At 49.2% G+C, this 72,089-nt stretch overlaps 1 protein-coding gene across 1 annotated transcript; it reads right to left on the reverse strand.

Annotated features, from left to right (window-relative positions):
- Positions 1–9,847: 9,847 nt before the first annotated feature.
- On the reverse strand, positions 9,848–29,259 carry LOC142250990 (uncharacterized). Its single transcript, XM_075323457.1, has 5 exons — positions 29,149–29,259; positions 22,381–22,482; positions 17,152–17,325; positions 10,358–10,459; positions 9,848–10,185 (listed from the first exon to the last, which is right to left on the reverse strand). The coding sequence occupies exons 1-5, from the start codon at positions 29,204–29,206 to the stop codon at positions 9,983–9,985; spliced, it is 639 nt and encodes a 212-aa protein (XP_075179572.1). The 5' UTR covers positions 29,207–29,259; the 3' UTR covers positions 9,848–9,982.
- Between the last annotated feature and the right edge of the window lie 42,830 nt (positions 29,260–72,089).

Raw genomic sequence — 72,089 nt, forward strand, 5'->3', positions numbered from 1 at the left:
ACACACACACACATACACACACTATAATGCACCCCCATTACACACACACACACTATAATGCACCCCCATTACACACACACAAATACAATGCACGCTCGATTACAAACACACACACACACACAATACAATGCACGCTCCATTACACACACACACACACACACACACACAAATACCATGCAACCCCCATTACCATTTCCCCACGCACACAATGCAATGCACCCCCCATCAACCCCCAAACACACATGTGGCGCCCTGGACAAGCCAGGACGTCACAGGTACTACACCAACACACCCCACACCCCGGTCAGGCACACCTAAGTCAAACAAAAATCCTTGTTGCCTTCCTCCAGGGGCTGATGTTCACACCAGGGGGTGGGCCAGGCGGTTGGTCCCGCCCACCGAGGAGTTCACAGTCCTGGAGGCGGGAAAAGCAGAGCAGATTAGTTTGGAAGTGGAGAAGTGAGGTGGTAAAACAGCAGTCTGAAGTTGGTCCGGGTGTGTGGCCCGGACGGAACAGCAAGGTTGGCAGACGGTGGTGACCGTCTGCAGGAGAGGCCTATTGGAGTTAGGCGTAAGGACCGGTACGCAAAGAGAAGCCAGCACCAACCGGCAGGGCTTACGGACCCCGGCAAGGCTAGGAGTCGTCGCTGAAATTGTCAAATCCGTTAGCGAAGGGAACCGCCGGGGTTTCCCAGCAGCCAAGTCCCGATAGAAGGCAACAGTCCAACCGTTAGAGCGAAACACAGTCACCGCCAAGGCTACAGTTCCCAGGGCCAGAGCCTGCTGGCAAAAGGGGCTCCTTCAGCACATATCCAAGCTGGGGAGCGGGTTACCGGTGGGAACCCATTGGAACCGTCTACACTACACAGGTGCAGGGAAAGGCAGTCACCATCCACCTGCCGGGAGGAAAAACACCGCAGCCGTCTGTGGGACCCGTCTATCCAGCCGTTTGTTTTACCGGAGACTTTGTGTTCATGATTAGCTGAGTGAGTACCACCGTGCCGTGCGGCACAGCGCTGCCCCCGCGACCCTGCACCTCACCAGGCCCCGTAACCCGCCTGCCATCCATCCCTACCCCATCACCGGGCCCCGGGACAACCAACCCCCTACCCACGGAGGGGAGAACCAACATCCAAGCTGCTCCCTGTCATCGCTCCCGGGATCCCCGTCCAGAGCAGCGGTGGTGTCACCAATCTCACCACAACCGTGGGTGGCGTCACGGACAATAAATCCCCAAAACCAAACCCCCTTTTCACTCACGGGCGAGGAACGCCGCTCGAGTTCCCGGGATCCGGCCCACCGCTCGAGCCACCACCGAGCAGCAGCAGCCGGACCCGAGCAGTGGGTGAGCGCAGCGTCCCCTCCTCTGCCCGCGACAACTTGGCATCACAAACAGGATCTTACCGCTCTGCCGTCTGGTAGAGGTGCGCCTTGTGACCGCCGGAGGTGCCCGGCCGAAAAATTTGAAAAGCCGCCATCTTGGGCGTGAAAAGTCCCCGCTCGAGCGTCTCCTCGAGCAGTGGAGGCCCGAAAATCAAAACCCCGCCCCTGTAGAGGAGGAGGCGGGAAAAGACTAAGGGGGACTGATGGCGTCTGGCCGCATGTAGCTCGCGGCTATACGAGCAGGGACGCTGGGACCCCGCGATCCACTGAGCCCTGCAAAGGATGTCTGCCCCACCCAGCTATGCGGATGCTACCGAGCCGGTGCCCGGAACAGCGGCGTGGCTGAGGGCCCGAACGGCAGGGATCTGCCGACACTACCGAAGTCAGATATGCATACTGATGGAACAGTGGACCGCGGAGGTGGAGGAGGTAGCTGCAGTCGCCCGGGTGTATGGAATGGAAGAATGATGGAGGAGCTGGAGAGTGACCTACGCCCCTGTGTCCCCGAGGGACCGGCCGTTGCGGCTGAGGGACCCGGTCTACCCCTGACCCCCATTCAGCCTCCGTCTTCCCTGCCCGTGCACCGCACTACTGCTGGTCCGTGTGACGTGCGCCCCTTCGTCATGGCATCCGAAAGGGAAGGGAGCCCAGAGACTGCGGCAGCTGGCGGTAACCCGTCCGGCGTAGGTACAGATGATATTGACTCCGGGCCTGATACCGAGCCCGTTTCGGAGGAGGACGAGGGAGTCGTCGCCCTGCATGGCATGGAGGCCACTTACATCCCACGGAGCGGAAATAACGGGTATCCGGCGGCCCTTCCTCGTCGCGCCTGCTATGCGCTGTAGGGGCTGGTGCCCGTGTTCTTCCAACCAGAGCCGGGTGAGGAGGACGAAAGTGCACCGTGAGGTCAGCGGAGTCCCGTTGCAAGTTGTCCCTGTTGGGACCACCAAAGTACCGTTTTGAAAGTTTGTGAATGATAAGTGAAAATGATTAACCGAAGATGTTACCTGATTGACCAACCCTGATTTGAACCGCTCGTTGCTGGCAACTGTTGTCCCCGTGGGGACTGTTTACAACCCAATGCGTAGAAACTGCTACGGACAAGCCCTAGAACTGGCAGGGCAACCACGAACTTGTGGTGTGTAAATAGATATATTTTTATGGCTTTACCGTTACCGCCTCCGGAGAGGCTGATTTGGAGGATGGGCCTGGAGGAAAGTGATGGCCCAGGCCCGCCACTGCCGCAACCGGTGGCGATCCTCTGGGGGTTTCAGGGGTTCCCCATGGACGTGGGTCCCCTGAAAAGGACAGAACCCGCTCGGGTAACTTGTGCTAGACTGGGGTCAAGGGGTGCTGCCCATTTGCTTAGGGGCAGCATCAGGGCCAGATTGCTTGGGTGGGAGAGAGCGGAAGCTGTTACCGTTAGCAACGTTTAAGAAATGTGCCTCCCGATGTGGGAAGAGTTAATATACTTGTATTATATGTTACAGTTTTATCTCTTTTCAGTTGTGAAAATAAAACCGGTGATGGACGGGCAGCCCGCGGACAGTCTGCATTTTACTAAGGGGGAATGTGGCGCCCTGGACAAGCCAGGACGTCACAGGTACTACACCAACACACCCCACACCCCGGTCAGGCACACCTAAGTCAAACAAAAATCCTTGTTGCCTTCCTCCAGGGGCTGATGTTCACACCAGGGGGTGGGCCAGGCGGTTGGTCCCGCCCACAGAGGAGTTCACAGTCCTGGAGGCGGGAAAAGCAGAGCAGATTAGTTTGGAAGTGTAGAAGTGAGGTGGTAAAAGAGCAATCTGAAGTTGGTCCGGGTGTGTGGCCCGGACGGAACAGCAAGGTTGGCAGACGGTGGTGACCGTCTGCAGGAGAGGCCTATTGGAGCTAGCCGTAAGGACCATGGACGGGCGGTGGCCCGGCGGTACCGGACCGGTACGCAAAGAGAAGCCAGCACCAACCGGCAGGGCTTACGGACCCCGACAAGGCTAGGAGTCGCCGCTGAAATTGTCAAATCCGTTAGCGAAGGGAACCTCCGTGGTTTCCCAGCAGCCAAGTCCCGATAGAAGGCAACAGTCCAACCGTTAGAGCGAAACACAGTCACCGCCAAGGCTACAGTTCCCAGGGCCAGAGCCTGCGGGCAAAAGGGGCTCCTTCAGCACATATCCAAGCTGGGGAGCGGGTTACCGGTGGGAACCCATTGGAACCGTCTACACTACACAGGTGCAGGGAAAGGCAGTCACCATCCACCTGCCGGGAGGAAAAACACCGCAGCCATCTGTGGGACCCGTCCATCCAGCCGTTTGTTTTACCGGAGACTTTGTGTTCATGATTGGCTGAGTGAGTACCACCGTGCTGTGCGGCACAGCGCTGCCCCCGCGACCCTGCACCTCACCAGGCCCCGTAACCCGCCTGCCATCCATCCCTACCCCATCACCGGGCCCCGGGACAACCAACCCCCTACCCACGGAGGGGAGAACCAACATCCAAGCTGCTCCCTGTCATCGCTCCCGGGATCCCCATCCAGAGCAGCGGTGGTGTCACCAATCTCACCACAACCGTGGGTGGCGTCACGGACAATAAATCCCCACAACCAAACACCTTTTCACTCACGGGCGAGGAGCGCCGCTCGAGTCCCCGGGATCCGGCCCACCGCTCGAGCCACCACCGAGCAGCAGCCGGACCCGAGCAGTGGGTGAGCGCAGCGTCCCCTCCTCCGCCCGCGACACACACACACACACACACAATACAATGCACCCCCCATCACCCCACCACACACACAATGCACCCCCTCATCACCCCCTACACACACACAATACAATGCACCCATCATCACCCCCCCACACACACAATGCACCCCCTCATCACCCCCTACACACACACACACACACACAAACACAATGCACCCCCCATCACCCCCTACACACACAATGCACCCCCAATCACCCCCCCCCCACACACACACACACACACACACACTATAATGTACCCCCCATTACCCCTCTCCACACACAATACAGTGCACCCTCCATTACCCCTCCCCCACACACAATACAATGCACCCTCCATTTCCCCTCCCCCACACACAATACAATGCACCCTCCATTACCCCTCCCCCACACACACAAATACAGTGCACCCTCCATTACCCCTCCCCCCCACACAATACAATGCACCCTCCATTACCCCTCCACATATATACATACACACACAAACACAATACAATGCACCCTCCATTCCCCCCCCCCACCCCCCCATCACCCCCTACTCACAAATTACACTGCCCCATCACTACACACTCCTGCCTCTCCTCCCTCGGAATACAGTGCTCCTCCTCTGCCTGTCACAGAGCTGTGTCTCCTTCACAAATGTTCCCCGTTATGTGTCCTCAGACCCTCCCCACTCATCCCCATTAATTTAACCTTCCATCTTCGGTTCCTCCATGGAGCGCTTACCGCTGCCTGATGAATCCAGTGTGGCGCCCGCAGCACTGTGATGACGTCAGCAATGTGTTGATCTCATCACGTTGCTACACGTCAGGGGCGAGGCCCCGTCCCGGCGCGCTGTTCAAATGTATTTACGTCTGAAAGACGCAAATACAGAATAGGAAGAAGGAAGAAGCTGCAGTCACCGGCACCGCCACCGGCGCGCTCCTCAGCAGTGTGTGCATGCCGGGCCGGCACAGCAGCACACAGCAGGGCCGGCACAGCACAGCGCGCTGCCTCCTGCTGCAGCTAGTGTGCCCGGCATGCACACACTGCTGAGGAGCGCGCCGGTGGCTGCAGATACAGTGGCCCACTACACCGTGCCCCTGCATCTAGGGGGGGCAGCTGCCCATAACACAGCTCTGACTGCAGGAAAGATTACACAAGAATATCACTATCAGGGGATAGAAACTGCTCCCTGTACAATCACAAGGCACCTTCTCCTTTTGGAGGGGACTCTGGTATCTTAAGTCACTTGGCAAGATTCGATAAAGAGGCAGAAAATGATTTAATGGAGGTTAATGGAGCAATTTGGTAATTTGTTTTATAAAATGTAGTATTAGTGACACCCAATGGACAATGCAACAGACCTTGCTGTGATTACTGTAAAGCTCGCGAGCGATTTGTGATCTGCAGACAAAAATCCATGAGATTTAGATTTTTTTCACCCATTTATACTGTGCGGCTTGTAGACAACATAACGTCTCGGGCAGAGTTTCCGAAATATCGAGCTTTATCATGGAAGTTTAAGATTTGCAGAACCAGTAATCTACCACAAGGTGGCAGTATAACAGCACGATCCAGAAAACGTACAGCTAATGAAAGGGGTTGTGCAGCATCGGTCATGGGACGTGGGAAGACCCTCACTGACTCCGATACCGAGCAGGTGTCCTGTCCCTTATAATTAGGATACTTAAGGGTGTAAGTTTAATAGGTGCAGGGGGTGCAATCACACCAAGGCCCTGGAGCTCACATTGGCTCACATAAAAAGACTTAAGCGGGCTTTACACTGTAGCGATATCGGTACCGAGATCGCAAGCGATCGTACCCGCCCCCGTCAGTTGTGCAACACGGGCAAATCGCTGCCCGGGCCGCACAACCTCACTTACCCCCATCACACGGACTTACCTGCCCTGCGATGTCGCTCTGGCCGGCGATCCGCCTCTTTTTTAAGGGGGCGGGCCTTTTGGCGTCACAGCGACGTCACACGGCAGGCGTCCAATAGAAGCGGAGGGGCGGAGATGAGCGGGACGTAACATCCTGCCCACCTCCTTCCTTCCGCATTGCTAGTGGAGGCAGGTAGGAGATGTTCCTCGCTCCTGCGGTCTCACACAGCGATGTGCCCTGCCGCAGGAACGAGGAACAACATCGCTAATTAAAAAAAAAACGATTTTTTGTTTCAGGATGACCTCTCCGTGGCTAACGATTTTTGCCGCTTTTGCGATCGTTTTAGGTTGCACAGAAGTGTCACACGCTACGATATCGTTAATGACTCCAGATGTGCGTCACAAACACCGTGACCCCGACGATAATTCATTAACGATATCGTAGCGTGTAAAGCCCCCTTTAAAGAATTTTACTATTAAAGACCCAAGATAATTGGGAGCCCTATTGCAGATTTTGCATTGGGGCCTAGAAGCTTCACGTTTTGGCACTCCTTAGTTAGCTTCTGACTAGTGATGAGCGGGCACTACCATGCTCAGGTGCTCTGTACTCGTAACTAGTGATGAGCGGGCACTACCATGCTCAGGTGCTCTGTACTCGTAACTAGTGATGAGGAGCACTACCATGCTCAGGTGCTCAGTACTCGTAACTAGTGATGAGGAGCACTACCATGCTCGGGTGCTCTGTACTCGTAACTAGTGATGAGTACATCACCAAGCACAATGCTGAGCCATACATCACCAAGCACAATGCCAAGCCATACATCACCAAGTACAATGCCAAGCCGTACATCACCAAGCACAATGCCGAGCCGTACATCACCAAGCACAATGCTGAGCCATACATCACCAAGCACAATGCCAAGCCATACATCACCAAGTACAATGCCAAGCCGTACATCACCAAGCACAATGCCGAGCCGTACATCACCAAGCACAATGCCGAGCCATACATCACCAAGCACAATGCTGAGCCATACATCACCAAGCACAATGCCGAGCCGTACATCACCAAGCACAATGCTGAGCCGTACACCACCAAGTACAATGCCGAGCCGTACATCACCAAGCACAATGCCAAGCCGTACATCACCAAGCACAATGCCGAGCCATACATCACCAAGCACAATGCCAAGCCGTACATCACCAAGTACAATGCCGAGCCATACATCACCAAGCACAATGCCGATCCATACATCACCATGCACAATGCCGAGCCGTACATCACCAAGCACAATGCTGAGCCGTACATCACCAAGCACAATGCCGAACCGTACATCACCAAGCACAATGCCGAACCGTACATCACCAAGCACAATGCCGAGCCGTACATCACCAAGCACAATGCCGAGCCGTACATCATCAAGCACAATGCTGAGCCGTACATCACCAAGCACAATGCCGAGCCGTACATCACTAAGCACAATGCCGAGCCGTACATCACCAAGCACAATGCCGAACCATACATCACCAAGCACAATGCCGAGCCGTACATCACCAAGCACAATGCCGAACCGTACATCACCAAGCACAATGCCGAGCCGTACATCACCAAGCACAATGCCGAGCCGTACATCACCAAGCACAATGCTGAGCCATACACCACCAAGCACAGTGCTGAGCCATACATCACCAAGCACAATACTGAGCCGTACATCACCAAGCACAATGCCGAGCCGTACATCACCAAGCACAATGCCAAGCCATACATCACCAAGCACAATGCCAAGCCGTACATCACCAAGCACAATGCTGAGCCGTACACCACCAAGTACAATGCTGAGCCATACACCACCAAGCACAGTGCTGAGCCATACATCACCAAGCACAATACTGAGCCGTACATCACCAAGCACAATGCCGAGCCGTACATCACCAAGCACAATGCCGAGCCATACATCACCAAGCACAATGCCAAGCCGTACATCACCAAGCACAATGCTGAGCCGTTCACCACCAAGCACAATGCCGAGACGTACATCACCAAGCACAATGCTGAGCCATACATCACCAAGCACAATGCTGAGCCATACATCACCAAGCACAATGCCGAGCCATACATCACCAAGCACAATGCTGAGCCGTACACCACCAAGTACAATGCCGAGCCGTACATCACCAAGCACAATGCCGAGCCATACATCACCAAGCATAATGCTGAGCCGTACATCACCAAGCACAATGCCGAGCCGTACATCACCAAGCACAACGCCGAGCCGTACATCACCAAGCACAATGCTGAGCCATACATCACCAAGCACAATACTGAGCCGAACATCACCAAGCACAATGCCAAGCCGTACATCACCAAGCACAATGCCGAGCCATACACCACCAAGCACAGTGCTGAGCCATACATCACCAAGCACAATACTGAGCCGAACATCACCAAGCACAATGCCAAGCCGTACATCACCAAGCACAATGCTGAGCCATACATCACCAAGCACAATACTGAGCCGAACATCACCAAGCACAATGCCAAGCCGTACATCACCAAGCACAATGCCGAGCCATACACCACCAAGCACAGTGCTGAGCCATACATCACCAAGCACAATACTGAGCCGAACATCACCAAGCACAATGCCAAGCCGTTCACCACCAAGCACAATGCCGAGACGTACATCACCAAGCACAATGCCGAGCCGTACATCACCAAGTACAATGCCGAGCCGTACATCACCAAGCACAATGCCGAGCCGTACATCACCAAGCACAATGCCGAGCCGTACATCACCAAGCACAATGCTGAGCCGTACATCACCGAGCACAATGCCGAGCCATACATCACCAAGCACAATGCTGAGCCGTACATCACCAAGCACAATGCTGAGCCGTACATCACCAAGCACAATGCCGAGCCGTACATCACCAAGCACAATGCTGAGCCGTACATCACCAAGCACAATGCTGAGCTGTACATCACCAAGCACAATGCCGAGCCGTACATCACCAAGCACAATGCCGAGCCGTACATCACCAAGCACAATGCTGAGCCGTACATCACCAAGCACAATGCCGAGCCGTACATCACCAAGCACAATGCCGAGCCGTACATCACCAAGCACAATGCCGAGCCGTACATCACCAAGCACAATGAGGAGCCCTACATCACCAAGCACAACGCTAAGCCGTACATCCCCAAGCACAATGCCGAGCCGTACATCACCAAGCACAATGCCGAGCCATACATCACCAAGCACAATGCCGAGCCGTACATCACCAAGCACAATGCCGAGCCATACATCACCAAGCACAATGCTGAGCCGTACATCACCAAGCACAATGCCGAGCCATACATCACCAAGCACAATGCTGAGCCGTACATCACCAAGCACAATGCCAAGCCGTACATCACCAAGCACAATGCCGAGCCGTACATCACCAAGCACAATGCCGAGCCGTACATCACCAAGCACAATGCTGAGCCGTACATCACCAAGCACAATGCCGAGCCGTACATCACCAAGCACAATGCTGAGCCGTACATCACCAAGCACAATGCTGAGCCGTACATCACCAAGCACAATGCCGAGCCGTACATCACCAAGCACAATGCCGAGCGATACATCACCAAGCACAATGCTGAGCCATACATAAAGTAAAGCCGTCAGCAATGAATTTCTATTCTACAGGAGGTGCAGTAATTGCACAATTTAGGTCCCAGTTAATCATATGACTGATTTTTCCATAGAGCCTGAGCCTCCTTCTGTACTATTGTTAGATTCCTGTACAACACTACAGCTTATGTCACCACTATATAGATAACACTGAAAATCTGAAAAGAAATAATCCCGACAACTGACATAAGATAAAAATATTATTTTATTGAGGGTCTTGAATGATCCCTGCAGGGAACATCATTTCCATGAACGCTATTTAAAGAGACAGAGACAAAAATGACATGCAGCAGGGCAGGCGCGGTGTCAGCCAATCATGGCTTCACCACAGTTTGGAGATCCACACCGCCACTATGGCTGCCAGGATGCCGACAGCAGGGACCTCCAGGTGCGCCACGGAGTTGCACAGATCGGTGTTGCAGCATTTATTTGTGACGGAGAAGGCGGTGCCCATCACGGTCTCTGTGGTCACAGAGCCGCACACAGTGGTGTTGGCACATCCCCGCTTACGGGTGGTGATGCCGGCTGTGAGGGAAGAGAAACAGAACATGTCAGGAGGGTTCAGCACAAGTCACAAGGAAGAAGGAGGGCAATGAGGATCCTCCTCTGCGGGAGGAGAAGCGGCTTCTACTGGCAGCCCCTTGTCTCCTCACCGCTCCTGTTTTTGTGATAGCAGTGTCGGTGCGCAGCTACTCACCAAACGTCCTCGTCTTTGTCAAACAGAGGTCCTTCACTGCACAGGTAAGTAGTGTCCTGTCCATACACGGATAATCACAGGAATAGCACAGCAGGGGCGCTTCTGCAAAATACAGACATGTCACTGGTCAGAGAGAAGCAGAAAACATGGACACGTCCTTCACAGCAGAGCTCCGACAGCAGATCGGGAAGAACGGGACGAGTCCCAGAAGGAGGAGAGGAAATAACATTTAGGAATGTGGATGCTTAATCTACATAAAAAATAAGTCACTTTCTAAATTCAGAACATTACTTGTATTGTGTCCTGAGATACAGCTGAATTCACAATTCAGAGCTGAAATCTTCCAGCATGCCTTTATTCTTTTGTGTCTGATTAGCATTCAGTGAAGGGTCCTTATGTCAGGGGTCATACAGCAACGTGATGTTTGGAAAACTAAAAGTCCTCTGCATCATAGGAGAACAACAAGAATAGAAGGTGGTGGTGGGTTTAATCAGCAGAATAGTGAGTGCAGCTCTGGAGTATAATACAGGAGCCAACTCAAGATCAGTATAGGATCACTAATGCAATGTATGTACACAGTGACTGCACCAGCAGAATCGTGAGTGCAGCTCTGGAGTATAATACAGGATGTAACTCAGGATCAGTACAGGACAAGTAATGTAATGTATGTATTGTGAGGTATCAACCGGCTGTATTACAAAGGGCCGGTATGTTTTGCAGAAGCGTGGGTGCTCTGCAATGTGAAGCTGGCTGGGACCTGTGGTTCCACAGGATTGCATTACATGCAGAGCCATGGAAGGGTGTGTGATGCTGATTACACACTCCTTACCACCTGTGGGTGTGGCTCCAGGGGTTAAAGCAATCCTGTCTCTGAACCCAGGAGGAGTGTGTCTAGGGCAGTCTAGTTAGAGACTAGCTCTAGACTTCCAGCGTGTATGCTGGGAGAGAGTGAGAGCAGAGCCGAGAGTTCTGCATGAAGTGTGTCTAGGGCAGTCTAGAGAGAGACTGGCTCTAGATGTCCAGTGTGTGGACTGGAAACAAGTGAGAGCAGAGCCGGGAGCTCTGGGTGTTTCAGCCTGCATGGAGGCTGATCACAAGGCTCTGATATTGAGTCTGAGGTGAGTGCAGCCAGGCCAGGGCTGTAGGGCCGAATCTCTCCTGGAGGAGAGACAGACAGGGGTCTGCAGAGGGCCCTGGGTGCTGGAAGGAACCTTGGCTAGAGCTGTACGCTGGCAGGTGCCAGAGAGTGGGGAAGTTGCTAAACTTCCATTATGGACTTATTGTTTATGTTTGAGGGCAGTTTATGCTGAGTGTTTTTAATAAACTGCCAGAATTTTTATGAAGAGACTGTGTACGTGTGTTGCTGAAGCTACCTCACACCGCTGCAAGCGAGTGAAACCCCCCACGTTGCAGGGCGCAACGTTACATATGGTGTCTCGAATGCGGGCATGCGGTCTGGTTGCTAGGGGCAACGCAGCCTGATTGCTAGGGGCAACGCAGCCTGGTTGCTAGGGGCAACGGCCTAGGACATATTCCTGTGGATACGGACTGCTTGCGGTGGATCGGCGGGTCCACGAAAATTTTTTGAAGCGGTTTGCGGTGGATCGGCGGGTCCACGAAAATTGTCTGCGCACTCAAGCAGCTGGCGGTGGATCGGCGGGTCCACGAACAGGGACAGCGCTCTCAAGCACCTGGCGGTGAATCAGCAGGTCGTTGGGGACCCGTGCTGCAGTGGCGAGAGTCCAGCGACTGGAGGTTCCAGGCCAGCCGGAATTGCGAGGCCCTGCTTGGTGAGCAGTGATACACCACAGGCTGGAGACCCTGGTTGTACGGGCGGTACAACCCGGAAAGGTTAGTGGTTCTCTAACCCCCCCCCCTGTCTTTGACCACCGGGTATTACCCATTGGAGCGCCCCTCCTGTTCCTCTTTTCGTTGCAGCATGGAGGAGCTCCTGAACCAGCTGCTGCAGAGCCAGCAGCACCAACAGCATGTGCCTGGAGGTCCAGTGACAGCAGTGGGGGCTAAAAGCCAAAAAGAGGGAATGGTCCCTGCAGACGTTGTGGAGGAGCTGTACCAGTTCCTGGTGCAGGGACAGCAGGAGCTGTCAGTGTGCAGCGATGTGGCAGCCATGGACCAGTTTGAGCGTTCCCTTCGGGGGCCGGTATGGACACTGGGTGCCCAGGGAGATAAGGGCGAACGGTGTGAACTGGGGGCTAAGGACGTTGCATGGAAACCCCAAAAGGGGGCGGAGTCCCATAAAGGGGTGGTTGCCTATAAGGGGATGGAGTCCCAGAAAGCGGTGGTCCCCCAAAAGGGTGCGGAGCATCCCAAATCCAAGGGTGAAGTGGCGCAGATGGACTGTTGCCAGGGACAACAGTGTTCATGCCACAAGTGTCCTGTTTGCAATATAGACCACCCATCCGACGAGAAGCCACGTCTGTGTTCCGTGGAAGTGGATGGGGAATCTGTAACAGGAGTCGTAGACTCAAGGAGCTTGGTGACCCTGGTGAGGGCCACCTCTGATGTCCACTTGATTCCTGGAAGGAAGATCCACGTCGGCTGCACCCACAGTATTGAGACAGAATACCCGGTCTCCAGCGTGGTCATTAAGACAGCCTGGGACAGTGGTTCTCATGATGTTGGAGTAGTCTCAGATTTACTGCACCCAATTATTATAGGTTGGGACTCTAAATTATTTGTGCACTTGTGGAAGCAGGGGGACGTATACGGTTGCTTGTGTAAGAGCCGGAACAGCCGAAAGGAAACCCCACCACGTTGGGAGGTGAAAAGGGGTCCTTGTTGTGCAGTTATGTGTGGTAAGGAGGAGATAGCACCTCCTAAAATTGACTGTCCTAAGTTAGGGGTGACCAAAGAAAATGATAGACGGACCCAACTTAGTGACATAAGGACTAAGGGAATAACCGATAGTGTGACCGTTAAAAACGGGGTAGCTCCAGAAAGGGAGGCAGACATCTGGTTAAGTGGGGACATGATAGTCCAGGATACCAGGGTGAGTGATGATGATTCCAGTAAAGACACTGACTCTAGAAAAGTGACACACGAGTACAGTGTGGTACAGATGGGCGAGAAGGGGAAAACTTCCTCCCGGCGCCGAAGACGTAATAAGCGCCGAGAGGGGGCACAGTGTAGGCCGTCTGAGGGTGCAGAGAAAGTGACATGCCTGGTTAATGAAGACATGATGCTAATAACACCTGCTACGGTGGAGTCAGACGGTGATATCCTACAAAAGACTGAGGAATCAGAGATTGAACTGACACATTGTGACGACAGAAATCAGCGCGCTGCAAGTGCGGAGAAGGAGCCAACCAAGGACGTAATGGTGGTGGTCCCTATGATTTCAAAGTGTGAAGTTGATAGTCTGTCAGACGAGAGTGGTATAGGAAAGGGAATCCTAGAGAGTGTGGGGGAAGGAATAATCCCCAACAGTCGTGGTGAGCAGACTGGTGAACTACCAAGTGCTGCGGTGGATGACAGCGAATTTAGCCCCAAAACTCTAAAAGGAACAGAGTGCCATGTTGAAGGGTGTGACACCCAGGCTGAGGGTGGCACTGCAGAGACCCCAGAGGAAGGTGAAGATAATGCAGTGAAGACCCAAGAAACAGCTGGCGCTGAAGTGAAGAGAGCCTCTGAGGAGGTGAAGTCTGGACCAGAGGTCTCATCCAGGACTGGGAGCCTGCCTGACCTGCTTGGTAAAACTACGATGGAGGATATAGAGACGGTCATGGGTAAGAAGAGTAAGAAACCCAAATGTTCTGAAGCGGAGTTGGAAGAAGCCTCAGAAATAGTGTGTCGTAGACCAGAGAGGTCCGCAAATGAAGACTCATTCAAGAGGATGAGCAAAGACCATCTGCAACAAGAGATACTTCTTAGGCAGGCTACTGAGAGTCGAGTAAGGGAGCTGGAGAAAGAAGTGGCTGAGCTCCGAAGTCGCTTGGCAGAGTACCAGTCCAAGTCCCAGGGAGCCTTGGAGCAGATGGAGCAGCGAGTGTCAATCCTGACCAAACATGTTGAAGCAGGGGAGGCCCAAAGAGAGCTGACTTTGGAAGCTAAACTTGACAAGCATGTGGCAGGGATGAATGAGACTTCTGTAGTCAAGTGCATGGTGGATATACCTGAGGACTTAAGAGAAGCGTGTGCCACCGAGTGCATGCATGACGAATTTAAGAGAGCTGTGAAAGCGTGTGAGGTCTACTGTACCCCAGGGGCTGAACAGTTAGTGATATTGTCCACCAGTGAAATTACTGGGCAGCGGGTGGCTATTCTAAAGGACATGCACTTCAGATGTGTTCGTATGAAGTGGCAGGTCCAACTGCAAAAGGAAGAAGCCACTAGACAGCTAGAGTATAAAAGGAAAGCGCAGAGTCTGGCGGAAGATATTGTCCAAGTACCCCGGGCTCTGGTGGGGAGAGTCATTGGAAAAACCGGACGAGTCATGCAAGACATGGTGAATAAATCAGGATTGGTGAGATTAAGAATCCCTGCTGCTAATGAGAGCAAGATACCCAGGGAAGCTGGTATGGTTCCGTTTGTCTGTGTCGGGACTGTAGAGAGTCTTGGAAACATTCGAAGCCTTATTGAATATCGGGTACACCATGTACGTGACATGGAGCGGTTGTGGCAAGAAAACCTGAAAATTAAGGAGCAGCTTCGCCAACTGTGTGGGGGACAGCAGCCGTCTTCCACCCGTTGTTCAGGGGAAAGAAGTGGAAGATGGCGTGTCAGTCCAGTAGTTCAGACGTGCGATAAAAGGAATCGCCGACAGAGTGGTAACCTACGATGTACTGTAGATAGTGGCCGCTATGAGCTTGGAGTTCCCGACAGTAGCCTTGGGGGTACTCGAGAAGGCCTAGGTTCGGACAAGACTGTAGGTTTGACTGGGGACATGTCTCTCTACTACGGTGACCCTGGGAGGGGGTCAGGGAGAGAACGGTCTGGAAATGGGACGTCCTTTAACCCTAGGTTGACAAGACAGAGTTTGGTGACAGTGTCGGGCGATGTCTCAGGGACTACTGCTCTTGGACGGCCCTCTCGACTGGTGGGGCATGGCAGCGGGAATGCCCTGTCTCGCAGCCCCAGGTCATTGGCAAGTGTTCTCCCCTACGGGTTTGAACAGAGGGGGAGGGTATGTGAGGTATCAACCGGCTGTATTACAAAGGGCCGGTATGTTTTGCAGAAGCGTGGGTGCTCTGCAATGTGAAGCTGGCTGGGACCTGTGGTTCCACAGGATTGCATTACATGCAGAGCCATGGAAGGGTGTGTGATGCTGATTACACACTCCTTACCACCTGTGGGTGTGGCTCCAGGGGTTAAAGCAATCCTGTCTCTGAACCCAGGAGGAGTGTGTCTAGGGCAGTCTAGTTAGAGACTAGCTCTAGACTTCCAGCGTGTATGCTGGGAGAGAGTGAGAGCAGAGCCGAGAGTTCTGCATGAAGTGTGTCTAGGGCAGTCTAGAGAGAGACTGGCTCTAGATGTCCAGTGTGTGGACTGGAAACAAGTGAGAGCAGAGCCAGGAGCTTTGGGTGTATCAGCCTGCATGGAGGCTGATCACAAGGCTCTGATATTGAGTCTGAGGTGAGTGCAGCCAGGCCAGGGCTGTAGGGCCGAATCTCTCCTGGAGGAGAGACAGACAGGGGTCTGCAGAGGGCCCTGGGTGCTGGAAGGAACCTTGGCTAGAGCTGTACGCTGGCAGGTGCCAGAGAGTGGGGAAGTTGCTAAACTTCCATTATGGACTTATTGTTTATGTTTGAGGGCAGTTTATGCTGAGTGTTTTTAATAAACTGCCAGAATTTTTATGAAGAGACTGTGTACGTGTGTTGCTGAAGCTACCTCACACCGCTGCAAGCGAGTGAAACCCCCCACGTTGCAGGGCGCAACGTTACAGTATATAGTGACTGCACCAGCGGAATAGTGAGTGCCGCTCTGGAGTATAATACAAGAGATAACTTAGGATCAGTACAGGATAAGTAATGTAATGTATGAACACAGTGACTGCACCAGCAGAATAGTGAGTGCAGCTCTGGAGTATAATACAGGACGTAACTCAGGATCAGTACAGAGTCAGTAATGTAATGTATGTAGACACTGACTGCACCAGCAGAATAGTGAGTGCAGCTCTGGGGTATAATACAGGATGTAACTCAGGATCAGTACAGGATAAGTAATGTAATGTATGTACACACTGATTGCACCAGCACAATAGGGAGTGCAGCTCTGGAGTATAATACAAGAGATTACATTACTTATCCTGTACTGATCCTAAGTTATGTATGTACACAGTGACTGCACCTGCAGAATAGTGAGTGCAGCTCTGGAGTATAATTCAGGATGTAACTCAGGATCAGTACAAGATAAGTAATGTCATGTATGTACACAGTGACTGCACCAGCAGAATAGTGAGTGCAGCTCTGGAGTATAATTCAGGATCTAACTCAGGATCCATACAAAATAAGTAGTAGAACTTGAACTTAATTATGTTTAATGTGTAATGTGATTTTCCTCATATCTGGACAAACCCTTTAAGTATCATCTGATGTGTGACAGAGACGTGTCAGAATATATCATCAGTTCCGCGGCCCCTGCTCCAGTTTCTGGTGATGGCCCCATCAATTTTAATCAGACGACTGTGAATGTAATTTATTAAACGTTTAGAAAGTTGTGAGTTAAACTAAGTGGGCAACAGGGGGCAGAATCATGAATGTTACAGCCGTATCGCTGCACATTACATCATTGGCTTTCTCATGGAGGTCACATCGGAAGTAAAAGGCACCGCATACCTCTGCTGCCATCATTGGACGCTGGAGCATCAGGACTTGGGGCGGCCGCGATGGTAATCCGGGGGTCATTACACCGGTCTTGGTCACAACACTTCCGGACTATAGAGCCATCGCCCGGATTGTTACAGAACTGCGGGGACTGACAGCCCATCTGCCGGTCTTGGCGAGTTCCATCTGTTAATAAAATACAATAAGTCATCAAAGAGGATTGATATGTCACATTGGCGCCATGTAAAATACTATATTTCCAGTGGCGTAACTAGAGTTTGATGGGCCCCGGTGCAAAGTTTGGACCAGGGCTCCCCCCAACTGTATACTGACACTCGAGGTACGGGATAATAAAGCCAACACTTGGGGTACGGGATAATTACGCTGACAGGGTACAGGATAATTACACTGACACTCAGGGTACAGGATAGTGTCGCTGAAACTTGGCTCTTTCCCTCAGCACTCCGGTTTCCCATGATCTGAAATCCCTCTATCAACACTCAGCTTTCCTATGTTCTGATATCCATCTTTTCCTTTGAACCCACCTTTCCCATGAAATCAGAGCAAGGGAAAGCTGGGTGCTGAGGGAAAGAGCCTCCCTACCTCTGCACAAAACGTTCCCATCCCATGCTTTTATCTTCGTCCCTTCTTGTATATACATAGCTCTCCAAATACTATAATGGCCCCCACATGACCTTCCATATAGTATAAAGGGTCCCACATAACCCTCCATATATTATAATTCACCCCCATAGTCCTCTATATTTTATATTGCAGCCCCCATAGCCCTGCAGTTATAATGCACCCTTATAGTCCTCCATGTATTATAATGCACCCCATAGTCCTCCATGTATTATAATGCACCCCATAGTTCTGAATATATTATAATTCACCCCCATAGAGTCCTCTATATTTTATATTGCAGCCCCCATAGCCCTGCAGTTATAATGCACCCTTATAGTCCTCCATGTATTATAATGCACCCCATAGTCCTCCATATATTATAAAGCACCCTATAGTCCTCTATATATTATAATGCAGCCCCCATAGTCCTCCATATATTGTAATGCAGTCCCATAGTCCTCCCTATATTATAAAACACCCCATAGTCCTCCATGTATTATAATGCACCCCATAGTTCTGAATATATTATAATTCACCCCCATAGAGTCCTCTATATTTTATATTGCAGCCCCCATAGCCCTGCAGTTATAATGCACCCTTATAGTCCTCCATGTATTATAATGCACCCCATAGTTCTGAATATATTATAATTCACCCCCATAGAGTCCTCTATATTTTATATTGCAGCCCCCATAGCCCTGCAGTTATAATGCACCCTTATAGTCCTCCATATATTGTAATGCAGTCCCATAGTCCTCCCTATATTATAAAACACCCCATAGTCCTCCATATATTATAATGCACCCCATAGTCCTCCATATATTATAATGCACTCCCATAGTTCTCCATATATTATAAAACACCCTATAGTCCTCCATATATTATAATGCAGCCCCATAGTCCTCCATATTTTAAAATGCTTCCCACAGTCCTTCATATTGTGTCCCGCGCTCTGCAGTTTCAGCTCAGCAGTGCACAGTAATGACGTCACCATGCTCTGCTGCACTGAGGTGTCGAGCCCAGGCACGGGGGGAATGATGAAGGATGGACCGGAGTGCTCTGCTCCATCCTTCATCATTACTTTGTGCGATGATGGGTAAGGCCCCATAGCGGCCATGGGGTCTGCCACTAAACAGCGCAGCTCCTCCGAGCTGGCTGCTTCTCTGCAGAGCGGGCGCCGGGCCCCTAACCCTGCTGGGCCCGGTCACAGTCACGATCTCTGCGACCGCAATCGTTACGCCCCTGTATATTTCCCTCTCTATCACTGAGATTTCCAACTGTTGACCCGTCTAATGAACACAATGGGAAATATAGGTAATGAGCATGAAGTTTTATCTTGAACGGGAGCTGCCTGTACAATACCCGAAGGGGGTTCCACCCTGTAATAGTATATAGTGCCGTGATCACAGCTGGATATGGATGATTTCCATCAGTCAATTGAGTTTATGTATTTCTAAATACAACAAACAAACACAGACATCTCAGGCAAAAATATAAAAAAACAACTCAGGAAAACCTCCATATTGGCATGTTGAGTGCTAGGAAGGAATTAGGAATTTAAAGAGGACCTGTCGGCAGGATACTCGACCCCTAACTAAACGTTTGAGTGTAAAGACGCCTTAATGCTTATTACATTTATACCCTGATAAAAGAATTTTGTTGGGGCATTTTTTGAGAAATCTATTCTTGAAATTTTATCCTCAAGTGAAACGGTGTCACAAGTGTGTCACGGCCTGATGTGATCTCGTAGCGATCTGGGATCAGTAGGTCACAGAAGGTGGATCTCATTTACCCAAGGTTGCTGCAAATTTAATTCCATTCAGTACCTTGTGTTATCTTATTATGGTTATTATTATAGTGCCATTTATTCCATGGCACTTTACAAGTGAAAAGGGTATACGTACAACAATCATTAACAGTACAAAACAGACTGGTACAGGAGGAGAGAGGACCCTGCCCGCAAGGGCTCACAGTCTACAGGAGGAGAGAGGACCCTGCCCACGAGGGCTCACAGTCCACAGGAGGAGAGAGGAACCTGCCCGCGAGGGCTCACAGTCCACAGGAGGAGAGAGGACCCTGCCCGCGAGGGCTCACAGTCCACAGGAGGAGAGAGGAACCTGCCCGCGAGGGCTCACAGTCCACAGGAGGAGAGAGGAACCTGCCCGCGAGGGCTCACAGTCCACAGGAGGAGAGAGGACCCTGCCCACAAGGGCTCACAGTCCACAGGAGGAGAGAGGACCCTGCCCACGAGGGTCACAGTCCACAGGAGGAGAGAGGAACCTGCCTGCGAGGGCTCACAGTCCACAGGAGGAGAGAGGACCCTGCCCACGAGGGTCACAGTCCACAGGAGGAGAGAGGACCTTGCCCGCGAGGGCTCACAGTCCACAGGAGGAGAGAGGAACCTGCCCGCGAGGGCTCACAGTCCACAGGAGGAGAGAGGACCCTGCCCACAAGCGCTCACAGTCCACAGGAGGAGAGAGGACCCTGCCCACGAGGGCTCACAGTCCACAGGAGGAGAGAGGACCCTGCCCACGAGGGCTCACAGTCTACAGGAGGAGAGAGGACCCTGCCCACGATGGCTCTCAGTCCACAGGAGGAGAGGAACCTGCCCACGAGGGCTCACAGTCCCCAGGAGAGAGGAACCTGCCCGCGAGGGCTCACAGTCCCCAGGAGGAGAGAGGAACCTGCCCGCGAGGGCTCACAGTCCACAGGAGGAGAGAGGACCCTGCCCACGAGGGCTCACAGTCCACAGGAGGAGAGAGGACCCTGCCCACGAGGGCTCACAGTCTACAGGAGGAGAGAGGACCCTGCCCATGATGGCTCTCAGTCCACAGGAGGATAGAGGACCCTGCCCATGAGGGCTCACAGTCCACAAAAGGAGAGAGGACCCTGCCCACGAGGGCTCACAGTCCACAGAAGGAGAGAGGACCCTGCCCACGAGGACTCTCAGTCTACAGGGGATGGGTGAGGATACAATAGGTGAGGACAGAGCTGGTTGAGCAGTGGTGTACTGGACTGAGGGTTATTGTAGGTTTTAGGCTTGTTGGAAGAGGTGAGTCTTCGGGTTCCTTTTGAAGCTTTCCATGGTAGGAGAGAGTCTGATGTTTTGGGGTAGAGCGTTCCAGATTGCGGGGAAGCCATGACAGAAATCTTTTATGCGATTGTGGGAAGAGGAGATAAGAGAGAAGCAGAGAAGGAGATCTTGTGAGGATCTGAGGTTGCGTGCAGGTAGGTACTGGGAGACTAGGCCACAGATGAAAGGAGGAGACAGGTTGTGGATGGCTTTGTAGGTCATGGTTAATGTTTTGAACTGGATTCTGTGGGCAATGGGAAGCCAGTGAAGGGATTGGCAGAGTGGCGAGGCTGGGGAATAGCGAGGGGAGAGGTGGATTAAGCGGGCTGCAGAGTTTAGGATAGATTGGAAGGGTGCAAGAGTGTTGGAAGGGAGGCCGTAGAGCAGGAGGTTGCAGTAGTCGAGGCGGGAAATGATCAAGGCATGCACTAGTGTTTATTCTGATTCTTGGTTATGGTGAGAGATAAGGTCTCGCTGGCTCTCACTACCCTGGGTGAGTTTAGGGTCAGCAAGGGCCTAGGCATGTGATCGATGATGGGGGGCGGAAAGGCTGTGTATAGGGATGTTAGGGAGTGTAGGGATCAGCCTAAGGTGAGTGTTAGGAGGACATGACCCTGCTCCCCTCTCTCTAGTGCCAGGGCCCACTGTTGTGTTGTGTTCCCGGTGTACCTTGTGTATTGCGGCGCTCACCAGAAGACAAGTCACCGAGGGAAGACAAGTCACCGAGGGAAGACAAGTCACCGAGGGAAGACAAGTCACCGAGGGAAGACAAGTCACCGAGGGAAGAGTAACCTGTCAATCAACGACCAGAGGCCGGCAGTGGGCAGCGAAGAGCAGCAGTGCTGAGGAGTGCAGTGCTTAACACGCTCCCCTTGAGGATAAAATTTCAAAAACATACTTCTAGAAAATTCCCCAGAGAAACTCCATTTGCAAGGTATAAATGTAATAAGCATTTAAGGGACTTAACGCTCATATCTTTAGTTAGAACTTGAATATCCTGCTGATAGGATCCCATCTCTGCACCCGGACACCTCTATGAACAGGCAGCTGATGGCTGCTTCCTCTGTGCTGGGATTTCCTGCTGTGAACGGGGCAGGAGGAGCTGCTTATTTCTGTTTCTGTATCTGAGTACAGAATAAGTTAGTGATTTTACTATGAGCATCTACGGTACATTACATGTACAGAAGATATATTTTTTTTAGATTTTTGGTAGGAGTCTATCTGTCTATATGGGGAATGGGTCTATAAGGCATAATCCAGGGGTAGGCGGCACTGCCATAATACTGGTAGGAGAAATTAAGATCACTTCTAAGTAATTAGATGCGCTGTATTAGTGCCACTTTACGGCTTGTAATTGGTAATTATGTATTACTCTGTCTGGGCTTGTACTAATTAAGAAAAGTTGGTACACAGCAGAGGGAAGGGCACTTAATAGATACTTTGCTGCGTGTGAAATAAATTCTAGCGCCGTCCTTGTGTAAGCACCCTGCGCAATATGAAAATGACTCATATTACAGACATAAGAAAATTAAACAAAAACTTACTGGAATATGTTTCGACCGTCATACATTGCTGCCCCTGTTCACACTGCGCGGTTTCACCATTTTCACAATTTCCACTGCATGAATAGCAAGTAAGAGCCGAACCTGGGAAATAAGACGGTGGTACACGTGAATGAGTAATGAACAAAGGATCCCTGTGATACCCCAACCCCACTGTGACACTGATCCCAAAAATATAAAGAAACCTTGTTTGACCCCTTCCTCTCTTCCAGACCACACATGAGACCTTATCCTGTCCTACTACCTCTGTTTTAAAAACATTTAGAAAAAAAACACTGCTTTTTCCTTGGCCTTTGCCAACAAAATGTTTATACATGCCCTCATCATCTCCCTCCTAGACTACTGCAACATTCTTCTGTGTTTCCATCCTGTTACCACCCCTCCAATGCATTCTCAGTTCTTCTGTCACTTCTGCCCTTGCTCCTCTGCGATCGAGTCTCGCCAGTCCCCTCACTGGCTGCCCATCCCAACAAATACTGCTCAAAATACCGACTATGATAAAGGAAAGTCCACACATTGGCCTTTGTCCGCTAGAACACTGCCATAATCTCCTCCTGATAAACCATCACATGACTTTGCTGTCTTCTGGTTTGTTCCTCTGTTTATCATATTCCAAACTTCTCTTGTGCTTCCCCTACACTGTGGAACTGACAGCCCCAACACACCATCCTCTATCCAACTATCCATTTTTCTGTAGCTCCTCTGCATCCACAGAAGTGCTGGGTCCTCCTGAGTCAGAATAGCTCTTTGTAGCCCCTGATCTTCTCAGTGGGGGTCATGTAGATGCCAGTTGTTGCACCCAGTGATATGGGGTACTCGGTTCCGGGTTATGTACGACCTAGGGATGTCACGATGGTGGCTGTTACCCGATTCCGTGCCTTGGGCCCTTTTTATAATAGGGATATTTACAGGGGATATACGTGACATCACCTGTGGTGTTGCGGCTTAGTGTAGGGAGCCGCCACTGCAGAATGTTTCTACTGGGGCTGATGGTATGAGCAGCTAGTATGGTAGTCCCTCCGCAAGTAGGGCCCTGCCCCTGCGGGTGTATGGTGCTGTGGGCGTCAGAAGAAGGAGTCCAGACAGGTATTCAGTGCAACTGGATTACTCACTTTTAGAGTGTTAACTGGTTGTCCGAGGCCGGCTGGTTTTGCCTGCAGGTCCCTTCCTCCCAGTGCCAGTCTGGTTTCTCTGGTACCTTCTTCCCCTGCACCTGTCTCTGGTAACTGGGTAACTGGGTCCCTGTGGTATAGAACACTGGGGGTCCCCAGTCTGTGGTTTGTTCACTTCTGCCCGCCTGACGGTAGCGTGAACCCTGTGGGGTAGGAGTCTCTGGTCCTGTCCCCGGTTCTAACTTTGCTACTGAGTCTTTGGATTCTTTAGGGTCAGCAAGGTCTTTGATGGTCCCCTTTGCTGTGCAGGTGTTAACAGGTCGACTTGAAGCTCTTTCCTGTCCTAGGGTCCTCTACCCCGTCGGTGTGTAGTTCCGGGAATACTCCACCATACTCCACCGGCAACCACCTCTCCTGGGTACCAGGTCACCGTCAACCCGAGTCAGGGTATCACTTCACTTCCACTCTCTAACACTTTCTACAGTCCCTGCAGTTCTGACTACTCTCCACAGTCTGCCCCTCCCACCTGGTCAACTAGTGGACTGGAGTGGCTCCACCTCTAGGCGGCCATCCATAGTTCCATAGTCCCACGTTAGCCAAGTACCATTATATAGGGGAATGTTGGGAGAACTGGGATTACCTGGGTTTTTGTAGGTACCGGCACCGGGGTTCTGGGTCCATAAGGGGGTAGGCCCTGCATTCTGGTGGGGATGCAGAACCTTGTAGCACCCTGAGGTTTTTAGGGGCACTACACCAGGTGCTTCTATAACTCAACCGTTGCCGTCTTCATTGGTACCAGGGGTCATTGGCACTTATGGAGTTGACCCCACAATGTCCCCAGCTACGCGATCAGAAACTCAGCACTAACAATAAAGGATATAGAGAGTGGTAAAGGGATTTCTTGCTATTATACTTTTTTACCACTGATATCGCTCCTCTGTGCTGCTTAACTTAAATGACAGTACAAACTCCTAGGTCCTGTTACTGGTACCTCAGACACTATGGTACCCAGCAACATCCCACAGACATTTTTTACACTTGGGGTGTATCTCTCATATATCACTAACAACACCATCATAACTCACTCACACACTACTACACCATGACCTGTATACACAGCACAGTGCACACAGCAGTGTCATCTCCTCACACTACTACACCATGACCTGTATACACAGCACAGTGCACACAGCAGTGTCACCTCCTCCTCACACTACTACACCATGACCTGTATACACAGCACAGTGCACACAGCAGTGTCATCTCCTCCTCATACTACTACACCATGACCTGTATACACAGCACAGTGCACACAGCAGTGTCATCTCCTCACACTACTACACCATGACCTGTATACACAGCACAGTGCACACAGCAGTGTCATCTCCTCCTCACACTACTACACCATGACATGTATACGTAACACAGTGCACACAGCAGTGTCACCTCCTCCTCACACTACTACTCCATGACCTGTATACACAGCACAGTGCACACAGCAGTGTCACCTCCTCCTCACACTATTACACCATGACATGTATACGTAACACAGTGCACACAGCAGTGTCATCTCCTCCTCACACTACTACACCATGACCTGTATACACAGCACAGTGCACACAGCAGTGTCATCTCCTCCTCACACTATTACACCATGACCTGTATACACAGCACAGTGCACACAGCAGTGTCACCTCCTCCTCACACTACTACACCATGACCTGTATACACAGCACAGTGCACACAGCAGTGTCATCTCCTCCTCACACTACTACACCATGACCTGTATACACAGCACAGTGCACACAGCAGTGTCATCTCCTCCTCACACTACTACACCATGACCTGTATACACAGCACAGTGCACACAGCAGTGTCATCTCCTCCTCACACTACTACACCATGACCTGTATACGCAGCACAGTGCACACAGCAGTGTCACCTCCTCCTCACACTACTACACCATGACCTGTATACACAGCACAGTGCACACAGCAGTGTCACCTCCTCCTCACACTACTACACCATGACCTGTATACGCAGCACAGTGCACACAGCAGTGTCACCTCCTCCTCACTCTACTACACCATGACCTGTATACACAGCACAGTGCACACAGCAGTGTCATCTCCTCCTCACACTACTACACCATGACCTGTATACACAGCACAGTGCACACAGCAGTGTCATCTCCTCCTCACACTACTACACCATGACCTGTATACACAGCACAGTGCACACAGCAGTGTCACCTCCTCCTCACACTACTACACCATGACTTGTATACACAGCACAGTGCACACAGCAGTGTCACCTCCTCCTCACACTACTACACCATGACCTGTATACACAGCACAGTGCACACAACAGTGTCATCTCCTCCTCACACTACTACACCATGACCTGTATACACAGCACAGTGCACACAGCAGTGTCATCTCCTCACACTACTACACCATGACCTGTATACACAGCACAGTGCACACAGCAGTGTCATCTCCTCCTCACACTACTACACCATGACATGTATACGTAACACAGTGCACACAGCAGTGTCACCTCCTCCTCACACTACTACACCATGACCTGTATACACAGCACAGTGCACACAGCAGTGTCACCTCCTCCTCACACTATTACACCATGACATGTATACGTAACACAGTGCACACAGCAGTGTCATCTCCTCCTCACACTACTACACCATGACCTGTATACACAGCACAGTGCACACAGCAGTGTCATCTCCTCCTCACACTATTACACCATGACCTGTATACACAGCACAGTGCACACAGCAGTGTCACCTCCTCCTCACACTACTACACCATGACCTGTATACACAGCACAGTGCACACAGCAGTGTCATCTCCTCCTCACACTACTACACCATGACCTGTATACACAGCACAGTGCACACAGCAGTGTCATCTCCTCCTCACACTACTACACCATGACCTGTATACACAGCACAGTGCACACAGCAGTGTCATCTCCTCCTCACACTACTACACCATGACCTGTATACGCAGCACAGTGCACACAGCAGTGTCACCTCCTCCTCACACTACTACACCATGACCTGTATACACAGCACAGTGCACACAGCAGTGTCACCTCCTCCTCACACTACTACACCATGACCTGTATACGCAGCACAGTGCACACAGCAGTGTCACCTCCTCCTCACTCTACTACACCATGACCTGTATACACAGCACAGTGCACACAGCAGTGTCATCTCCTCCTCACACTACTACACCATGACCTGTATACACAGCACAGTGCACACAGCAGTGTCATCTCCTCCTCACACTACTACACCATGACCTGTATACACAGCACAGTGCACACAGCAGTGTCACCTCCTCCTCACACTACTACACCATGACTTGTATACACAGCACAGTGCACACAGCAGTGTCACCTCCTCCTCACACTACTACACCATGACCTGTATACACAGCACAGTGCACACAACAGTGTCATCTCCTCCTCACACTACTACACCATGACCTGTATACACAGCACAGTGCACACAGCAGTGTCATCTCCTCCTCACACTACTACACCATGACCTGTATACACAGCACAGTGCACACAGCAGTGTCACCTCCTCCTCACACTACTACACCATGACCTGTATACACAGCACAGTGCACACAGCAGTGTCATCTCCTCCTCACACTACTACACCATGACCTGTATACACAGCACAGTGCACACAGCAGTGTCACCTCCTCCTCACACTACTACACCATGACCTGTATACACAGCACAGTGCAGACAGCAGTGTCACCTCCTCCTCACACTACTACACCATGACCTGTATACACAGCACAGTGCACACAGCAGTGTCATCTCCTCCTCACACTACTACACCATGACCTGTATACACAGCACAGTGCACACAGCAGTGTCATCTCCTCCTCACACTACTACACCATGACCTGTATACACAGCACAGTGCACACAGCAGTGTCATCTCTTCTTCACTAATAATGATATTTATATAATAAAAGTGATGAGTGAGCACTCGCATGCTCGGGTGCTCAGTACTTGTAAGAGGCAGTCGGACGCTTGAACAGGCGTGACTCAAGTTCCCGAGTATAATGGAAGTCACTGGGGAACTCAAGCATTTGTCTGGGAAATCTTGAGTTACACATTGACCATTATACTCGAGTTGTGTCCATCTGTGCACCCAGTTGTTTGTTACGAGTGTCAAGAACCCAAGTATGGTAGTGCCCGCTCATCACTAGTTACGAGTACTGAGCACCCGAGCATGGTAGTGCCCGCTCATCACTAGTTACGAGTACTGAGCACCCGAGCATGGTAGTGCCCACTCATTACTAGTTACGAGTATCGAGCACCCGAGCATGGTAGTGCCCGCTCATCACTAGTTACGAGTACTGAGCACCCGAGCATGGTAGTGCCCACTCATCACTAGTTATGAGTACTGAGCACCCGAGCATGGTAGTGCCCACTCATCACTAGTTATGAGTACTGAGCACCCGAGCATGGTAGTGCCCGCTCATCACTAGTTACGAGTACTGAGCACCTGAGCATGGTAGTGCCCGCTCATCACTAGTTACGAGTACTGAGCACCCGAGCATGGTAGTGCCCGCTCATCACTAGTTACGAGTACTGAGCACCCGAGCATGGTAGTGCCCACTCATTACTAGTTACGAGTATCGAGCACCCGAGCATGGTAGTGCCCGCTCATCACTAGTTACGAGTACTGAGCACCCGAGCATGGTAGTGCCCACTCATCACTAGTTATGAGTACTGAGCACCCGAGCATGGTAGTGCCCACTCATCACTAGTTATGAGTACTGAGCACCCGAGCATGGTAGTGCCCGCTCATCACTAGTTACGAGTACTGAGCACCTGAGCATGGTAGTGCCCGCTCATCACTAGTTACGAGTACTGGGCACCCAAGCATGGTAGTGCCCGCTCATCACTAGTTACCAGTACCGAGCACCTGAGCATGGTAGTGCCCGCTCATCACTAGTTACGAGTACTGAGCACCCGAGCATGGTAGTGCCTGCTCATCACTAGTTACCAGTACCAAGCACCTGAGCATGGTAGTGCCCGCTCATCACTAGTTACGAGTACTGAGCACCCGAGCATGGTAGTGCCCGCTCATCACTAGTTACGAGTACTGAGCACCCGAGCATGGTAGTGCCCGCTCATCACTAGTTACGAGTACTGAGCACCTGAGCATGGTAGTGCCCGCTCATCACTAGTTACAAGTACAGAGCACCCGAGCATGGTAGTGCCCGCTCATCACTAATAATGGCACCAGTCATAACATTACCAGTGTAAGTTCATTTACACCATAATAACCCACATTGTGCATTTAAAAGTATCATTCTTTTTACATCCAAAACAGTGCCCTCCATAGATAAAAGTAATTTGCCTGGAAGAAATCAATGTGCAAATACCCAACAAATTCCACATATCAACCTTAAGACTCAAATAAAATATCAATCCCAAACCCTAATTTTTTCTTACGTCTACTGATAACCAAAACAGTCCCCCCTATTCCCCAGAAAGTACGTGAGGTGTATCCTGAAGCCCTATCAGCAGGTATATCCAACAGTGCCAGTCACTTTGATATTCTTCATGGTTTTCTTACCAAGGTGGCATCTGAGGAAAACGAAGAGGAAAACTGAGAAAATTCCTTTTATCTGCATCCTTAGGATTTCCCAAGTTTCTTCCTTGCCAACCGTCTTGGAACAAAGCCTCGTTACCTCCTGGAGACTTTTATATTATACACTCATCTGGGTGTGTCCAGACCTGACGAGACCTCAGTTTTGGATACAGGTGTCGAAGCTCATAAATTAAGGGACAGGAGACATCCCATAATGATAAAGTCATAGATCGATAGATAGATAGATAGATAGATAGATACATAGATAGATAGAGGGATAGATAGATAGATAGATAGATAGAGGGATAGATAGAGGGATAGAGGGATAGATAGATAGATAGATAGATAGATAGATAGATAGATAGATAGATAGATAGATAGATAGATAGATAGATAGATAGATAGATAGATACATAGATACATAGATAGATAGATAGATAGATAGAGAGATAGATAGAAATCTGACCATATGATGGACACAGCTTCATGGCTTACAGTAAAGTTCTCAGCTCTGTCATGTAAGGAATCAGGCTCCCTGTATCTATCAATTGACTAAGACCAAGTCCTTTTTTCTTTCCCGTGACTGGAAAATTCTATAACTTTATTCTCTAAAATCTTTCCGCTCATAAAAGGTCTAGAAAACATCCTCTGAACTTAGGAAGAAACTTGGCCACAAGACCACATTCACAGAAGAATTGGCCTACACATGGCCAGGGCTGATCCTAGCTTTTTCCTATCTAAAGCAAGAATTAAGATCCCCCCCCCCTCAATCCTCCCCCCAAATATGTTGTTTTCTAAGACATATACGCATAGATAAAATCTAAAATTGACTTTTTGTTCCGAAACCCCTTCATGACCAATGATGTAAATGTACATCTTTGGTTGTGTCCCTTCAGTTACCATGGTGATATGGTGGACATGATAATGTAGCACCCAGGGATATGGGGTACTTGGTTCCAGGCAGTGTACGTCTTGGGAATGTCACGGTGGTGGCTGTTCCCCAGTTCCGTGCCCTGGGCCCTTTTTGTAATGGGGATATTTACAGGGGATTTGTGAATAGAGTTTATTCATGATGCCACTTGCGGTGTTGCATCTAAAGGCCCCGTTACACGCAACGACGGATCTAATGATATATCGCCGGGGTCACGGATTCCGTGCCGCACATTTAGCATCGTTAGCGACGTCGTTGCGTGTGAGAGCAAGGAACGACCGTTAACGATGGAAAATACTCACCTTATCGTCCATCGTTGACACGTCGCTCCATTTTTTTTTAAAAATCGTTGATTGTTGAGGTCACAGGTTGTTCGTCGTTCCCGAGGCAGCACACACTATGTGGGACACTTCGGGAACGATGAACTGCAGCTTACCTATGGCCGCCGGCAATGCGGAAGGATTAGATGGGCGGGATGTTACGTCCCACTCATCTCAGCCACTCGGCTTCTATTGGGCGGCCGTTTAGTGACGCCGCTGTGACACCGCACGAACCGACCCCTTAGAAAGGAGGCGGTTCGCCGGCAACAGAGACATCGCTAGGCAGGTAAGTATGTGTGACAGCTCCAAACGATTTTGTGCGCCACGGGCAGCGATTTGCCCGTGACGCACAAACAACGGGGGTGGGTGCTTTCACCAGCGATATTGCTGCGTGTAACACCCCCTTAAGTTTAGGCAGCCGCCGCTGCAGACTGTTTCTACTGGGGCTGGTGGTATTGGCAGCTAGTATGGTAGTCCCTCCGCAAGTAGGGCACTGCCCCTGCGGGTGTATGGTGCGGTGGGCATCGGAAGAAGGAGTCCAGACAGGTATTCAGTGCAACTGGTTTACTCACTTTGGGTGTTAGCTGGTTGCCCGTGGTCGGCTGGTTTCGCCTTAAGGTCCCCTTCATCCCAGTGCCAGTCTGGTTCTCTGGTACCTTCTTCCCCTGCACCTGTCTCTGGTAAGTGGGTCCCCGTGGTATGGAACAACTGCGGGTCCCCGGTCTGTCGTTTGTCCACTTCTGTCCGCCTGATGGTAGCGTGAACCCTGTGGGGTTGGAATTTCTGATCCTGTCCCTGGTTCTCTCTTTGCTACGGAGTTTTCGGGTTCTTTAGGGCTCATGCACACGTTACGTACTCACATGCATTTACACTGCGTATTGCACTGCAGCGTAAAAGCATGCGTCCTGCGTCCCCTGCACAATCTATGAAGATTGTGCATGAGACGTGCGCACAATGCTATTATGAATGCAACCATTTGGGTGCTAAAATTTTTACCCAAATCCGTACGTTCATAAAAGCAGCATGTCAATTATTTGTGCGTTCTGGATGCAGCTCCCACTCTGTCTATGGTGGGGGCAGCAGCCATAGCGCATGAAATCGGCCTTTTTTTAACAAAAAAACTGCATTTATTCTGCAGTCTTTCTGCAGCGATTTGACGCATATTATGCATATTCTAAATATTCTGCAGTTACGTGCGTATGAGCCCTTAGGGTCAGCAAGGTCCTTGATGGTCCCCTTTACTGTACAGGTGTTAACAGGTCGGCTTGAAGCTCTTTCCTGTCCTAGGGTCCTGTACCCCGTCAGTGCATAGTTCCGGGAGTACTCCACCGTACTCCACTGGCAACCACTTCCGGAGTCAGGACTCAGGGGCACTAGAATTATATGAAGATACCCAAGATACAGGAAAACATGGCACTTGCACCCATATCTGCATTCAAAGACACTTAAAAGACATTTTTGCTTTCAATTCTGTTTGACAAGAATCCCCCACACATGTCTGCTGATCTGATCAGCAGACATGTGCAGCTAACAGGTGCGGATGGATTGAGCGGGTCACGCGATCATGGGGCGCCGACGTGCTAAGATGATGACCCCTGATGCTGTCATGAGTCACTTCCTGTGAGAGCCAACAGAGCACGGCACCCACAGGAACATCGCTGCAGCATCGCTGTGATCAGGAAAAGCGATCGCAGTGTGCAGTCATAAAGTCTCCTAGGAGGACTAGTAAAATCAGTATAGAAAGTTAAAAAAAGTTTTAAAAAAATATAAAAAAAATAAAAGTTCAATTCACCCCGCCTCAGGAACGACGAACAACCTGCGTCCAGAACGAGCAACGACATTATGAAAATGAACAACGTGTCAACGGTCAACGATGTGGTGAGTATTTTTGATCGTTAGGGGTCGCTCGTAGGTGTCAGACGCAACGACGTCGCTAACGAGGCCAGATGTGCGTCACAAATTCCGTGACCCCGACGACATATCGTTAGATACGTCGTTGTGTGTAAAGCGGTCTTTAGACTATATTAATGGGTTATTCCCATCATTAAAAGGCATTGCTGATCCAGAATGGTAATGCGCACAAGAGTTTGCTCAATTTTTTGTCTATGAGACTCCCCCTTCAGAATCGGACGGTGGCCGCGCATGCGCACCACCACTGCTCCATTCACTTACTAAGAGACTGCCAGATCAAGCAGAGCGCGGCGGCTCAGCCTTTTCCAGCAGTCTTGTAGACGATGAATGGAGGGTGCGCTACCACGGTTCCATTTTACCATGTGTCCTTGGATAGGTGATAAGTTTTACTGATGGGACTATCCCTTTAAGTATTTACTGGGGACAAGTCTTCTCTTGTATGACAAAAAACGCTCCAAATTAGACACTGTCCAATCAGGAGTCTGCAAAAAAAATACTACAGGGTGTGATCAGGACGTCATCAATGTATCACGGTATTTTGGGGATTTTCCTGTCTGCTTCATGTTTTGGTTTCAGGGACTGAGTTTATTATAGGACAGTATCATTAAATATTGCAGTAGTCTCCTATTACGTGTCTGTGTAATCATAGTATGAGCTGCGATAGGAGAAAAAAAAACACACATTGCTGTAAGGATTCATTATACTCGATGTATGTCATCATGCTGTATGGTGTAATGACAGAGGATGTGGTATACAGTATATGTCAGTTACAGCTGTGGGTCGCCGGGGGCCATTACACCCTATAGGAGCCGCGCAGTGCTCCAGCTTTATGTGGCACAATGTTATCTTTTCAAAAGAGGCCAGCGCAATGTGCCATAAGATTCCAGTCTTTATATCTCTGTAGCACCCCTGAACACCTCAGGGTGCTACAAGGCTCTGCATTCCGACCAGAATGCAGGGCATAACCCAGGTAATCCCAGTTTTCCCAAACAAATCTCCCATACAATGGTACCCAGCTAGAGTGGGACCAAAGGATGGCCGCCTAGAGGTGGAGCCACTCCAGTCCACTAGTTGACCAGGTGGGAAGGGCAGACTATGGACAGAGTCGACACAGGAAGTCAGTAGTCAGTCAAATCTAAGTCTAGTGAAAGTGGAGACAGTGAAGGTGGAAGCGGTGACTGAGCAACATCCTGACTCAGGTTAACAGTGACCTGGTACCCAGGAGAGGTAGTTGCCAGTGGAGTACTCCCAGAACTACGCACCGACGGGGTACAGGACCCTAGGACAGGAAAGAGTTTCAAGCCAACCTGTTAACACGTGCACAGCAAAGGGGACCATCAAGGACCTTGCTGACCCTAAAGAATCTGAAAACTCAGTAGCAAAGAGAGAACCGGGGACAGGACCAGAGCATCCAACCCCACAGGGTTCACGCTCCCGTCAGGCGGACAGAAGTGGACAAACCACAGACCGGGGACCCCCCAGTGTTCCATACCACGGGGACCCACTTACCAGAGACTGGTGCAGGGGAAGAAGGTACCAGAGACCAAACTGGCACTGGGATGAAGGGAACCTGGAGGCGAAACCAGCCGGCCTCGGGCAACCAGTTAACACCCAAAAAGGGAGTAAACCAGTTGCATTGAATACCTGTCTGGACTCCTTCTTCCGACGTCCACCGCACCATACACCTACTGGGCCAATACCCTACTTGTGGAGGGACTACCATACTAGCTGCTCATACCATCAGCCCCAGTAAGGACTTCTTGCAGCGGTGGCGCCCTACACTTGGCTGCAACACCACAAGTGGCGTCATGAATAACTTTATCCACAAATCACCTGTAAATATCCCCCATTACAAAAAGGGCCCAGGGCATGGGTAACAGCCACCATCGTGACATTCCCCGTAGAGACACTGCCTGGAACCGAGTACCTCATATCCCTGGGTGCGACATCTCCATAGGCAAAGATGAAAAAAATACGTTCACAGCCCGAGTGGAAAGATATCCTTACCCAAAGTCCATGGTATAGGATAAGCATTTACAGCCCTATTTGCACTTTTCATAGTCTATTGTATATGACTAGCAAATGATTTTCATATACTATGATCAGAAATGCGTCAGCCCTAGAAATGTCTTTTTTTTTAATCTTAAGAAATAAAGACTGGAATCTTCCGGAACGTTTTTCTGCCAATTTTTTATCCTTTTTATGAGTGGCTTCATTAGGAAGGGTAGTAATAACATAAGGATTCAAATTTGCTATTTCATGAGGTCTCCATTGAAAACCAGACCCAGACGCCCCTTTACAGGGTTTATGTAATCAATTAGGTTTTATCAAGCAGAGTCCATGGAACGTTGATGGACTCTACAGAGATTGTTGTCCGAAAGCACATTGGTTCCACCAGAAAAAGTGATGCTGATGCCACCTAAAATAAACTGTATATGAAGCGTTGTGCTCTGCGGAGCCGTACAAAAAAGAAGTCTATAATTGTAACCTCCTGTGGAGTCCATCAAGGTATATGTGCTGGTGGGTCCTGAGAATGACGTGAGGACACACAGAAGTGCAGAGAGGGTCCTTTCATAAAGACTAAGTAGCCTAATAATGGTTCAGCTATGGAGGAAAGTTTGCCCCGAAAGACCCACCTCAGCATTGTAGAACGTGCTGCATAGTCTTGTTAAGGATCGGGTGTAACAGATGACCAGGAAAGATGGGGTAACCTATGGAGACCCTAATGCTGGGGTCCCTGAGCTCACCCTCACACTTGGAGGTACTCTTGAAGGTAGGGAGTCCGGGACCCCGACCTGGCCCTGACTCCTGCCCTAAACCTGATGACAAGTCCCCACCACCCGTTGACTGACCAAGACAGAGATCCCCAAAACCTCTAAAATAACAAACTACAGACAGGGGTAAAATAAAACTCATACACACACAAAACCTACACCAGGGAACAACCAAGGATATACAGGTAAGGGATAACAAAACAACTTGAAACAAACTGCAATAGACAGCAACAACAGCAACAACCACGTCCTCTCTACTCCCAGGCTAGCTCCTAAATGAATAGAATAACCAGCACCAAGTCCAGGAAGCAGAGGGCTTTAATTCTGGCCGAAAGTTGATTAATTGCTGCCAGCTGAACCAGTCTGCTTCTGCACCAGAGAAGGAATTAATCCTTAATGTGCCTATAGAAAAAACAATGTTTAAAGTGCATGGTCCCAGATGGTAAGAGCTAGCCCTGAGCCTGTCCCTATACACGTTAAAAGTCACACGGGTTGGCAATTCCTTCAAATGTTGAGTTCCCGAACCCTGTTTTGGACCACCCTGAAGAGTCGTGATGCCTGAAACGTTAAATCTTTTAATCTGCAACATTTCTTTTTTACACCAAATCCCAATCATCATAACGAGAGGGAAATTATGGATAGGGTAACAGCAGCACAGGGGGTCCATAGATCGACAAAAGGAATTGGACAACTACAATATGTTGGCACGGGAAGGCAAGTTAAGCAAAGTCAGTAGAGACGTTGGTCAGTAAAGTCTGGTATAATAGGGGATTTCTAAAAGGGAATTTCAGTGAAGCCAAGGGTTCGATAACAGTTTCTAAGTAGATCTGGGTATGTGTTACAGTAAAATATGTGGAAAAAGTGGTGAAAAAAAAGTAAGAACTCCAAGGTTTAGAAAATACAAGTCGAGTAGAACGTTGACCACCAACACTAGTGCATTTATGGTTGTTGTGATGCATTACTTGGGTTGTCTGTGGTTGATGGACGATGAAGAAACGGTTCTGGACAGCTGTCATGTGAATACATTACATACTGAGAAGACCAGAGGGTCTTGGATCTCCTACAGTATTAGGATTGTAGCTTTATGGTGGGAAAGTCTTAATATTGTCGGAGAGACTAGACCCTCTGGTTTTCTCAGTCCAATTCCAACAACCCACCAGGATTCATGATCTTGATTACATTTCATGCTGATAGTGAAGATGTTCCTCACATATACTGCTTATGAAAAATGCTTTTCTCACTCTCCGGTTGAATATCCTTTTAATATAAAACTCATTTTGGAGATTTGCATCATTGTTTGTGTGGACTACTTAGATTTGTTCCAGATCATTTTGACTGGTGTTGTGTTTGAACACAAATGTTTTTAGGTGATGTCTACATCACAGACCTGTTATTACTGCATATAGGTCATCAGTTTTTACCAAAAATTAGCAAATGAAAATGTTAGATTGGGATTACCGTATGTAAAACAATGAAATGCATGCAAGATACGCCTTGACGCTGGCTGCTGGGCTCATATAACTCCTTTTTTATGCGCAAAGTGTCTCAATTTTTACATTTATTTCCTTAGCATTAATTCATGCCCAAGTTGCTGTATTCAATGTTTGCATGGCTTAGCGTGTAGCTGTTTATTTGTTAGTTTATCAACAAAAATAAAAAATGGAAGAAACAACTGGCAGTGGTCAAAAGACTGAATAAATTATATCAGCATCTGAACACAAATGCAAAACCAAGAAACAAAAGTAAACCATCTGTTCGTCTCTCACACAATTAGTGTATATGACTCCACATCTTGGGAAGTCAATTCTCAGCTTTGATAATGTGAAGCCAATAAATGGATAAAGGCTACTGAGAAAGAAAAGACTTCTATGAAGTTCTATATAAAGCAGTCAAACTATTGAAAGATCCACCACAGAAAGAGGAAATGTCAGAAGTAGGGATTGGCAGATCGATTCGCAGATCAGCCAGATGAGTAGTCTCTCGAATTTTGTACCTTGCTGGTTCCTAGGCGCACCTATCACGGTGAGTGGGGACAAAGCAGAGGAAAGGGGCTCCTACACTTGGCCCTCAGGCTAGGGAACGCTAGCTATTCAAAATCTCAGATTTACCTCTGAAGGTGAGGATGTCTGAGCCACGTTCTTGGCCCTCCTCCTGACCAGCCCTGATATTATTCCCCCTCCCCCCAACCCCGAGGAAGAGCCAGGACCGGAGTGATTAAGCCAACAGAAATAGACAAACAGGGGAAACCAAAACTCTATCTCTCAGCACACACACAGAGGTATGAGAAGATATAATAGATCGCATGCGGCGCTTCCAATATATCCAGCCTTGATAGGGTTGGTCTTTGTAGATTATTTTAATAAAAAGTACATATGTGTGATATAATAAAACAACGCGTTTCGGCTCTATTCTTAGAGCCTTCTTCAGGTTAAAAAACATAAAACAATGTATAATGGGCTCCTCAGTGCTATACCACTTATCAAAATAATCTACCAAGACCGACGTTATCAAGGCTGGATATATTGGAAGCGCTGCATGCAAACTATTGCATCTTTTTAGACTCCATCTGTGGTATCTTCGACGGAGGGGAATACTCACAGCACATTGATTGGGCAGAAGACCAGAACACCAGCAATAAGGATATATTTTACATGAGCCTTATGTGCTCACTATAGGTGAGTGCAATGATTACATATATTGCCAATATAAGTTTAAAGGTTTACTACGCTTAGAAAAAATGCTGCACCGTGTCTTTTACTTCTCTCCTACAGGGGGATATATTGAATAATTAACATACAGAGGTATAAGACAAAAAGAACTTAGGGGAAAAATAAGAGCAGTAAGGAAACAACAAGACAACAGGAGAACTCCACAATAACTCCAAGTGCAAAGTAATACAATGACCAGGAGGACTGGGACACAACAGCACACAGACCAACACAGCAATAAGCTATAGTCGGCGTGGGAGCACAGATTCCACCATCTTAAATAGGAAGAGAGACAATGTGATTGGCTTGCAACAACATGTGATCCCAGAAGTAACCAACAGGCTAGCAGAGGTTATAAACTTGCTAGCCTGATCATGAATGAGCCCCCAGCTTGTCGACACCCAAGCCTGACTGTGTAGCTCAGAAGCACTAGAGAAACCATAAGGGTGTGCTCACACGAGCGTATGACCCGCATGATTATTGGATCGCATCACCCGATGTGGCCGCACACTCTTCGGACAGGATCATGTCAGCTGCATGTATTTCTATGCAGCTGACGTGCTCCTGTCCGAAGAGTGTGCGGCCGCGCCGGGTGATGCGATCCGATATTCGTGAGGGTCATACGCTTGTGTGAGCGCACTCTAAAGTGAAGTGTCTTGATCTGTAATGTGAATCTGAGGGCATCAAAGCAATCAATGTTTTGTGCAAAACTCCTAGTGACAGCCAGGCTGGCGTGACATCATCTATGCATAACACCGCATTGATAACATGACGACAGCTCCGGTTGATCAAAAGCCACAGCAGGGATCCTGGAAGGCAAGAAAGTCACCAGACTGCTGACCTGATCAATGGACTGGAGACCGTGCATTATCACACCCATCTATAATCAGAAGGTATGCAAGGCAGAGAAAGGTTCTAAGGTAACAGATCAAGCAAGATAGATAAAGAGCAAGAAACAGGAAGCAGATGTTGTAAAGTAATGAGAAAAAGAGCAAGAAACAGGAAGGAGATGTTGTAAAGTAATGAGAAAAAGAGCAAGAAACAGGAAGCAGATGTTGTAAAGTAATGAGAAAAAAAAAGATTTGGGACTTATGATGCAGAAGAAGAAGAGAGAAAAATAGACATGATGATCCTTGAAACGACCATTCTGAAAGTGAATATCGGGAAAGTTAGAGAAGCCATCAACAATATTACTGCAAACTCTCTGACTACAGGGAGCAACATTCTGCTGAAAGCTGAAATCTGCAACACTGCCAAGGAAACTAGTGGTCACATTATAACCTGAAACATGGTCATCATATAATTATACCATTTATTTCTAGACATTATAGCATTCATGGATGACACCAGCCGTGGTGACCATCTTATGATATCAACTACTGCATATATGTTATATTAGTAATATGTTTATATTAGTATCAGTACACAATATTGGACATAGATACATTTGTAGTGCCAGTCCTTGCTTTTTACAAAAATATTTAGACGATATCTGTTACCTTGATATTGTATTGATGGGGCGGGGAGGTTAATTTAGGAAAAATATCACATTAGGCAAATAAGGGTGTGTTTGATCAACCCAAGAACACCTATGGGTCCCTGAGACTATGAGAGAAGCTGCGGGACAATTCCTATTGTTCTCATTCAGGCTAAGGTGCTGAACTGTCCCGTCATCTGCTTTATATTCATGTGATTTCTATGGGACCTTTATGGATGGATCGAGAACTATTGTCTCAGTATGAATGTGACTGAAACTAGAAAACGGGGACAGGCGAGAGCATGCGATGTCCTCTAAAACTGATTACTATTTTCTTCCAAGATGAGTCAAGTTCCTCCAGGGAAACATCAACAATAGAAACCTGGTTTTACTGGTAGATTTATCTGGTATTGGATTAATTTGCATTTATTAATTTATTTTTTATGAGTCATCACCTTATTACACAAGATGTCCTTGCAGATAGTAAAGTGTGAGAGATGTCGCAGTGTAGGGTGGATGGGAGGGTTCCTGTCTGAAACTTCACTGATTAATAAAATAGAACTAAAGCTCAAAATGTTTTGAAGGGTGGTCCGACTTGGGCAATATAATTTTCTTAAAAGGATCCCATTACTGCAAGCTTATTCCAGTATGCTCTACTGTTCTAAAGCACAGGGATCAGCTACAATATCTATGAGAATTTGAGAGGCCAGTGTTAAATTTATCTGCAGAGCCTCTGTAGGACTCAGGGATGTGGGGTACTCTGTTCCGGGCAGTACAAGTTTTGGGGAAGTCACGGTGGTGGCCGTTAACCGGTTCCGTGCTCTGGGCCCTTTTTGTAATGGGGATATTTATAGGGGAGAATAAGGTAATGTTCACATGTGACGCCACTTCCGGTGTTGCGGCTAAGTGTAGGGAGCCGCCACTGCACAATGTCTCTACTGGGGCTGTGGTATTGGCAGCTAGTATGGTAGACCCTCCGCAAATAGGGTTTTGCCCCAGAAGGTGTATGGTGCGGTGGGCATCGGAAGAAGGTAGTCCACACAGGTGTTCAGTGCAACGGATTTACTCACTGCTGGTAGATGCTGACTGGTTGCCCGAGGCCAACTGGTTTCGCCTCCAGGTCCCCTTTGTCTCAGTGCCAGTTAGGTTCTGTGATACCTTCTTCTCCTGCACCTGTCTCTAGTAAGTGGGTCCCCGTGGTATGGAACAACTGGGGGTCCCCGTTCTGTGGTTTGTCCACTTTTGTCCGCCTGACGCTAGCGTGAACCCTGTGGCAATGGAGTCTCTGGTCCTGTCCTTGCCACTGAGTCTTCGTATTCTTTAGAGTCAGCAAGGTACTTGATGGTCCCTTTGCTGTGCAGGTGTTAACAGGTCGGCTTGGAGCTCTTTCTTGTCCTAGAGTCCGGTACCCCGTCGGTGTGTAGTTCCGGGAGTACTCCACCGTACTCCACCAGCAACCACTTCTTCTGAGTACCAGGTCACCATTAACCCGAGTCAGGACGTCACTCTGCTTCCACCTTCACCCTCCTACTGTCAACTCTCAACTCGCTACTCTCCACAGTCTTCCCCTCCCACCTGGTCAACTAGTGGACTGGCTTGGCTCCACCTCTAGGCGGCCATCCATTGGTCCCACCCTAGTTGGGTACCATTATATGGGGGATTATTGGGGAAAAACTGAGATTACCTGGGTTTTTGTTGGTACCGGCACTGGGGTTCTAGGTCCCTAAGGGGGTAGGCCCTGCATCCTTGTGGGGATGCAGAACATTGTAGCACCCTGATAGTTTCAGGGGCGCTACACCTCCATAGGGAAAATGAAGCATTACACAGTTTATTATACCGTTAGTATACCGTTTCTATTAAAATCAATAGGTTGGCAGTGTATTGCATATTCCTTCCAGGTCCTCCAAAATAAGAGATCGTCTATGCATCTCTTGTAGCTTACTTTGGCTAATGGATGAAGAGCCTGCACTGACAATACCCTCTTAAATGTCAATTTAATAGCAGAATATATGAAATGAGTTAAAAAATATCTCACACAAGTCCAAAGCTGAAAAGTAAAATCCATCTTACAACAAGTATCTTCACAACCTTCTGTTTTTTAATTGAATTACCGTTAATGTGAAGTAATGTGATGACAGCAGCATGGTGGTCTCTGATTACATGACTGATTCAATTTGTAAAGCAAAGTTACCAACACTGGTTTCATTTTTTTATGTATTGTCTTATATTTTTTTTTTTACAGGAATTGCAGTCATAATGTTTAATTACCTTCTCACTTGATCTGAACGTGTAATGTTGTCACACAAACTTCACCGACTGTCATGGTGGCGTCAAGCTCTGTTCACATTGCAGATTCTGACACTTTGCCCAATGGTTTCTCTGGTGTTTGGGATTAACACAAGCAAACTCGGGCGTTGACCTGCTGTGTGCTCATTCATAGGCAGGCTAGCAAGAGTTAATCTCTGCTAGCCTGCTTGCTATGCAAATCAAAAAGGTCCATGGAGCCTCTGTTAGGAGTCTCAACACAGACAATAGCCAGATGTCCCTCCGGGGAGGACCTAGCCAAGGAATGACTCTTTTTAGGAGACCACAATAACCACCATATTAAGTGGCCCTTTTAGTCAATATCCAACTCTTGACGAGTTTAAAGATATGACAAGGGAAAAACCAAGGCCAGGTATATATCCACATACAGCTGTTTCGGGGTATTGCCCCTCATCAGTGTGGAGTAGGATTCTGGCTAGGTGGGAGCAATGCCTAGTAGAGCAACAAGACAAAACAATCACTGATCTCATTGAGACCAACCAGAGAAAACACTGCCGGCAGCCAGGGAGGGCGCTCAACACAGTGAAATCCTAGGTGCATTTCCCCCTGGGAACTATGCAAATCAAAAAGGTCCGTGGAGCCTCTGTTAGGAGTCTCAACACAGAAAATAGCCAGATATCCCTCCGGGAAGGACCTAGCCAAGGAGAGGTTATGGTGGTCTCCTAAAAAGAGCCACTCCTTGGCTAGGTCCTTCCCGCAGTATTTTCTCTGGCTGGTCTCCCCAAGATCAGTGATTGTTTTGACTTGTTGGTCTACTAGGCATTGCTCCCACCTGGCCAGAATCCTACACCACACTGATGAGGGGCAATACCCCGAAACAGCTGTCTGTGGATGGATACCTGGCCTTGCTATTTCCCTTGTTATATCTTTAAACTTGTCAAGAGCTGGATATTGACTAAAAGGGCCACTTAGTATGGTGGTTGTGGTGGTCTCCTAAAAAGAGCCACCCCTTGGCTAGGTCCTTCTCAGACGGATATCTGGCTATTTTCTGTGTTGAAACTCCTAACAGAGGCTCCACAGACCTTTTTGATTTGCATAGTTCCCAGGGGGCAATGCACCTAGGATTTCACTGTGTTGACCTCCTTCGCTGGCTGCCGGCAGTGTTTTCTCTGGCTGGTATCCCCGAGATCAGTGATTGTTTTGTCTTGATAGTCTGCTTGCTAGACTCCTGTGATCAATTGTGGTGGGGAAGTCAGTCACATCTACTCCCCACCTATTTATCTTGGATGAAATCTTCTACCCATGCCAGCTATAGGTTATTATGTGTTAGTCAGTGAGCTTTGGTGTCCCAGACGTTCAGGTGAAAGTGTTGCTTTTGGTTGGCGCAGTTGTGGAGTTTATGCCTGTTGTTTTGTTGCTTCCTTCCTGCTCTTGTTTTCCTCCTAATCTATTATTGTCTTATAACTCTGTGAGTAACAGAGTTTTGGTTTCCTGTCTGTCTATTTCTGTGGTTTTCAAAACACTCCTGTCCCATCCCTCCCTGGGGGCAGGGGGAGAGGGAATAAGATCAGCACTGGTCAGGAGCAGGGCCAGGAAGGAAGCTCAGGCCTCTCCACTACTAGGAGTATCTCTGAGGTTAGAGAGAGCATAGGGCTCCCTAACTTGAGAATCAGAGTAGGAGCCCTGTGTTACGGGGGGCTGTCAGATAATAACCTAAAAGGAGTATCAGACAGTCAGGGTCCACCGTGCAAAGACTTTGCTGCAGACTATGGCAGAGTGCAATACCTCTGTTAACTCACAGAAGGATATAATAAGTAAGTAAAGCAATTCCTCCCTTACTTGGAGGGTGTGTGGAATGATCTCTGTTAATAATCACAGAGACAAAGGCAATGTGTGCGAAATGGCACATACCTAGGTCCGCTCTTCTAGTGGTGCAAAAGAGACGAACAGCAGCGTAAGCCGCACAAAGCTCCTACCTCTGTTCGCTCCCCTAGTGTGCGAGGATACGAACAACTGCCAGACGCAGTATAAGGAACGTTACCCTAGCGGCAACGTCCACCTACGAGTAGAATCACAAGGCCCAGCCAGACCATGTGCCTCAGGCACCTGCCTATGTCCGCTCCCCTAAGAGGTAAGGATACGGACAGCAGCCGAAGCTGTAAGGTATAAGAACGCTACCCTGCCGGTAGCGCTCACCTAGCATAGACAGAGGAATGCCTAGAGGAACGCGCACAGAGCGTCTACTCATATGCATGAACCAAGAGGACTGAGCGCCATGCGGCGTGTGTCAGGGTCTTATATAGACTCTGTGCCTCATCCAAGATGGAGGACACCAGAGCTAATCCGCTGCCAGAACCACAGGAGTGACGTCATGCTGGCCTATCACCGAGCAAGACGTCACAAGCACATGACCAGCGACCAATCCGCATAGAAGGTGTCAGAGACATGTGACCTCGTGTCAGCGATGATGTCACCCGCACATGTGCAATGGCTCCAAGATTGAACTTAGTCTCCGGCGCTCGCACATGTGCAGTAGCAAGAAATCTGGACTTAGTCTCCAGCGCTCGCACATGTGCAGTAGCAAGAAATCTGGACTTAGTCTCCAGCGCTCGCACATGTGCAGTAGCAAGAAATCTGGACATAGTCTCCAGTGCTCGCAGCAACCGTAACACCCTGGTTCCCTGTTATCCCATAGTCATCGTGATATGTGTAATGCCTATCTTCCCCTGAAGGAGTGCTGCAGAGAAATGAAGCTCATAAAGCCAGGTTTCCGCACAGATTACAGCTGATCACTGGAAGTCACTGTGTGATAATAGTATTACCATGTGACCATTCTAACAAGCAGGTAATGGCCGAAGGTGAAAAACTCTTTTAAAAAGTGGCTTCCTCTCCTTTCTATATTTTGGCAAAAATAGTCGTCACAATAAAAGTAAACAAACAAAACTAAATCTCTACAAGTAAATAAAGCATAATCATCAAACTTTAGTTACCTTTCTTATTTTTTTATTTGAACATCCCTGAGGCAGCACATTTATAGACCCAGGTAGCTATACAAGAAACAACATGGCTCTTTCCCATGCCACTCGACCAACACTAAATTTTTACCTTTTAAAAGCGTAATGATGTATTTTCCTGGGTGCGCACCATCATTAAATGTTAATTCTACTCATAAATACTTAATAAAACAGCCGCACGTAGAGTTACATACTATTGGAAAATCTCTGAAGATATGAAAGCAGTTGCCTGGTTTGGGAAACCTATTTTGAAACACCTTGTTAGTGAATTTGGAATTTATAGTGGTCGGTAACTCATTCCAGACCTCCATAAATGTGGTAGGGATTGGCGACAAAGAGAATCTGTGTCTCTGGAGGACTGTCAAGAGGGTACCACAACGGAGAGTAGTCCCTCCTATTTCTGGTGTCAAGGGATCACAGCACAGGGCTTCATACACACTTGCTCAGGTTAATACTGCTGGCTGTGCAGATTCTTCTTTACCCAGCGCTGCTAGCGTTAAGTAGATCCTCTGGTCTCCTGAACTCTGAATAAAGGCTATAGCCAGCTGTTCTCTATTGCTAATTAGCTCTGCTACAACGACTTCTCTCCTAGCTCAGGTAATTGCTGGTGATAGCTTCCACTTAGCTTGCTTCTAGAGAGAACCTGTGAGCTTTCGACCAGGAAGTCATTCAGAGAACATTTGCTGTGTGAAAATTGTGTTGAGTTTTCCCTTTCTTTGTCCTTTTTGGTTTTTACTCTCTGGCCCATTCCTCATTATTACCTCTTGTTCTGTGGAGTGCTTTGTATGACTACTGTTTATTTTACTCCTGTCTTATCCTCTCTGTGTCTTTACCTAGAATGGGACTAGCGTTCCCGCTTCCCTGCGCACTATACAGGGCTGAGTCTAGGGAAAGACAGGGATAGGCACTTGACTGGCGACGGGGTGAAATAACTCATATAGGGATGTTATTGAGATCAGGGATCAGCCACAGGTGAGTTTAGGAGGTCACTCTGTTCCCCTTTCCTTAGTACCACAGCTTACCATTGTATTATGTACCCTGTGTATTGCGGTGCTGGCCAGGGGTTCCAGTCTACCTGGCGGAACCCCGGTAGTCACTGCGTGACAAGGACCCAGAACATCCGTGCTTTATATAGGCATAGTGCAATTCTTCATTTTGCCTGTGAAGGCACTATAGGGAAATGTAATACTCAGTTAATGGCTGTATCCAGACTTCAAAAGGATCTGATTAATTTTAGAACAAATATTTGGTGTAATCAGAAAAATGTGTAGAACTGGTAAATATGGGGTCTCTGCTAGAAACAAAATCATTATAGAAAATACCACCCACAGACGGAATATTTTGGGATTGTGGCACATATGGTACAATTTGGAGCTCAACCAAGATCCTAAAAATGAGACTCTGCTTCCATTTCTCAGTAATCCCAGCAAAGATCCAAGGAGCTCGGATTTGCTCCCCCGTTGCTCCTCTTTTTAACCACTCTTCTAAAAGATTCATCATTAAATAAAATAAAACTCACGAGGTGGAGGGAGCGATTGCCACACCGGGTTATTATTCTTATCAAAAGTTCTTGGGTGTAACAAATTAGAAACTTTTATTAAATCTCCTACCAGTGCTGACACGATCATGCTGCGGGCTGTGTGTGTAGTAATCCTACAGCAGTCTGCTGGATGATGAGTTCAGAAGCTCCAGCTTAGACTTACTTAATTAAAAGGCTATATTTGGGAAACTGATTTCATAGCAATATACTAAATAATTAGCGATTTGTCCACTTTAGAATCACCAAATGGCAAACAGATCACAAGGTGTTTAATAGAGAATCTGATGTTAAGAGCTCAATCTCCCTGCAGCGCCCCCCTCCCCAGGGGAAATGGAGCTTTGCCCAGTTCTCGTTGGAATCCACACACATGTATTAGGTGCTTCAGAATAAAAGACTTTCTATTTTCTGGTTTACAAATTAGGTTCTAGAACTTGAGTTTCCTCCCAATCAACTAGGGATGACTGGACAGGGACACCTAAGCTGACCCTCAGACTGGGGACCCTGTGCTGTCCCTTAGCTCAGAGGTACGCTTGATAGTAGTGAGGTCTGAGTCGCCAGTGTGACCCTAACTCCTGTCCAATTCCTGGTGTAACTCCCCTTCCCCTCCTCCACTCAAGGGGTGAGCCGGGACTATAGAATAAAACCCACAACTAAACACGGACAGGGGAAAAACCAAAACTCGTACACACGGCAATCAAACATAAGGAGCGACAATACGTGCACAGGAAAAATAACATAAAAGGAAGTAAACAGACAACTGGGAAACTTCCGCACCACACAGTATAGCACACCTCAGATCACCAAAATTGGATCACCACAATAAGACCGGAATCCCTACACAAGCTGGAGCTATCATTGGTACTGAGTAGCAAGATCCAGAATCTTATATCATAAGGAGACGGCTTTGATTAGTAATTAGCAACCTGAGCCCCCAGCAGAGTTCCTCAGGTCAGCAGGAATTAACTCCTGTAGGACTGAGGAACAGAGCACATGAAACAGCCGACGACCGGCTCTGGCTGAACAACAAGGACACATTAGGTTGCCTGTCATGTTCTGCAGTGTGAACAGAGCCTGACGCCTAATGAGTCTTGAACCAAACATTGCATGGCAGTATGGTTGTTTTATTTGGACATTAGAAAGCAGCATTATTTGTGCAGACAGAACACACAAACCCATAAGAGTAAAATATTCTGAACATTGCTTAATTGTTTTACTGGATGACAAATGCTATTATATCTGACACATTATATTTGTATGGAATCAGAACTTTGCAATTTATCACTGTGAATTTCTAGAATTAATTATACGCTACATTGTACCAAGACATCCTTCTCAAGAACCTAATGGATTTGGCTTTTGACTATGCCAAGATAGGAGTCTAGGAAGTTGGAAGTTCTTCTTACTGAACCCTCGCAGGATGGTTTTGGACCTCCCCACGCTATCCCTAGAGTAATGTCTGTTAGAAATCGATGGTGGTTTTGGACTTCACCACTCTATCCCTAGAGTAGTGTCTGTTAGAAATCGATGGTGGTTTTGGACTTCACCACTCTATCCCTACAGTAGTGTCTGTTAGAAATCGATGGTAGTTTTGGACTTCCCCATGCTCTCCCTAGAGTAGTCTCTGTTAGAAATCGATGGTGCCTATGTAAAGTGACCAAGGGTTTTGGTGGTAGCCATCCCACTAGAGGTATGGGGTACAGCAAGGAGAGGGGTCAACACTGTTGGAACCTTAAGAGCTAAACATTTTACAGAAGCTTTGGTATGATGTTAAAAATAAGAAATGGGTTCTCATGGAGCTGTACACTTGTTGGTTCTCACAAAGAAGCACAACCCTTGGATGTTCAGTCATCAGTTAACAAGGAGGCCACTAATAAAGGTGGCCAAACTAGACTTGGCAGCAGTGACTTGCTGTTCTGGATTGTTCTCTCCAGTTTCCTGGGAAAATCTCTTAGCCAAGTCTGTATGTCCCCCAGATGTTCTTCATGTCTCATAATCAACACAAAGAAGGGAGACTCCCTCTCCTACCGGGGAGTCCTCACAATCGTCAGTGTGCAGGTAAACTCCACACCCAAAGCCTCAGGCTCCTAACACCATTCAAGCTGTCTTCTCCGCACACTGCACCCAATGTGGGCTCACCGGTAGCTCACGGGAGGGGGGGGGGTGTGTACCAGTGATTAAGGAGGCCTCTTCCAACTCTACAATTCTTCGATTCTCTTGCCTCAGACTCTCACTCCTGGTCCCCCCGGTATTGGGCTCTCCTTCTAGATGCCATCTCTGGAGCTGCTTCTTGATCACCGCTCTGGACACTGTTGTGTCTCATGCGCCACATTTTCCCTAATCTGCTTCTTGCAGGGGACACACCCTGCAGTACCGGGCAGTATATGCTGCCAGTTCGTAAACACCTGCCCAAACTCACGTACTTGGTAATCTGATATATTTTTGCACAATTAATGACAAAGAAGGGGTCATTATGAACCCCTACAAAATACAGCCATACGAAAGGATAAAACAAATTATTTTTTTTATTTATATCATAATAAAACATACATATTAAAATGTAGGATGATGATACAGAAATGGATATGAGGGTCCTAGCATAAATGAGAACAAGCGTATACTAAGGTAAGTATACAAAGGATCTACAGACATGCTGCAATTGCACAAAAAGTATATCAACAATAAATAAGACCATACTAATGGCCAAAATTATGAGGTAGATAATGTATATAAACTAAAAGAACATGAGATGAGTATAAATAAAGTGCAATCAACGTATACAAATTGTATATTGAGGTAGTTAGTGGCGTAATACACCAGTGTGGTCACATTTAAAGTAAAAAACACAGTTGAATGCTGTGATCTATAATATGACCACTGGATGGCATAAAAGTGCATGACTTAGGAACGTCTGACTGACGGCCCTAATTTGCCGTTCTGACCCAAACCAGTTATCCACCTTTCACCACTTTTCCACTAAAATAAGACACAGACTGCGTGACATTGGATGTAAAGGCCACAGCAGCCTCGTTTATTAACACCAAATTAATCAATAACATTCATAAATATAGTAAATAACTCCATAAGCATAACCACCAGCAAAGGAGGGGGGGTAAGTGAAGAGTCCCTTTGTCCATGATTGCAACACCAGCTCCACCATGTGCCCTCAGCCGCACCACACCGACTCGAGGACACCCAGCCGAGTGTTGCTCCACCATGTGCCCTCAGCCGCACCACACCGGCTCGAGGACACCCAGCACATTAACATGCCCTGCTGTGACCCAGCACAGCAGGGTCCCACGTTAACATGTCCCGCTGTGACCGAGCACAGCAGGGACCCACCAACCATACCATTGCACACCAGGGGTAACCCGCTCCTGCACTGGGTTCCCCCCCGCTCTTTGTGCAATCCACCGACTTCAAATACCCCCCTCCTTTCCGCCGACTGCTGCGACAAGGTCGATCCTCCTCGTCTCTCCATGACGATCGCCAGGAATCCCAAAAATAGGGCGGGTGGGCGGGACAATTCAAGACGTCTTCCAGGTAGTGAATGACCTCCCACCTCCTAATCTAGCCCTGTATATACCCCCCTACCCTAGCAACCCCCCTGACCAATTACATGGCCCCACAGTCCTATAACTCCACCTCCCACTTTTCCCGCACAAAATACCCTGTACCTTAACCCCTTGCTAACCCTCAGGCCTAGCATCCCTCCTCAGTCATGTTGCCCTCCCTTGAGCCCTTTCAGGGCAGGCGTCCGGGCTTTTCTTGACTTAGGAACGTCTGACTGACGGCCCTAATTTGCCGTTCTGACCCAAACCAGTTATCCACCTTTCACCACTTTTCCACTAAAATAAGACACAGACTGCGTGACATTGGATGTAAAGGCCACAGCAGCCTCGTTTATTAACACCAAATTAATCAATAACATTCATAAATATAGTAAATAACTCCATAAGCATAACCACCAGCAAAGGAGGGGGGGTAAGTGAAGAGTCCCTTTGTCCATGATTGCAACACCAGCTCCACCATGTGCCCTCAGCCGCACCACACCGACTCGAGGACACCCAGCCGAGTGTTGCTCCACCATGTGCCCTCAGCCGCACCACACCGGCTCGAGGACACCCAGCACATTAACATGCCCTGCTGTGACCCAGCACAGCAGGGTCCCACGTTAACATGTCCCGCTGTGACCGAGCACAGCAGGGACCCACCAACCATACCATTGCACACCAGGGGTAACCCGCTCCTGCACTGGGTTCCCCCCCGCTCTTTGTGCAATCCACCGACTTCAAATACCCCCCTCCTTTCCGCCACAGCGAGCACGTATGACACCTTGTACGTGCGAGCCCCACCACCAAAACCCGACCCGAGCCGACTCCTCGGGTCGAGCAACCAATACTGCGGGACCAATGTCAATCAAGCAAAATGACCCCCCAATAGACTTTACAATGTCAACCTGCACCAAACCACCAATACAACAAGGTCAGCCAACCCAAGACCTGCAACTAGCCGACCACATCGTCCGATCCTATGTACCGCCTGCGCGACCAGTCCCCAACGAGCCACCAGAGCCGCCGCCCCCATCTCCCCGGAATAGGGGGCAAGCTTGGCCTCGTTGAGACAGCTACCCTGCAGGCGCCGCTGAGATTTACCCATCCACTGATAAACAAAGCCAACCATTATTGGTGTACCAGTACCACAAGGGCAGCCGCCCCAAGACAAGCAACTAGCCAACCACGCTGTCCGATCCTATGCACCGCCTGCGCGACCAGTCCCCAACGAGCCACCAGAGCCGCCGCCCCCATCTCTACGGAATAGGGGGGCAAGCTTGGCCTCGTTGAGACAGCTACACTGCAGGCGCCGCTGAAATTTACACATCCACTGATAATTAAACAAAGCCAACCATTATTGGTGTACCAGTACAACAAGGGCAGCCGCCCCAAGACCAGAAACTAGCCAACTCCGCTATCCGATCCTATGCACCGCCTGCGCGACCAGTCCCCAACGAGCCACCTGAGCCGCCGCCCCCATCTCCAAGGAATAAGGGGGGAAGCTCGGCCTCGTTGAGACAGCTACACTGCAGGCGCCTCCAAATTACATATCAGCTGGTAATTAAGCAAAGCCAACCTTTACAGTTGGAAACAAAACAACCTCCCCTGGTTCCCCAACATCTGGCAGATCCTAAGACATACCAAACAATGAACCGCTAGACAGTCATGCCCCTGCGAACAACAACACGAGCACGCCACCCAGGCAGGGAGAAATGGCCCAGGGCAATCAAGCCCGATGTCACGGATCAAGCACCCCGGATGCCCCCCCAGCGACCACGTCTCCTCCACCCACGTGCGGTACCAAAACGCTGCTGTTCCCGTAAAATGTGTATTATCACACCGATCCTGGAATCACCACCCATTCCAATAGCCAAAACCATTCTACCCCAAAGACACAACAACACGGGACCAAAGACAGTCAAGCCGACCACCGGCCTGAAGAAAAGACCTTAACTATATCCCACTGTGTAACCATACTCCCACCACCAGATGATTTCCCTAATTAAGTCAGCATACACCCTTCTGACCACCGCATAATGCTCAAAACCCCGTAAAAGGGGGGGGGGGCACCTAAGCACGGTTAATCATTGGTATCTCCGTGTGCTTTGAACCTGGAAGCACAACCCTACCGTTGCCACCCTCTCACCAAAAGCCAACTGCACACCACACCCCATCCCCGCTAAACTGCAGATTCAATACAACTCACAAAATGAGAGAAAAGAAACTCCCACTCGACCCGTAATCCAGGGAAACTCAAACACCATATTTCTCCGAAATTGCAGACACCATAAGCCAGGGCCAACCGTCAACGTTACACCCACGAGTGTCTGGTGCCTCCCCGCCATTCAGCCCTAAAACGCCGCAAAACAACCCCCCAAACGGGGCACCACCCCAGACAATTACCACGTCCTTAAACCATAAGAGCCAGTGCATACCGCCCTGGCTACCCCAGCCATCCAGCCCAACATTGCGGGAGGGAATGGCATAAGTACAACCTGCTCACACACTACTTCAAATACCTCACCCGCAGCTGCGCCGCACCACTGTGCACCCGTGATACCTGCCGGTCCCGACCAATACGTAAGACCAAAGGAACCACCCGGCAATGTACTGCCGGGAGGGGCTGCACCACCGCGTGACAGCCCGCGAAACCCACAACAGGCCCCACAGTCTGTCCACATAATCAACAAATGGAGCAACACCCGCCAGCAGCACTACCTGGCTGGAAACTCCCGCAAGTCGCCAATAGGAGGCCCCCCCCGACACCAATAAGCCACACACTAGATCACCCAATGCAAATGTCACTTATTCCTTGCACCGACACATTACCCGAGCCCCCTACCCGGGGGGCACCAGGAAGAAACACACCAAGGCGAACCATATACCCATAAGGCAAAGCCAAGTCAGCTGTACCCAGAAGAAACACCCCAAACCCATCGTAAACGAGAACCACCTACTCCTATTATAAACTCCTGTGGAGCTACTATCAACCGCCATAACGAATGCCGCCCAATACGGACTGCCAACGTTAAGCCGGCAACCCTACTAAGAACCGCATACCAATCCGCGTGTATAAAACTTGTTACAACTGCCCCCGTGCAGACACTGCCGGCAGACTCCCGTAATCTCCCCATGAACCCCCAAACGGCACGTGAACCCACGAATTCAAGAAGCCAAACTGGACCACAAAACAGTAGCATGATGTACACGGGAACCTGATAATGGCCCGTAACTGTACCTCAAACATAGGGCCCCACCTATACAAACCACACACATCGATTTATCCCACACATTCTAACTCTGCAAATACCCTCTGGGAATGAAGAAACAGCTTAGCAAGCCCCAGGTTGTCCCAGAAGCAGAAAGTAAGCACTCAACCATCCCGAATATTGGAATAATACCCAACTATGGGAACGAACCCGAACCATAGACCCCAATAACCGGCATTGCCCAACCATAAAACATCCAGCTCCACACAATACATGTACGAAAGATATCGGAAACAAACACTGAAAAACGATTACAGGCAAAGGCAACAAAATCGTGACTTTTTTTTTTTTTATTTTTTTTTTTTTATTTATCGCCTCTTACTCCTGTCAATAGACGGCTAGCCTGGGCACCGCATACAGGGGACTGCTCAACTTCAAGACCCCCACAAGGAAGGACAGATATCCAAAAACTGCTGTTCCCATCATCTCGACCTTAACGTCTGGCCGCAACAAAACATGCCGCGCCCCAGTGGACCAGCAAAATACCCCCAGTACTCACACAACACCAGTTGGAGAACCGGGCTAGCCCGATGCCCATAAAACTTAAAGCACCCCTCTTAACACACAACCACCTTCCCCTTCACCTCTCAAATAGCACACACCCCCTGCAACGCTCCAAAGTAAGACGCCGAATGCAAATGCGCCCCCGCACGCCAGGCCACCATGTCAGTGGACTACCATCAAACTCTTATCACATATTATGAACCGAGATAATCCTCTAGCTAAAAGACCCCCATGACCATTACAGAAACCATGGGATTGCCGTGACCGTGGCTATCCACAACCCATTTGTAAGTATTGTATCCCTGCCTCAATCACCGCCCCACCGCCGACTTCCACCTGAATCAGTCACAAACCACCTGGAAATCACCCAATCATACAAAACACCCAGAGAATGCAAGCGCCATTACGCCATCCAGAATAAACCAAGTCGTCACCCATAAATAGACACCCTAGCATAGCACGGCACCCGGGACCACGTAGCCACCACTCACACATAAAATTCAACGCCATACTCAGGGTCCCCAACCTCCTGCCGAAACTCGCTGACAAACCAACTACCGCCCTAATGCACCCAAAATCATACCTAACGACACCCTTACCACCCACCATAATTCAAGCATTAATACAAGGTTTTAAGTGAGCCGTAACTTACTAGGCTGACTCCATGGGATCCCACGGAACAGCCGTCACATGTCCTCCGCGTCGAGCACCGCCATCTTCTCCACGGGTAAACGCAGGTTGCAGCCCTCCAGGGCCGCAACGCAACCGGCCGGACTGGCCGGCCAGCCGGGGACGCTTGTCAAGTAGTCACCGGCTCGGAGCCACAACTTAGGGGGGGGGGGTGGTGCGCTCCAGCCGCACATCCGCCAGCTGGCATATGCTGGCCGTAGTAAACGACCGAGATGCCAGGGGCATGTGACTGCGTCGCCAGACCCCGCACCGCGCCATGGGTCACGTGGCCGCGCCGCCCAGGTATCACGCTGACCCCCGCACCGCACTGATCTGAGGCTGTCAGGGCCAGTGATGTCACTTACCACTGCCCGCACCACTGCTGGACGGTCGTCTGGGTCTGCGAAATCCTCCCCGCATCCTGCTCTGCAGCCGCCGCCGATCGCTGCAGGCTTCATCGCCAACACTTCCGGGTCAGCTGACACCAGCGCCGAAGCACGTGACCGCATCGCCAGACCACGTGACCGCGTCGGGTCACGTGGCCGCGACGCGCGCGTCACCAGTGCGCGCCGCAACCCGGAAGTGGAGGAGAGGCCGGTTACGTCACACCGCCCCGCTGCCGACATCCGATGCAGGTCACTGCGACGTCTTCCACTGGGACCGCAAGTGACCGCGCCGCCGGCCCACGTAACCGCGCCGCCCGCCCACGTGTTACCGCCGACCCACGTGACACTGCCGACCCACGTGACACCGCCGACCCACGTGACCGCGGCGGGTCAGGCGAGCGCGGCGGGTCAAGCGAGCGCGGCGGGTCAGGCGAGCTCGGCGAGCAAGTGAGCGCGGCGGGCCACGCAGCCGCGACGCGCGCATCACACTGCGCCCCGCGAACCGGAAGTGGAGGGAGGCCGGCCATGTCACTCACCGCCCCGCTGCCTTGATGCCCATGGCCCGACTTCCGGCCCAGGCCCCGCTTCGTCCCGTTTCTTTAATCTGCCGCCGCTGCCGTGGGTCTTCCGCTGGGGCTTCTTCTCCGCCGTCGGGTCCTCGGCGGCATCTCCGGGCTGAGGCGCTAAGAAACCGCGGTCTTCACTGCCGCTTCGGAGGCAGGGGGGGTCCCCATCTGCAGAGCCGCCGACATCGCCGGGCCATCGCTGCAGCTGCTCCTCCTCCTCTTCATCTGTACCCCGAAGCCCTCAATTTTCAGGATCCAAGCGAATCAGCAACAATTCAAGACGTCTTCCAGGTAGTGAATGACCTCCCACCTCCTAATCTAGCCCTGTATATACCCCCCTACCCTAGCAACCCCCCTGACCAATTACATGGCCCCACAGTCCTATAACTCCACCTCCCACTTTTCCCGCACAAAATACCCTGTACCTTAACCCCTTGCTAACCCTCAGGCCTAGCATCCCTCCTCAGTCATGTTGCCCTCCCTTGAGCCCTTTCAGGGCAGGCGTCCGGGCTTTTCTGTCTGAGGAAAAATACAATCAAAAGCGTATAGGCCATATAACATAATGCTGATACATAAAGCAAGTACAGTGGGTGCAGAAAGTATTCAGACCCCTTTACATTTTTCACTCTTTGTTTCATTGCAGCCATTTTGTAAATTGAAAAAAAAATCCCTGACAAAATCTTCGACGGTGCCCCCGGGACCGGGACCCCTCGAGCCACGGACCGCCCTTATCCAAGCAGCTCAGCTGCCCCGGGGCGCGACACCAACATAGAAAAGATTAGTTGTTTTAAGCATTATATGCTTATTCCTGACTGTGAGAATTGTTATGCCAGAGAAATATGAGCGTTGATATTATGTTTAGAGGGGATTGCCACATCAAGACTTGAGGCTGGTGCCTGACTGAAGGACAGTGAGGCGGTCAAACAAGGAGCTACTGAAACACATGGCTGCCAACAGAGGGGACCATGAGGAAGGACCTGTCCTGTAGATGTGTGTAGTACTCCATTGTGAGATATGAAGAGTCTAAACCCGATTAAGGAAGTGCTGCTGAAGTGCTTGCCAGCAGACTGTTGGAATCACAAATGAGATTTTGCAACTGTCAGCTCATTGTTATAATACCAACTGTCCACTTCTGCTCAAACCTATTGCTACATGAAAGACCCTATAACCATCAGGCTCATTGGGTTCCTCGGAGTAAAATTGGTGAATTGTTAAGGAATTTTAAGGTGCAATTTACTCAAAAGGACTCCCAGTCTTAGATACAGTTTCTTTTCTTATTTTGAGAGTCTAAAAGAGGAAGTATTTGGCAAAAACACAAACACTTTCCCCTGTTCCTTTTTTGGATATGATTCTTCCTTAAAGTGAGACTTGAGCAGATGTCACAATAACATTGTTCTGTTTTTAGGCACTAGAGGACGTTGTTTACTGCAGCACACCGCCATCTGGTGACACAGATAGGAAAATGCCAAAGTTTCCCCTTCTGCAGCTCCTGGGCTGCATTCTAGCAAGGTTCCTATAGTTTTTGTGCCCCCTTTTAGACCAAATTAAATACTTTATAAAGTTGTACCTTTTGGTATGCAAATCTTCTAAATTATCCATGGGGGCGGGCTGTCTGGTGTCCGTTACTGTCCCTCCTGCCGTCCCCCAACGCTCCATTTCATACCTCAGGACGCCGCCCAGTGCGCCCGTGGTCCCGCGCATGCGCCGTGCGACTGTACCGGGACTGTGCACTGTGTGCAGTGTGACCGCTGGTGACGTGTTGCGCAGGCACAAGATAATGGGCGGCGCTGTGATTGTCATCAGCAAGTGCCCGCCCATAATCTCGTGCCCGCGCTTTCCCCTCTGCCTCCAGCGTTCTGCGCAAGCGCTGGCCAGATGTCCCGACGTCACCTCTTTCCCATCTTGCCCTGGAGCAGGAAATAAATGCGAGGAGCGGAGCAGGACACCACCGGTTACGAGAGGTGACGTCGGGTCATCTGGCCAGCGCTTGTGCAGAACGCTGGAGGCAGAGGGGAAAGGGAGGGCACGAGATTATGGGCGGGCGCTTGCTGATGAAAATCACAGCGCCGCCCATAATCTCGTGCCTGCGCAACACGTCACCAGCGGTCACACTGTGCACACAGTGCACAGTCCCGGTACAGTCGCACGGCGCATGCGCGGGACCTCGGGTGCACTGGGCGCGTCCTGAGGTATGAAATGGAGCGTTGGGGGACGGCGTAAATCGGCAGGAGGGACAGTAACGGACACCAGACAGCCCGCCCCCATGGATAATTTAGAGGATTTGCATACCAAAAGGTACAACTTTATAAGGTATTTAATTTGGTCTAAAAGGGGACACAAAAACTATAGGACCTTGCTAAAATGCAGCCCAGGAGCTGCAGAGGGGAAACTTTTAGGTTTAGAGCAAAATTTCTGCTGAAAGGTTCCCTTTAAAGTAACTGCAGTTTTTTTTACATACATATTTTTTTATTTCTTCTTTAGAAAAAAATATAAACAAAGAAGCATTTAGAGAAAAAAAGCACCAAAATGACACTTAACTGTGAAGTTTTGGTGCTTTTTTTTTCTATAAACTTCTAAGTGGATGCTGAAAAAATACAGGTAAAAAATACCTCCACCCCCCCCCAACAAACGCCATTTTTAAAAGCAGAATCAGAGCTTTTCTGTAGTGTTGAAAATCATTAAAAATGTGGATTCCCATCTGCTCCAAAAACCCATCAAATAACAGGGAGAACGCATAAAAGAAAAAAACAGAAAACACGCAATATTCAGAGATTTTTACGATGTTGTGGGGTGCGGATAAATGAAGAAAATGTGCAGAAAATCACTGTATTTACACAATGTGTGAACACGGCCTCAGCGTTACATTTTTATTACCATTTTTTAAGGGTATTTAAACAAGAGACTAGGAGTAATTTCACATTTTTATGATAATTTTTTTTATTATTATTATGATTAAGTGCAAAAAAGGTGAAAATTTACAGGACATATAAGAACACGTTAAAACATGCAGCGTTACATGATGTTGACACACAAGGATGTGTGGGATGATAGCGCTTGATTGGAATTATTGGATGAATTTCAGATAATAAATATTATAATTTCATAAAACTCCGTCAAATACAAAATATAGGGATATTAGTCATGAATGTACATAATGTTTATACTATGCTGGGTTATAAATAGATATCCTGTTAACAGCCATAGGTTAAAACATGGATGTGCATTTGTTGCACTGTATGAACAATGGTTAAATAGCATATGCTTTCTTGGCTGAAAAAAAACCGGGATTGCAGCTTGAATGGCCACGTTATGTACATTACTAAATGGTTGAAATAGAAATTTTCAATCAACATAAATTGTGACCTCCACAGCTACAGCCGCAGTTTTATCAATACAGAGTATCATGCAATAAATAACATCACCATTCTGCAAATAGCCAGAAAAAAGTTTTTTGGTCTACTAAAATCTTGTAGCCTTGCAACAAAATGACAGTTTAAAGACACAGTGCACTCATGCAAGTGAATGGCTTTGCAGCTAATAGCGGTGGTTCAGAATAATCAGTTAAAGTAATTTCGTTATACTATAAACATGAAAAACCCATTACTACGTAGTTAATAGTGATGTAAGTTACCAAAATAAGAAGGAGTCAATCAAGGGCATATCATCCTATACCCCTATGTACATTTTGCAGTTGTAGCTTCTGTGACGCTCTGGACTAGCCAGGTAGTCACAGACATAACAACATACACACCCCCCCCCCCCGCCCTAGACAGTTACATCAGTCAGACAAAAACCCTTGTTGCCTCCCTCCAGGGTCTGATGTCCACACCAGGTGGGGGGGAGCCAGGTGGTTGGCCCCACCCACCGAGGAGTTCACAGGCCTGGAGGCGGGAAAAGCAGGCAGATAGTTTTTGGAGGTGAAAGTAGGAAGACACAAACTGCAAGTGTCTGGGTCGGAGCCAAGGCACTGACAGCAAGGTTGGCAGACGGTGGTGGCCATCTGCAGGAGGTAGTGAACCTCTGCAGAACCGTAGGACCGGGGTCGGGCGATGGCCCACCGGTACCGAACCGGGGAGCAGAGTGAGGCTAAGCACACAGGCAGGGCCATCGGACCCCGACCAGGCTTGGAGCCGCCGACTAGTCAAATCCGAATGTGACTGGAACCCCAGGGGTTTCCCAACAACCAAGACCCGACAGAAGGCAACAGTCCACACCGAGAGGATATACAGCCATAGGCTAGAGATCCAAGGGCCAGCGCTTGCGGGCAAAACCGGCTCCTACGGCACCTATACGCGGACTACCGGTGGGCAAGCACAGGAGTCAGAACATTCTAAAAGGTGCAGGGAAAGACAGCCGCCATCAGCCGTCCGGGGAGAGCACAACAACACTGCAGCCGGCTGCGGGACCCGTCCATCTGGCCGTGCATCTGCAATCCTGCACCCCAGCCATCCAGCCTCCCCGTTACACCACCGGGCTCCGGGATCACCAACCTCCTACCCACGGAGGGAGCAACATCCTAGCTGCTCCCTACCATCTCTCCCGGGATCCCAGTCACCAGCAGCGGTGGTGCCATCATCACCATGTCCCGTGGGTGGCGTCACGAACTCTCTCCCCAAACAAACCATCCCCTTTTCACTCACGGGTGAGGAGCGCTGCTCGAGTCCCTGGGTACGGCCCACCGCTCGAGCCACCGAGCAGCAGCAGCAGAAGCCCTGGACCCGCGCGTGGCGAGCGCGGCCCCTCCGCCCGCGACACTTCCTCCTAGGAAGCTACAACTGTGAAATGTACACAGGGGTATAGGATGATATGCCCTTGATTGACTCCTTCTTATTTTGGTAACTTACATCACTATTAACTATGTAGTAATGGGTTTTTCATGTTTATAGTATAACTAAATGACTTTAATGGATTATTCTGAACCACCGCTATTAGCTGCAAAGCCATTCACTTGCATGAGTGCACTGTGTCTTTAAACTGTCATTTTGTTGCAAGGCTACAAGATTTTAGTAGACCAAAAAACCTTTTTCTGGCTATTTGCAGAATGGTGATGTTATTTATTGCATGATACTCTGTATTGATAAAACTGCGGCTGTAGCTGTGGAGGTCACAATTTATGTTGATTGAAAATTTCTATTTCAACCATTTAGTAATCTACATAACGTGGCCATTCAAGCTGCAATCCCAGTTTTTTTTTCAGCCAAGAAAGCATATGCTATTTAAACATTGTTCATACAGTGCAACAAATGCACATCCATGTTTTAACCTATGGCTGTTAACAGGATATCTACGGTATTTATAACCCAGCATAGTATAAACATTATGTACATTCATGACTAATATCTCTATATTTTGTATTTGACGGAGTTTTATGAAATTATAATATTTATTATCTGAAATTCATCCAATAATTCTAATCAAGCGCTATCATCCCACACATCCTTGTGTGTCAACATCATGTAACGCTGCATGTTTTAACGTGTTCTGTATATGTCCTGTAAATTTTCACCTTTTTTTTTGCACTTAATCATAATAATAATAAAAAAAATTATCATAAAAATGTGAAATTACTCCTAGTCTCTTGTTTAAATATGAATTGTATGGAGTTAGCATAAAAATGCATATAAGTATGAAAATCTGGATTTCTTTGTTGGTACTAATTTTTTAAGGGTTTAATAGAAAAATAATCAATCATGACATGTTTTTATCCCATTTACTAATCACCATAAATAATCTGATCACTGTGGGGTTTGGGTCATTACGATTACAGGGATAACAAATATGTCCATGGTATTTGCAGATTTGTGATGTTTTATTATTATTATTATTATTATTATTATTATGAATAATAATATAATAATAAAAATAATACTAATATATATATATATATTTTTTTTTTTCAAAAGCACATTAAAATGTCATTGTTTTAATTTTTTTTTTATTTTTTAGTAATTTTATAGGAAGAAAAAAAAATCTCTTATTCTCCCACTGGAATACAGGTACATAGAAATACACTACTATGTACAATGTATCTCTGTTTACCAGTATAATCTGCCTGTGGAGTTAGAAGACGGCAATGCAGCTTCAAAATTGCAAAATTCCCCCACTGACATCAACACAGCCTGTGGCTCAAAAATGCATCTCCTACCTGCCATTGTAGAGGCTGTGGGTTCTAGTCCCAGAGACCCTCAAAGGAAAAGACCAAGTTACGTTTTTGTAATCCGAAAGATATTGACATTTTTGCAATTTTTGTTTATATTGTTTTTTTGTAACTTATGAGAACAAAACAATCTCATTCTTTTTTTCACCCCTAAACTACAGGTACATAGAAACACACTGCTTTGTACAGATTTATCTCTATGTACCTGTATGATCTGCTTCTCAGTTGTTTATTTAAATTATGTGCACAGAGATGCTGGCCGCACCCCCCAAGAAAGAGAAGGAGCTGTCGAGAAGCATGAGAGGAAGTAATGACAAAGCCCTGATGACCCAGTACAGCGGAACCAAGCCCTCAAATTGGGTCACTGTCACGGGTGCATCACAGGTGACTGACTGTCATGTGGTTTCTGGCAATAGAAGGTGACAGTGTTTGGCTGTGCAAACTGCTCCCTGACTTTCCATTGTTTCTGCTGTTAAAATTCATTGTAATAGGTAGCTTTCCTGCTGGATTCATCTCTCCCCCTTTTGGACTCAGCAGTAGCTTATCTTCCACCCAGCTGCTGATCATCAGTATTCTCTTGGTGCTTAAATGCTCCCTTCTTCCCTGGACTGATGCTGGTGATATTATTCAGTTCATTTTAGCTCTGGTTGCAAGCAAATGGCTTGTACTCCACTGTGGTATGGTTGCTGAAGCCGTGCTGAACTACTTACTGAGTCATCTGTGGATAAGTAGTTCATGCACTTTTGTGGCGCCCTAGGACCTGGTCGCCACAACAGCATTGCCCCTCCAAAGGGTTAATGCTGAGCCTGTAGGTAATTGGGGGAATCTTTGGCCAGTAAGTTCAACATCCAATGTAGTTTCTCCCTCAGGCCAGCAGGGGGAGCTCTGAACCTGGAGTTCCAGGGAGCATTCCTTAAGTCTGACCTGAGGGAGGAGTTAGAGTCAGTCTGTAGAGAGAGAGCAGAGAGTCCAGACGCAGAGTGTGCTGTATTGTGGAACTGGGGCCTGGAGCTGGAATAGCTTGGCCCAGTGAAGCAAGATTTGCAGAGAGGCACAGAAGAGACTCAGACATCGGAGTCTGTGGTTGCCAGGGTATAAAATCCTTCCCTGGTGGCCGAATCCGGAGGGCAGGAGAGCTGCAAGCCCCCTGGCCCATCAGCAATCTGGAGGTACAGCTGCAGTCCAAGGGCCCGGTGTGGACTAGCCTACCACACAGAAAAAGGGACGAACCACCGGTCCCAGCAGCAAGAGGGCCATTGCTAAATTCAGACTGCAGGGTCCTGTAGAAGAAAAGAAAGAACAGGGAGTAGGTCTCATACTCAACTGGCCAAAGAGATCACCCCCAGGCACTTCCAGGCCGGCCGGATCATCTGTACCACCTGTGACGGTCTCCCTGGACTACACTGTTGCCAAGTAAAAGAGGAGAAGGTAAAGAGACTACTGTTTGTGCCTGTTTCTTTCACTGCCTGTCGGCCCTGCACCGTATTATTCACACAACATCACTCACGAGCACCAACTGTTGCCCCGGGGCACCGCTCCACCTGTGGGGAGCAGGACCATCCAAGCTGCCATTCCATCAGCCCCGGAGGCCCCCTACAGCAGCGGCGGCTTAATAGCCGCAAACCACAGGTGGCGTCACGACATCCATAAAATTTATTCACCAGCCATATTTAACTGACACCCACCAGGGCCACGGAGTCGGGCCCCGCCACCACTGACGACCCCTGGACTAGTCCGGCCCGGCACCGGGTGTCCCATAGCCCTGGGGTGGGCGAGTCAATTTTGGCGTCACGAACAGGATTTCGTGCCCGGTCCCACCGGGTACTGTGCGCCTGCAGAAACTGTGCTTAAAAGACTGTGTTACTGTTTGAAAACTGCCGCCGCCATTAGCCTCGCTGAGCGCAGGAAGAGGGGGGGGCGTGCCCGAAAAAGAGCGCGAAGGGAGCGCGCCATCAGAGCAGAGCGCCGTTAACCCCGCGCGACACACCAGGGAATTTGTAAAGTGAACGGAGCCTGGTAAGGTTCACTAAGGGGGAGGAAGATGTCCGACTCAGAGGGAGAGCAGGTGGCTGCCATAGCCCGAGACGCCGCAGCACCGGCCCAAGTAATCCCAGTCGCCGTCGCCCCAGCCCCCGCTGTAGCGCCGGTAATGCCGATCACAATGCCGTACATCCCGGGAGCAGAATGGCTGCCGCAGTACACCGGGGAGTCACATACCCTGAGCGACTTCAGAGAAAGCCTGCACAGCTTGTTCCGGGTGTATCCGCTGACTGAGAGCCAGAAGGTGGGCATATTAATGGGGCAGCTAGCCGGCGCGGCCCAGCGTGAAGTGAAGTCCTGGCCTGATACAGATAAAGGGACAGCAACCCAGATACTGGCCAAGTTAGAGAGTACTTTCGACACCCGCACCGCAGCAGAAATAAAGATGAGATTCTTTGGGTGCAAACAACGGGCCACAGACTGCATAAGGGACTATGCCTTAACCCCATAGCGACGGCCTAACGTCTCAAGACGTCGGAAAAACAGGGTACTTATTCTGTTCCGACGTCTTGAGACGTCAGACCGGAAAAACCCTCTAGCGCCCCCCAGTGACGAAAAATCTCGGGGGTTTCAGCTACCGGGGGTAGCTGAGACCCCCCAGATTATGAATCGGGGTGTTTTTTATGCACCCTGTTAATGCGATCGCCGGTATACACCGTATACCGGCGACAACATAAAAAAAAAATGGCTGGTAAAATTTATTTATTTCTCATCTGACGTGATCAAACATGTCAGATGAGAAATAAATGTGAGCCCTTAGTGCCCCCAAAGCCCCCGGTACCGGAGAAATCCATCCACCCCCCCCCCCTCCGGAAAATCCAAGATGGCGCCGACGCGCGCTGAAAACTCCCGCCGCCGCCGCCTCTGCATTCATTTCCCTCCGATCTGAAATGATCAAACATTTCAGATCGGAGGGAAATGTCCCCCTCCTGACCTCTCCTCCGGTACACCGGAGCTCTTTGGTCCCTGGAGCCCCCTCCAGTTCTTCAGAGCCCCCCTCCGGAGCGTGCAAGATGGCGCCGACGCGCGCTGAAAACTGCCGCCGCCGGCTCTGCATTCATTTCCCTCCGATCTGAAATGATCAAACATTTCAGATCGGAGGGAAATGTCCTCCCCCTGACCCCTCCTCCGGTCCACCGGAGCCCTCTGGTCACCAGAGCCCCCTCCGGGTCTCCAGAGCCACCCCCCCTCCCCCGCATTCATTCTGCTCTTTCTGCCGCATGTGACACGTCACATGCGGCAGAAAGGTGTCCCCAGGTCCCCCCAGGTCCCACTAGGTCACCCCCCATCACCCCCCCCCCAGCCCCCGGTCATACGTTACCTGTCTGGTGATCCGTCCCGCGATCACGCCGCCTCCTTGAATGCTGGCGGCGCATGCGCAGACAGCGGCTATCAGCTGGATTCCTCCCCCGGTCCACAGTGGAGCAGCCTGTGCATCAGTGACGTCAGTCTTGCAGGGACACTGACGTCGCTGATGCACAGGCTGCTCCACTGTGGACCGGGGGAGAGTGAGTGCAGTAATCAGCAGTCTCTCCATGTGAGGAGTGTGGTCCTCACATGGAGAGACTGCTGTTCCAGAAAATGGGGGGTACGTTCTGTGAGCGTGCCCCTCATATTCTGGAATGAGGTTACTGCAGGTCACTCTGCCCTAAGTTGGACCGGGGCAGTGTGAGTGCAGTATTCTCAGATTACTGCACCCACACTGCTCATGGAGAGCTTGCTCTTCCAGAAAATGGGGGATACGTTCCCTGAACGTGCCCCCCATATTCTAGAAGATCCAGAGTCGCCGAGGGACCTCCAAAATGGATTACAGCGACCGTAATTTCTTTATTTTCAATAAATTGGGGAAAGAGGAATGTTTCGGGGAGTTTTTTTTTCAAATAAATTTTTTTTTTGTCTTTTTTTTTTGTCTATTACTTGACTGGGTTAGTGATGTCGGGTATCTGTTTAGATGCCGTGACATCACTAACCCCAGGGCTTGATGCCAGGTGACATTACAGCTGGTATCAACCCCATATATTACCCCGTCTGCCACCGCACCAGGGCGCGGGATGAGCTGGGGCGAAGCGCCAGGATTGGCGCATCTAATGGATGCGCCACTTCTGGGGCAGCTGCGGCCTGCTATTTTTAGGCTGGGAAGAGTCCAATAACCATGGCTCTTCCCACCCTGAGAATACCAGACCCCAGCTGTCCGCTTCACCTTGGCTGGTGATCTAATTTGGGGGGGACCCCACGTTTTTTTTTTAAAAAAAAAAACGCCTGGGGAGCCCTCCAAATTGATCACCAGACAAGGTGAAGCTGTCAGCTGTGGTTTGCAGGCTACAGCTGTCTGCTTTACCCTAGCTGGCTATCAAAAATGGGGGGGACCCCACGTCGTTTATTTTAATTATTATTTTTTTGGGGGGCTAAATACAAGGCTAGGCACCCTTTAGTGCCACATGAAAGGCACTAAAGGGCGCCAGCTTAGAATATGCAGGGGGTGGGACGTTATATATGTTTGACATCTATCCATTCATCCATTGTAGCATTTTAGGCTATGTGCCCACAATCGAGATTTGCAGCGTTTTGGGCGCAGAGTGTTTTCCCTGTGTCCATAACGCTGCATTGTGCAGTAGAAGCACAGTGGAAGGATTTTTAGAAATCCCATGCCCAATGTGCTTCTTTTCTCCGCCACATAAACTGACCTGTGGCGCAGCTTCCCGAGCCTCAGCATGTCAATTTATGCTGCGGAGATGAGTGTTCTCTGCAGGTAGCATAGAGCTCCACAGCGGCCTGAACCCAAATCGTGGGCATGGGCAGCTGCGTTCTCCCGTGGACAACACTCACATCTCTGCAGGAGGCTGACACTGTGTACTAGACGCCGTGTCGCTGGCTCATGGCCACATAGCCTAAAAGTGAGACATTGGTTGCTACAGCAACATTTTTGTGAAGTACCTGTGGATTCAAAATGCTTATTATACTCCTGAATAAAATCCAGTTTCCAAAATGGGGTCACTTGTGGGGGTTTTCTGATGTATAGGTACCCAAGGGGCCCTGCAAATGTGACATGGTGCCCGCAATTTATCTCAACTTTTCCAGAATTCAAATGGTGCTGCTTCCATTCCAAGCCCTCCCATTTATCCAAACAGAGGTTTTTGGCCACATGTGGGGTATCCCTGTGCTCATAAGACATTGGATAACAACCTGTTGGGTCCACGGTTTGTTGTTGTCTCTTGAAAAAGTGAGAAATTTGATGCTGAAGCAACATTTTTGTGAAAAAAATGAAAATTTTCAATATGGCAACCTAAGCTTATCAAATTCTGTGAAGTATTCGTGGATTCATACTGCTCACTATACACCTAGATAAAAGCCTTGAGGTGTCTTGTTTCCAGAATGGAGTCACTTGTGGGGGACCTCCACTGTTTAGGCACCTCAGGGGCTCTCCAAATGCAACCTGGCGTCCGCTATTGATTCCAGCCAATTTTGCAGTCAAATGGCACTCCTTCCCTTCCGAGCCCTGCCATGCGCCCAAACAGTTGATTTCCACCACATATAAGGTATCGCCAAACTCAGGAGAAATTGCACAATAAATGTTATGCTGAATTTTTTCCTTTTACTCTTGTAAAAAAAAAAGCTACCTGGTTGAAATAACAATTTTGTGGTAAAATGTTTTTTTTTTTTTTCATGGCTCAACGTTATAAAATTCTGTGAAGCACCTGGGGGTTCAGGGTACTCACCAAACATCTAGATAAATTCCTTGAGGGGCCTAGTTTCCAAAATGGGGTCACTTGTGTGGGGTTTCTGCTGTTTAGGTACCTTAGGGGTCCTCCAAATGTGACATGGTGCCCGCAATCTTTTTCAGCCAAATTTCCTTTCCAAAATTCAAATATTGCTCCTTTCGTTCCAAGCCCTCCCATTTGTCCAAACAAAGGTTTCAGACCACATGTGAGGTATCACCGCGCTCATAAAAAAGTGGTTAACAAACCTTGAGGTCAAATTTTTGGAATTACCGCTTGAAAAAGTGAGAAAATTGATGCTAAAGCAACATTTTTGAGAAAATTATTAAAATTTTCAATATGACAACGTAACGTTAACAAAATCTGTGAAGTACCTGTGGATCTAAAATGCTCACTATACCTCTAGATAGAAGCCTTGAGGGGTCTAGTTTCCAAAATGGTGTCACTTGTGAGGGGTTTCTTCTGTTTAGGTACCTTAGCGGACCTGTAAATGCAACATGGTGCTCGCAATCTATTTCAGCCAAATTTGCTTTCCAAAATTCAAATATTGCTCCTTCTGTTCCGAGCCCTCCCATTTGTCCAAACAGAGGTTTCTGACCACATGTGGGGTATCGGCGCACTCATAAGAAAGTGGGGAACAAGTTTTGGGGTCCATTTTGTTGTGTTAGTTCTTCTAAAAGTGAATAAATTTGGGTTAGAGCAACATTTTTAGGTAAAATTTAATTTTTGCTTTTTTTCATTCCACATTGCTTTTGTTCATGTGAAGCACCTGAAGGGTTAATAAACTTCTTGAATGTGGTTTTGAGTACTTTGGGGGGTGCAGTTTTTAGAATGGTGTCACATTTGGGTATTTTCTGTCATCTAGGCTTATTGAAGTCACTTCAAATGTGATGTGGTCCCTAAAAAAATGGTTTTGTAAATTTTGATGTAAAAATGAGAAATCGCTGATAAACTTTGAACCCCTCTAACTTCCTAACGAAAAAAAAATTTGTTTCCAAAATTGTGCTGATGTAAAGTAGACATGTGGGAAATGTTATTTATTAACTATTTTGTGTCACAGAAATCTCTGGTTTAACGGTATAAAAATTCAAAAGTTGAAATTGCTAAATTTTCAAAATTTTTGCCAATATTCAATTTTTTTCTTCAATAAACGCAAAAAATATTGTCCTAAATTTGGTACTAACATGAAGTCCAATATGTGACGAAAAAACAATCTCAGAATCACCGGGATCCGTTGAAGCGTTCCAGAGTTATAACCTCATGAAGTGACACTGGTCAGAATTGCAAAATTTGGTCTGGTCATTAAGGTGAAAATTAGCTCCGTCACTAAGGGGTTAAACTTGCAGACTGCACAGACAAAAACAAAGAACCGTTGCATCCAAATAAAAGGCCCGTCCTAATGAAATAAACACAGACACCATTTCGTTGGCAGATATCGGTCACAGCTTTACTGATATTATTATTTTACAAACTTTTCCAAACTCATTAAAACTTGTAATACATATTTTATAAACTTTTTCAAACTCTTTAGAACTTGTAAAACATAACTTGACTCCAGGTGAGAAGGGACACTCTACCACAGGACCAAGGACTTCCGCTCTCTCACCAGAATGCTGTTGACACATGCTGCTGTGACTTCACTGTACAAACATTTAGAAACTGTTAAAAAGAAAAACAAGTAAAAACAAGCATCAACAATAAAGAGGGAGGGAGGGAGAGCTGCTCCGGATCCTGGGAAACCAGGGGAAGAGGCCGGACACCGCCCCGGACCCCAATATATAGGTAGCAATTACACCCTATAGATAAAATTGGGAAATCGGGAGGGGCCGGGACGGTGTCCCCTCCCAAACACAGGAAGAGCAGGGCCTGGACGGGAGAGGGGGCTGGACAAATACAACATTGGAGGTTAACCCCTTGCTGCACAGTCTGGGGCAGTTTCATTATGCACTACACTGCCCACCAGGAGGCCCTGAAAGCAATTAAACAGGTGGACCCAGAGAGTGTACGTGAAGAAGACAAACTCCTAACTGAGCAGTTCATAGAGGGGCTCCTGTCAGACGGCCACAGGACACAGCTGCGTATCATGGTCCTGCAGAACCCTGCTCTGGACTTTGCAAAGTTTAAGGACCAGGCCATCCGGGTACTGAGAGATTCTACATCGAGTGACCCAGTACCCCTCCGGCCTCTTGCTATCACGTACCCAGGGGTGGTGCCTGCAACACGAGCTGCTGCGGGGGCTGAGGCGCAGTCCCTGGATAAGGATCCCGCTGCAGAGCTCAGACAGCAGGTCCAGGAGCTGACCAATACTGTAGCTGCCCTTGCCAAGACCGTGCAGTCTCTACAAGTGACTCCATCGCCTGCAAGAATCGAGTTGGCCTCCAGCCCAGATGACGTCCCATGGATGTGTCGCGGGCGGAGGAGGGGACGCCGCGCTCTCCCACTGCTGCTCGGGTCCGGCTGGCACTGCGGCCTGCTGCCGCTGCTCGGTGGCTCGAGCGATGGGCCGGATCCCGGGGACTCTAGTGGCGCTCCTCGCCCGTGAGTGAAAGGGGATTTTGGGTGTGGGGATTGGTTATTGTCCGTGACGCCACCCACGGTTGTGGTGATTTGTTGACACCACCGCTGCTCTGTATGGGGATCCCGGGAAGGATGGTATGGAGCAGCCAGTTGTTGTGTTGCCCCTCCATGGGTAGGGGTTGGTGATCCCGGGGCCCAGTGATGAGGTGGGTGATGCAGGGCTTGGTGGGCGCAAGGACGCGGGGGCAGCGCTATGCCTTGCGGTACTGTGGTACTCACTCAGCCTGAGACGTTGACACAGTTCTCGGTAAAACACACGGCTGGAAGGACGGTTCCCACGGACGGCTGCACTTGCTTTCCCCAGTAGGTGACGGTGATGGTCCCTCTGTCCTGCACCTATGTTGATGATGGTTGCGATGGGTTCCCACCGGTAACCCGCTCCCCGGCTTGGATATGGGCCGGAGGAGCCCTACTTTGCCCGCAGGCGCTGGCCCTGAGAAACTGGTGCCCTGGCGGTGGCGGTGTCTCTCCGTTACGGTTGGACTGTTGCCTTCAATCGGGACTTGGTTGTTTGGAGACAGACGTCCCCTTCACTGACGGATTTGGCAAATTATGGCGACTCCTAGCCTTGCCGGGATCCGAGAGGCCCCTGCCCTGGTGCTGACTGTTCTTCGTATACTGCTCCAGACCGCCGGGCCACTACCCGTCCGCGGTCCTTCCAGCAACCTCCGAGCAGTCCCCCTCCAGACTATCACCGCCGTCTGCTGACCTTGCTGTCACTGTCCTGGCACACAGCCGGACCAACTTCAGGCTTTACTACTGTCACTTCAGCTTCTCTCTTTAGCTCCACTACTACTTCCTTCTACTTTCAACTCCAACTTGAACTCCACTCTCAAGCTCTCCCTGAGCTAACTGTTTACTCCTTCTACTACTCTAGCTGTTCTTTCCACTTCTCCCTCCAAACTCTAACTGCCTGGTTCTTCCCGCCTCCAGGGCTGTGAACTCCTCGGTGGGCGGAGCCAACCGCCTGGCCCACCCCCTGGTGTGAACATCAGCCCCTGGAGGAAGGCAACAAGGATTTTGGTAGCTTGGGTGTTCCTAACTGGGGTGTAGGGTGTGGTGGTGTGATGACCTGTGACCCCTGGCTTGCCCAGGGCGTCACAGATGCGACAGAGGAGGATTCCGCCGACCCGAGGAAAAGACACAGACCGGTATGATTCAACTGGACAACCGATCTGCCGCCGCTGCAGCCAGGCGGGCCACATTGCAAGACACTGTCCTTTAAATGGGCCGAGCCTGGGGCCAGGGGCCAACCCCCAGGTGTAAAGAAGCCCGGCTCAACCCCCAGCCGCAGCAAGTATGTGGGAGGACGACCGGTCCTTCCTATTGTGCTGGATGGGATCCCTTTGAATGCCCTCCTGGATACGGGGTCCCAGGTAACAACCATCCCTTATAAATTGTACAAAAGATATTGGGCTGATTCAGACATTGACCATGGCCCAGATGATGATTTAACAATTGTGGCCAGTAATGGTCAGCCCTTGCCTCAAATTGGGTATAAGGAAGTAACCATTAAAGTGGGGCGGGTAGAATTGCCATGTCAGGGGATGATAATTGTACATATTGATCGCAAAGAATCTAACCCACTGCTAACCATTGGTACAAATGTGATGGAAAATTGTCTTGCCGAAGTGATAATTTTGTTGCAGCAGGCATCTGAAACTGCCAGCTCCGGGCAGCAGCGTGCCCTACAGAGGGAGATCAGAGCCCTGATGAGGAGGCAGCAGGTAGAGCTGGCCGGAGGAGAAATTGGCAGTGTGAGGGTAAGTGACCCCCTCCCCATTGCAATCCCCCCAAAAAGTGAAATGTTGATATGGTGTTGGGCAGCAATAGGCCTCAAGGGTCAAGATTACCCGGCCCTGGTGGAACCTGTGTATTCAGAAAGTAGGCCTGGAGTCCTGATAGCCAGAGGGGTAGCAGACGTCCGCAAGGGAAGAGTGCCTGTCCGCGTCCTGAATTGTGGGGAGGAGGAAGCCAAATTGCCCCGTACGCCACTGTAGCAAAACTGTACACTGTCAGTAACAATACCATCAAAGCAGTGGAACCCTTGATCCCGTCCGACCAGGCGGAAGACAATGGCTCCAAGGGACAGCTGGAAGACTGGTGCCAAAAATTACATGTGGGCACCGACTCCACCCCCTCACACCAAAAGCATGGGGTTTACCGGGTGGTACAGGAGTACGAGCGGGTCTTCAGCAAACACCCCCTAGATTTTCGGCAGGTAAAAGGGGTTAAACATCAAATCCCCACGGGTGATCATCATCCCATTAAAGAGAGATACCGCCCTGTACCCCCAGCACAGTATCAGCGTGCCAAAGAAATGTTACGGGAGATGAAGGAGGCTGGGGTTATCAGAGATAGTTGTAGCCCCTGGGCAGCTCCACTAGTGCTCGTAAAGAAAAAAGATGGTACAATGAGAATGTGCGTAGATTACAGACAAATTAACCGCATTACATATAAAGATGCCTATCCACTACCCAGAATAGAGGAGTCACTAACAGCCTTAAAATCAGCTAATTATTTCTCCACCATGGATCTCACCAGTGGGTAT

This window comes from Anomaloglossus baeobatrachus, chromosome 9 (genome assembly GCF_048569485.1).
Source record: "Anomaloglossus baeobatrachus isolate aAnoBae1 chromosome 9, aAnoBae1.hap1, whole genome shotgun sequence".
Taxonomy (NCBI): domain Eukaryota; kingdom Metazoa; phylum Chordata; class Amphibia; order Anura; family Aromobatidae; genus Anomaloglossus; species Anomaloglossus baeobatrachus.

Excerpts from the sequence above, each read along its gene's own strand:
- LOC142250990 (XM_075323457.1), bottom strand. The coding sequence starts at position 29,206 with ATGCAGATAAAAGGAATTTTCTCAGTTTTCCTCTTCGTTTTCCTCAGA. Across the intron at positions 22,483-29,148 it reads TTTCCTCAGATGCCACCTTG|GTTCGGCTCTTACTTGCTAT; the intron begins GTAAGAAAACCA and ends CTTATTTCCCAG. Across the intron at positions 17,326-22,380 it reads GACGGTCGAAACATATTCCA|ATGGAACTCGCCAAGACCGG; the intron begins GTAAGTTTTTGT and ends TTTTATTAACAG.